Genomic DNA, 72,089 nt, shown 5'->3' on the forward strand with positions numbered 1-72,089 from the left:
ACTTTTGCACTAGTGGCAGTTTTTTTATAGCTTGCCACTCCTTGCACATTTGATCTCTGCACTATTGTTACTTACAGTGTTATTACTTACAGTGTTATTGTTTACAATATAATGGTACTGTGTACCTGACTTGTTAACCCTGACTGCCCATCTTGCACATCTGGTTAGCGTCTCTTCTTGCACTATCGGCACTATGGTAAATAACACAATACAGCTTTATTTATATCTGTACACTGAAGGACACTGAGGGAAACTGTGGGAGTCAGATCCATCGACATTTCGTTCTGTATACACGTGTACTAGAATGACAATAAAGTAAATCTGAATCTGAATCTGAATCTGAATCTGAAATTAGTTCTGTTTCCATTGTAGTTTGACCGTGTTCTTTTTTTACACAAAATTAGTGAAAAGATACAATAAAAGTAATATTTCCCATTATGTTGAAATGTATTTTTGTCGATCTAGTCTGTCCCGTCCTTTCTGGTATCTTGCTCCAGTATCCAGTATTTGGTATTGATTCTGTCTGTCCTACCCTGTCCGGTATCTTGCTCCAGTATCCGAAATTGATCCCATCTATCTCGTATTTCCAGTATTTTGCTCCAGTATCCTGTATCGATCCAGTCCGTCCCGTCCTGTCCGGTATCTTGCTCCAGTATTCAGTATCCGGTATTGATTCCTTCTGTCTCGTCCCTCCAGTATCTTGCTCCAGTATCCGGTATCAATCCCGTATGTCCCGTCCTGTCCGTTATCTCGCTCCAGTATCCAGTATCAGGTATCGATTCTGTCTGTCCTGCCTTGTCCGGTATCTTGCTCCAGTATCCGGTATTGATTCTGTCTGTCCGGTATCTGCTTGCGTATTCTGTATCTGGAATCGATCCCTTCTGTCCTGTCTGGCGTTGATCGTCGAATCGCTGGCGTTTGTGTTGCCGCGTATGACTGCCTCATTCCCGTAAAATAAAGCTTGTGTGAAAACGTTACACGTCTTGGTCCACCGTCTGTTCTGGTTCTGACACTCAAATAGTTGTATTATTTGGTGTTAAAGTTCTTTCTTATTTATCTTCACAAATGTATAATATATTTATAATCCATCCATCCATTATCTGCACAGAGTATCCTCAGTAGGGTTGTGGGGGTGCTGAAGATGGTTGCCAGCCAGTCCCAAGGCACACAGAGACATACAACTCACTCACTCATTCACACCTAGGGACAATTTGGACGGGCCAATTAACCTGATATGTATGTATTTCAGCATGTGGGAGCAAACCAGAGTGCAGGGAAGAAACACACTCAAGCACAGGGAGAACATGCAAACTCCGCACAGGAAGGCTGGTAGCTGGATTGGAACCCATGAGCTCAGGATTGTGTAAAATGTGTTAATGATTCTTTAAATAATAATTTACATAACATATAAAGTTATAAAAGTATAAATTATATATTGGGTGTAAAATATAGAATATAGTATAAAGGGTACACTGAGACCATCATTTCTCCCACAGTTTCCCAGATTGAATTAAAACACGGCTTATCAAAAGAATTGAAGACTTGGACAAACTCCTAAACAACTTAATATCGATTTACATATGTTTATATTTTAAATTTCTATAATCCCATTATTACTATTATGCTCTTTTTGTCTTTGATGATTGGACTCAGCATATTGTTAGTCCAAAATTTAAACACAAGACTTTGGAATTCTCTCCTTTCTTCACAAAACATGATACAACACACCAACACGGGTGGAAATATGTATCGTCCAGTCAAGAACTCTGTTCTTCAGACCAGTGTCTTGAACGACCCATTTTCCTCAAATGCATGTTCAACCTGTGCTGGCTTAACCATCCTTAGATAGGTGCCACCCAATTCACACCTGATTCACACCTGTTTTGGTTTATTTTCTTCCCCAAAATTGATGAACTTAGATATTGGTTGCCACACTGATATTTTTTCAACACACCCTTTTGAACTCTTTGACCAATTGCACAGCCTTCAGAGCGTGCCTATTATGGATGCTGGGTCTTGTTGGTTTTCTGAGAATCTACTGTACCTATCGGTAAGTTGTCTGGCATGTAAAAATGGGGAACACTTGGCGCTCATTAAAATTGCTTCCTTTAAGGACACCATGGACAGATCACCAGCGTCGGATCGTACGATGTTTCCTCCTGTCCGCCTCGCTCTCTAAAACCCTCTTCTATGCTTAGTAAGACTTGGTATTTTTCCGGACTTTCTGACTTAGTTTTGGTTACACATGATTCAATTTCCTTCTACGGAGCACCTTCTGCTACTTCCCTTGTCCACCTTAAAACTATTATCTGGACACGTGTTTCCAAGTTTGGATCCCCTCCTCAAATTACAACAATATGTCATCCTTGTATGTTTAAGAGGGCCTGATGTTTTACTTTGCAAGTCAGCTTTGGGTGGGTAAGGGTTGGGGGTGGTTACTTCTCCCCCACACTGGACCACTGTCAGCAAGAATCTCCTTCAAACCTCCTGAGGCACGGCCTCACGCCGCCTCTGCACATATGCACGTCACGTGGCGTCAGCACAAAGGTGCCTGCTGATGTTATCGAGCCTGATGCTAGCATATTCCCCGCTGATAGCGATGATTGCTATGCTCAGGTAAACTGCGGGCGCTACATGCGCCCCCTTAGCCTGCACTTCACTTCAACGACCTTGCTCGAGTTGACTGCTTAACGCCGGCCACCTACGTGAGTCTGCGGTAAGGATTCAACATGGCAGCGGCAAATTTGTGAGGGTGACTCCCCTTTAGTCTGCTCTATTTCACCTGGTCCTACACCCTGTAGCTTATTCATTCTGTTTTTCTATTTGGCTGGAAATGCAATAGGATAGCGTTGACTCACAGTGTGGCTAGCAGTTTTGAGGATAACGGCGTAACGTAAGAGCGTTATTTTTTCAGTAACGGGGCAATCTAACTCGTCACTTTTTTCGCCGTTACAATCTCGTTATCGTTACTGGCGGTCAAAAGCAGTTCGTTACTTTGAATGAAGCGGTTTTCCGCTCTTTCGGAGTTCGTTGGGATAATGTCACCATTTAAAATAGCGACGACCATATAGTTGGATAGTGATTACGAATATACTATTTACTGATGCGCCGAAAGAAAAGGCGAATGGCGGCTGGTGAGGCAAGCGACTCGTGTCGTTTGCAAACAAAACGGCTTTGTGTGCGGTCTCTTGGAAGTTAGAGTCGGCTACCCACCAATTGAGAGCCGGTTCCCTTCGAAACGCTATGTTTCTCTGGTGATCAGTCAAAATGTTTTTTCAGGGATTTTGTGCTGTTGATTTTGAATTTGTTGAGTATAAAAAAAGTTCAAACTGTTTTGTTTATTATTGTTTTATTTGTATATTTAAAAATATTTTAAATCATGTTTTCTATGTTTTTCAGTGTTAAGTATTAATTAAAGCTTTATATTCCCCCTTTTTAAGTCATTCATAACAAAACATAATAAATGGTGTTATATGGATTAAAGCTTGAAGAAAAAAAGAGTCTTTTTAGTGGCAAAATTGAAAAAGCTAGGTCTCTGAAAATAATCGGAATTCCCATCTTTAGAATGGACCATTAGAGTTAGATGTTACCAAATATTAGATTTTTGACCAAGCATATGTGACCCCTTTTTTTGTTAACCCATAATAAAGTCATAAAAGAACAAAACCTCATGAATGTTTTTTGTGACAAAGAACTATCTGTACCAATCACTTTATAAGAAAAAAATCAGAGTCGTACAAATAACTGGAAACTAACGAGAGCTATGACATTGTGTTCTTTGCAAGTGTATGTCAAGTTTTGACCACAACTGTAAGGGTTTAGCTTTGTACCAGTACATTCATTTTCTTAACCAAAAAATTATGGAGGTTTAGGTACACACTCTATCAATATTTTGAATATCTTTAAGTATGTAGCTATTTTAGGGCAGTTTTAGAGGGTTGGTTATATGCGAGTACACGCGGTACTTGAAGTCATTTTGGTTTTACATGTCAATTTGTTTTTTTTTTTGTTAAAAAGAAAATGTGATTCTATAACACAATATCTGCTGTTATCTGAAAAATTGTTTAACTGGAGGGCAGCACGGCGGGGCAGTGTGCGGGAAAGTTCTGAGTTTGTGAGATCGAACCTTCCTGTGTGGAGTTTGCATGTCCTCCCCGTGCTTGCGTGGGTTTCCTCCCACATTCCAAAAACATGCATGTAAGGCTAATTGGCCGGTCCAAATTGTCTCTAAGGGTGGATGAGCGAGTGAGTTGTCTGTCCCTGTGTGCCCTAGCAACCAGTTCAGGGTGTCCCCTACCCACTGCCCGAAGATAGCTGGGATGGGCTCCAGCACCCCCGTGACCCTACTGAGCATAAGCGGTGCAGATAATGGATGGATGGAGGATTTCATTGGATAGAATTGAGTGGATTTTTTTTCTTGTCATAAAGGTGGATTGGTTAGTCATCAAGTCAGACCAGTGGAGAACCACTGTAATAGAGTATTTAATAAACAAAGGTTTCTACTTTGCAGGCGTTCCCTAAGGTGGGTCCTTTTTGGAACCCCCGCGAAAAACGAGGGACCTGTACATGGAATCACAAAAGTTCGATTCCTGTTTAAAAAAACATGCAAGTTTTGGCTGTCGAGCAAGATGTACCATGTCGATCCTAAACCAACAAAGATGGAGGGAATCTTAATTACAAATGGAAGCTTCTTTGCCGGCTCTACTCGTATTAAAAATGTTTTAGTAATATAATGTGTAATTTAAAATGACATTTGGTTAGATTTTTCTCCGCACGGTTTGAAGAAGCACCCACGGGAGTCGCTTCCTCTAGCACACGGTTACCATCAGCATTTGTCCGCCACCGTCTAATTTATTGGATCTCATCCGTCCACCCTTTTGATTTATTTATTGATTTGAAAAATAAATAAAAAGTGATAGGGACCTTCTCCGGAGTGCCGTGATGGACTGTGTCGACACAATAGAGAAGAGATATGAAACATCGGGAGGAAATTAGATATTATGCCCTCAAGACAAGTGCAGCCGGCAGCACATTCATTATTGCTGGGAAATGTATTATTAAGAATTCCTCTTCATGAGCGAGTGCGGTGGAATATTTTGCCTCCCTTCTTTAGCACGACACAAGTGAACATTGCGCGCGAGTGTTCGCTTCAAACGGTTAGCATTGCCGTCGGGTGGGCGGATCGATACAAATATCAGGGTTATCGATACTGAGCAAGTACCGTATTTTCCGCACTATAAAGCGCACCGTGTTATAAGGCGCACCTTCAATGAATGATATAATTTAAAACGTTTTCCATACATAAGGCGCACCGCATTATAAGGCGCTACAGTAGAGGCTGTAGTTACTTTATGCAACCATTAGATGGTTCCGCGCTAAAGGGAATGTCAACAAAACAGTCAGATAGGTTAATCAAACTTTATTAATAGATAACAAACAAGCTTTCCAACCCTATTCACTCCCAAAATGAATAAACAGCTGTTTTATTATTTTCTCTGAGGTAAAGCATTTTCATGACACATCTTTAACATCTTTGAACAGCAGCAAGGCATAACATTTTACTTTTCCTCCATTTAGTCAACACGCAAAAAAACATCTGATACTGTTATGGTAAATTAAACGTTAGTGCAACCGCAATATAGTGACACTCGTAATGTGCAAAAACAATAACGAGTGCAAAACAATAACAATAAAGCAATAACATAATAACTGTAAAATGTAAAACGTAAACACACAAAAGAAAAACATAAAGCTATCAGCTCCTCACCTACAAATCCCTCGAATTCTTCTTCTGCAGTGTTCGACTTGACCATCTCAGTGGATGGGGCATCTAACACGTCCATCTCCGTCTCATCAAGGTCGTCATTAATCGAGTCAGTGTCGCTGTTGTTGTCTGGCAGTTCGGGGACAATTCAACAACCCACTGTTCAAGTGTGTCCTCTAACTGTGGCCATCTCGCTTTATTGCCACGGATTACTTTGTTTAGTATTCTTTACTTGGCGCAGCTCATCCTCATGCTTCCTCCACTTCCGCACCATCGATTCATTAATGTTAAACTCTCTTGCTGCTGCTCTATTTCCGTGTTCTACTGCGTGACTGATCGCCTAGAGTTTAAACTCTGCGTTGTAAGCGTGTCTCTTAATTGGAGCCATTTCAGGGTCTTTATACAAACGCACAAATAAAAGAGAATCTATGTTTAATATTTCCCAGTATGCACAGCGCACTTCTTCTTCTACGCGGAAAATGGAATCGGTGGCTGCTTACCGAGAGTTGCGAGAACTGTCGCGGCTCAATATTGATCCATACATAAGGCACACCGGATTATAAGGCGCATAGTCAGCTTTAAAAAAAAAACAACAGATTTTAGGTGCGCCTTATAGTGCGGAAAATACGGTACTTGAATCGGATCGATTGTATTGTCCTGGGATCAATACTAGCTTCCCTTTATAAGTAGCAGTTGTTAGATTATTAAGACAGGTCACTGAGTATGTTGTCACCATAACAGTTTTCCAGCTATGAAATGAAATGATCTGCATTAATATAGCGCTTTTCAAGTCAATGAAGACTTCCCAAAGCGCTTTACAGTGTGCTCCACATTTACCCATTCACACACACACTCACACACCAATAGCGGCCAATAGCGTGCAGCCATGCAAGGCACCAACCTCCTTATTGGGGGCATTAGGGGTTCAGTGTCTTACCCAAGGACACTTCGACATGTAACACGGGGGAGCCGGGATTCGAAAAGCGATCTCTTGATCCCAAGACGAGCGTTCTACCACCTGAGCTACTGCCGCCCCATATTACGTGTATTATTTAATCATAACAGCATTACTTTGATAATCACATTATTCATTTTAGTTGTTATAAATGCACTTATGTCGGTCCTTATATTTGTGTCAAGTATGTACTTTCTGTATCCTTTCGTATCATTACTTTCCCAGCAATGTTCTTCCACCCTTGGCTTATCATCCATCCATTATCTGCACCGCTTATCCTCAGTAGGGTCGCGGGGGTGCTGGAGCCCATCCCAGCTATCTTCGGGCAGCGGACACCCTGAACTAGTTGCCAGCCAGTCGCAGGGCACACAGAGACAGACTACTCACTCGCTCATTCACACCTAGGGACAATTTAGACCGGCCAATAACCTGACATGCATGTTTTTGGAATGTGGGAGTAAACCGGAGTGCCCGGAGGAAACCCATGCAAGCACCGGAGAACATGCAAACTCCACACAGGAAGGTTCCATCTCATGACCTAAGAACTGTGCCGCCGTGCTGAAGTATTGTATTTACTTGCTGTATCCTTTCGTATCAGTACTTTCCCGGCGATGTTCTTCCACCCTTGGCTTTTCATACAAACTTCAAAATCCAGCTGTGTGCAGTTATAACAAAACTCTCTTGTTCATTAATAGCTTATTTAGGTTTGTAATCCGAGATCCCAGAGGTGCCTGTTAAGAGTTCAATTTTCCATTTTGCAAATCCACGCCCCTTGTTTGTAAATTGCTTCAATGCCATATTTTGTATGGAATGTATGTTTAATGTTTATATAAGCAGGGTTGGGCAGGGTTACTTTAACTGGATTACTCTCAATTACTTTTGTATTACTCCAATACCAAATATGCTAATAAAAGACAAAATAAACCAAATATGAATAAAATGACTACATTTTGTGCAGGCTTGGGGAGTAACGGAATACATGGAACGGCAAAAATGATGTTGGCAAGCTGTTTGGATTTATTTTCATTTTGTTTCTGTCGCATTTTATGTTAGTTTTGCCGGAGATCAAAGCCAGGAGAGAAAGCTTACCACGTGTTGTGAAAAAACCCTACCCAACTCTGTATATAAGTACGTTTAAGGCTTGTATAAGTAGCCTGTGTTGTTTTGTACTGAAAAATAAACATTTAATAAAATAATATGCTCTATAAAAGTAAATAAAGTGAAGTTTGACCTACTTGTGGAAGATGGGCTTCAAGAGTTAGGCAGCCCAAAATCTTACTTACAGCAATGTCCTGATATTTTTCGACATCCCGAAAAAATGTTCGTATCTACCGTTTTTGGGAAGTAGGGGAGCGTCTGTAATATTTGGTCTCCTCTCTATCACCCCGTTAGAGACCCCTTTATTAAAGTTTGCACTGTAGTCATTAAAAAAAGAGTTTTATTGCCTAAAATCTTTTTGCTATGTGTATCATGAATATAACAAGTCAAGGTGGCGGGGTTTAATTTTTCAATGATCATTTCCAGGAAAAAAAAAGTACCATTATCGGTATCGATACTATCCTGTATTTGAAATTGCCAAAATTTCCAGGATAGCCCATACCTAGTGGTCTTGAGTCCATTAGTCCAGCTGACAGGGGCTTGTCTAAATCTCAGTCAAGTAGAACCCATCCATTATCTGCTTATCCTCAGTAGGGTCGCGGGGGGTGCTGGAGACCATCTCAGCTGTCTTCAGGCATTGGGCAGAGGACACCCTGAACTGGTTACCAGCCAGTCGCAGGGCACACAGGGAATGTGGGAGGAAACCGGAGTGCCTGGAGGAAACCCACGCAAGCACGGAGAGAACATGCAAACTCCTCACAGGTTTGATCTCATGACCTCAGAACTGTGCTGCCCTCAAGTAGAACCACATATATATATATATATATATATGTATATTAAATAATCCAAATATCCAAACCTCTGTATTTCTTTAGCTCAACCTCAATTTTCCAACTGCAAGCATCCTCCTCCTTCTTCGTCTCCATTTTGTTTCAAACTGATCATCTTAATTGTTTGTCGGTGATTTTGTGCATCCTTAAGAGAGTTTTAAATGAGGTGTAGCGTGAAAGGGACGGGAGTAGGGCGGTAACAGATAAACATCAAGCCCGAGGCATTTTGGGTAAGCCGCTCAGCCGAACAGATGGCTATCGCAATATATAGGGAAGTTTCTAACCGTGAATTTGTGGGCGGGGTTTATTTCATCTCAGGTTTTCAGCAGAAAAATACTTCACTTCCATCAACACAGAAGATGGAATTTGGTGTGTTAAGATGAATTTTATTTTACATGATGGATGGCGTTGTACTACCAGGGTACGTATGGGGGCTTGAAATCCTTGAAAATGCTAAAATTGAGACGATTCTTTGCTTTCTTTTGTGACAGCAGTGGTTTTCAACTTGAAACTCCTCCATGGATGTCATTTCTGACCCGGGGTCTTTCTTCTAGTGGGATCATGAACAGGGGCGACGGCTGCAGTTCCTTGGATGTTTTTCAAAGTTCTTTAGTAACCTCCTGGATGAGCCATCGTCGCATTCGGGGAGTAATCTTAGTTGGTTGACCACTCCTGGAAAGGTTTGTAACTGTTCCCAGTTTTCTCCATTAGTGGATAAAGGCTCTGACAGTGGTTCACCAGAGACACACAGCCTTGGGTATGACTTTGTGACATTTCCTGGACTGATAGATTGGAATCCTTTTTTTCTAATTTTCTTCTGGAATTTCTTAGGGATGTCTGTAGTGTTCTTTAGATTGTGTAGCCTACATCACTCTTTTGTATCTATCTAATATAAACTACTTTAAAGATCCAAATTTGTGGGTGTTTGTGTTTATGCGACTTATCTGCTCCTATACAGCTGACCCTATTTTCTTAAGAATTAACAGTGTGTACTTAAGACCTCTGCAAGTGCATCTTTACCGAGGTTTCGTGTCAAGGCACCCCCAAGAAACACAGACAAAACCAATAAACATGTACTTTAGTGTAGTCTCTACCGCCTCCTGGCGGCCCAATAGCATACTGCAGCTCCGTACCACCGACCACTCCAATCAGCTGAATCCAATCTTCTATCAGCCTGGCATTGCCGCTCCACTTTTCAGGTTTGCATATAAAATGATCTTGCTTTACCAATAAATTCGCTTCAGACAACATGTTTGAGTATCACAATAAAAATGTGGACATTAATGGGAGGTGAGTTCCTGTGTGGCTCTGAAAAATGGACATCATTCCCTGTGTTGAAAGCGAGGGTCACCCTGCGTTGGTGTGTGCCTAAAGACAAATGATGTGTTCTGCCTTGGGTCAACTGATACCCCCCCATCTACTAATGACCTTTCTGGGAGTAGAATAGCTATTCCACTGTGACAAAGCGGTGCTAGCGTGTCGGGAACGTGTTCATTGCCGCGCTAATTTTTTCTAATACGTCGACACGACCCCTCGGCCTTTTAATGGACTGGTTCACTCTTCATTTGTCAACATAACTCATGAGCTTTGGCGATCTTGTCAAGCAGGAAGAAATAGTAAGTCTGTAGGTGAACACTAATCCATCCACATATTTTTTTCCCAATGGCATTTCTAAGATCAGACTTGAAATTCTCAAAACATGCCTCCAAACTCATCAAACAAGTAGCAAATTACCATGGATTACCAGCAAAAGACGGTTTCTTGTGCAAAATAAGTGGATATTTTATACTGAAACGTTGTTGAGAGGGCGGCACAGCAGGTGAGTGGTTAGCGCGTCCGCGGCACAGTTCTGAGGTCATGAGATCGAACCTTCTATGTGGAGTTTGCATGTTCTCCCCGTGCTGGCGTGGGTTTACTCCAGTTTCTTCCCACATTCCAAAAACATGCATGTCAGGTGAATTGGCCGGTCCAAATTGTCCCTAGGTATGAATGAGCAAGGGAATTGTCTGTCCCTGTGTGCCCTGCGACTGGCTGGCAACCAGTTCAGGATGACCCACTGCTTGAAGATGGCTGGAATGGGCTCCAGCACCCCTGCGACCCTACTGAGGATAAGCGGTGCAGAAAATGGATGGATGGATATTTCTCTCTCCGTCAGCAGTTTAAGGCATGCAAGAAAAATAAATTTCAATTTGTTCTCTCTCACTCGTTTTCAGCCGGTAAGTTGGAAAATCTGCCCTAATGATGGCTGGCCTGATCCGCCCACGGGCCGCCTGTTTGACATATTTGTTTTCCTTTTTCATTCCTTCCTGTTTTTTTACTTTTTATCTTTTCTTTCTTCAATTAGGCTGTTTGCGTTTCGGTCACTTTGAGTCTCTGTAGTTTGTATTCTTTGTGCTTTATAGTACTCCTTTACTATAAACTATAAAATACAGCAACATCTAGAGGTCAAATAATACACGCTGTCCCTTTAATTTATGTCCAGCCCAAGCAGTGTATGAATTAATTTATTCCTTTTTTTAAATTTTCATTCTAATTCTCAATGTTTTTGGAACTTATTTTGTGTTGCAAAATCTTAAAACAATGTTTGAGAACAGTGGAATATATATACATATATATACATATATATATATACATATATATACATACATATATATATATATACATATATATACATATATATATATATATATATATATATATATATATATATATAGGGCAGCATGGTGGGGCAGTGGGTTCAAATCCAGCTACCAGACTTACTGTGCGGAGTTTGCATGTTCTCCCCGTGCTTGTGTGGGTTTCCTCCGGGCACTCCGGTTTCCTCCCACATTCCAGAGACATGCATTTCAGGTGGATTGGCCGGTCCAAATTGTCCCTAGGTGTGAATGAGGGGGATGGGCCCCAGCACCCCTGCGACCCTACTGAGGATAAGCGGAGCAGCTAATGAGATGAGATATATAATACATAACATAATACAATATAATATAAAATATATTATATATACCGGAGCCATATCTCCCTAGTTGGAGGTGGCTAAAGTCAAGAACCAATTCACATTTTTTACTCTTTCTGGGAGATTGATACAGAGGAGCGGGTTCCCAGCCCCTCGTTCAACCCGACTGATGTGTTGCAACATCTCATTAGGAGTCATTAGGTGACCACACTCCCCAATTCCAACCACTAATGCCAAGCGCCCAGCAGGGAGGCAGTGGGTGTCGTTAAGTCTTAAGTATGACCCGGCCGAGGCTCGAACCGGCAACTTCCCTGTCCCAGGGAGGGTGCCCTAACCCTAAGTCCACCATGCTTGTAATATAAAATAATATGATATAACACCCAAATTGGCCCAACCTCACCCAGACCTTAAATCCAACGGCCCCCAAAGTAAATTGACTTTAAAACCCCTGCAGTACAACATGAAAAGTTTATTTAAGTTGTATATATTGTGATTCCTCCGTCTAAACAATTCCAGTAAGCAGCTTGTGGCAATATAGTGCAACATTCTTAAATCCAACCATCCACAAGGCATATTATTTAAATCACACAACAGTTAAAACATTTGTTTTAAAAACCTCCCCTGTTGTTAAGACACATGTCGTGGTCCACATATCCAGGGAATGAGTCCTCGCAATGTAGTCCAGTTGAGGTGGACAGCGCTCACTTCATTGAAATGTTTGTCTTTCAGTTTTTCCTTTTCACAAATTTCCAGTGCAAAACCTGTGATTTTGGTGCCTAGCTTCTGTTTCAAGACTTGCTGTCAACTTTGGGAATGTATCGGTGTGCATTTAGAGAAAAAGCTGAAAGCCAGAGATCCCTTTTAACACCTCACATCCCTTGTGTTTGGTGTGGCCGTTACCTTCTGGTAAAGAGATCAAAAATCCATCCGTCGCTTTACGAGCGAGGCCGATTAAAAACGAATGCCGATTCCTCGGCTCTCCGTTGACGGCAGGAGGCTCGGATGTTGCGATGGGACCTAGACTGCGAGTGCTTCTCAGACGTTTTGCGAGAGGAGTCGGACTTTCTTCCCCAGCCGCAGCCAGCTTCTTAATTCTTTGACTGAAGGAATCTTCATTTTGTCCCGGTTTTTACTGTAAACATTCAAGAAGATTCCAAAAAGCACCAGAAGGCCACCCCAGATGTACCTGTGTGTGGGGAGGAAGGATGGGTTGGGGTGCGTGGAAAGGGTGATAAAGGTTTATTATTGTGCATTAATGATGTGGCTTTTGTAAATGAAACGGCTCTTAAGTGAACACCGGAGGCCGGCTTTAATTCATAATTTTGCGTGTTTTCAGAGGTTATTGTTTGAGTTTATATTGGTTGAAGTTGAAATGTATATATCGTATTTACTGGACTATAATGTACACTGAAAAAAGTGCCGGAAATAAAGTGTGTCTTATAATCCGGTGCGCCTTACAGACTATAAACACAGCAAATCAAATCAGATATGCAGAAAAATACAATGGAATACTTCCCCATATGATAACCATGTCTGAACAAATCAAGTTACTTGTAAAATCAGATTTTCTTAACCTTTGCTCTATGAAGTACTGATTCTGATTTTAATAAATGCAACCCTGTCGTTTTTATTTGAATGAATGTGCCTTATAGTCAGGTGCACCTTATAAATGGAATAAATTGCTCATAGTCCGGAAGTTACGGTTGTTACATTTTCTTCTGCAGAGTTAATATTTTTATTTACTATTTAGTTGTTTGAATCTTCTGCTCCGTAGTCAGAAGCGTTATCACATGCGCCACTGGCCCTGTGCTCTGGGTGCTCTGAGGAGAGTGGTGAGCAATCAGAGTATGAGTTTGGATGTTAAGAGGGGACTGTATGAGAGTGTGATTGTGCCGACTGTGTTGTATGGTGCAGAGACTTGGAGCCTGAACGCAGATTTGAGAAGGAAATTAAATTTTTTTGGAGCTGAAGTGTTTGAGGAGTATGTTAGGAGTGACAATATTGGATAGATTGATAAATGAAATTGTGAGGGACAGAACTGGAGTAGTAGTGGAACTGAGCAAGCGTGTGGATAAGAGAGTGCTCGGTTGGGTTGGACACATGGAGAGGAGGGATATGGAGCGAATGTTGAAGAGGATCTACAGAGCAGAACTAAACGGAAGGAGACCAAGAGGAAGGCCACTATTGACGTGGATAGATGGTGTTATGAGTGCACAGGAGGAAAGAGGTCTAAATGTAGTGGAAGCTAGAACTCTTGTTGGTGATAGGAATGAGAGGTGTTGTGAAAGAATAGTGGGATGTTTTGACGCGATCTAACAGATGGGCAGGGCACCTGTATGATTCGGCAGGGGTAAACCAGTGAAAGCTGTCGGGCCTTGGATCGTGTGTTTTCTATGTTGCTTGACTTTAGATTTGTTTAGTAGAAAAGTTACAAGTTTAAATTAATTAAAAATTGTCTGTAGAGTAAAATAAATAAAAGCTATTGTAATAAATTAGTATAGTATAATAATTTCACGAATTAATCATTAATTCATTTAATGCCACATTGGTAATACATCAGTTAAAGCAATGAATAAAATCTGAAGAGATGTTTGGCAGACAGCAGAGCCGAAAGAGACCGTTCTCTAAAAAGACCCGGAATTCCCATCACTATCCTACAGTGATGGATTTTTTTTGTCAAATTGCTTTAGAACAGCCTCCAACCTACTTTTTATAGCTGATTAACGCTTACTTTTACTTTCACCATTTGCATCCAAGAATAAAAGAACACAACGTGCACACGCATGAAATAATATAAAAGCAGAAAGGCGCATTAAATCAAATCCTTGAAAGTCTCTTTGAACTCAGTTGGGCATTGTTAACACATACTTAATAGAGACAACATTCAATTTTAAACTTTTTTAAGGACACCTCAAACTAGCACCTTTCAAATAACATGTTATTACCAGGTTGTCAAAATTAGAGGTTAAAATTGTTTCAGCCAACCACTAAACACTAAAGTACAATTCCTAGAAAATCACTATGACAAGCAATGTTTTCTAAACCAGCCTACGGGCGACTCAGGAGGTCTTAGGGGGCTACCTTGTGCTCGTTGGTACCACATTGGATACCCTTGCTTAATAACATTCATAATTTTGTTGATTTATTGGTCAAAAACAAGCTATTTTCCCGTGTTCAAGTCAATCAAAACATCAAAATGGTTGCGGATTATATAACTTTACCGAACGTATTTAAATTAATTCAGCAATAAAAGTTGCGATAACCATGTGCAACTATTAATATTGCATGAGAGAAATGTTTGTAGTATAACCTTCTTGACTGAGTTGATGACTAAGTGCAGTAAGGGGAGACATAGATCGGAAAACAGAAAAGTGGAGGGGGAAAAAGCACAACAAATGGACTCAGGACATGAAAACTAGGGTCAGGAAAGCCAAATCCAACTTTTCTTAGTCAAAGCAAAGTTCAGCGGTCACTTAGTTTAACAAAAGAAGAAAACTGGGCTAGGTCCAAAGGTTGCAGTACTTACTGAAAAGTGAAGGGCTTGGTGAAGAACATGAAAGAAAATACGATCGACATCGCTTTCCGCCCTGTGGTCACTGCAGAAAAGTCAAATCGACGTCATCGTTCTGGCATTGATTACTTGACAGGTTAAGATGTTAGGCCTCAGAAAACTTGTAAAGAATTTGTATTCTAACAGTCATTATTCTGCAGGCAAATGATCAAAAGTCACTAGAATCAAGTCTGTAAAATCCGACCGGTCAAAAAAGGATAACGAACCTGTAACTGCAATGAGGGCGTCGAAAAGCTTGATCAAGGCCAACACAAAGGAGACGCCCAAAAAACCCGCCAGAGAGAAGAGGAACGCATAACCGTATGTCTTCAGAGGGTCCTAAAACAAACACAAATAAAGAGATTGCAGTTAACTCATTCAATACCACCCAAAAAATATTATTTTTATTTTGATATAAACATACAGCTTAACAAAAGAAAGACTAGTCTTTCAAATAAACTTTGTTTCTAACATTTCCCGTTTAAAAAGTTATCCGAATTAGAATTAACTTAGGTTAATAAAAAAGCCCAAAAAATAAAAACGCCAAAAAATGCCAAATTATTTCCTTCAAATGTGCATTTTAAGCACAATTGTGTGGTCTAGCCTGGTCCCTCAGTGAGAAAAACATCAGCCTATATTGCAGGGATGGGCAAACTACATCCATGTATAAAATGTTGGAAAAAATACTGTATTTAATGGTGTATACCACCAATTTTTTTATATAATATTTATTATATTTGTGCAATGATTGATCAGTCGAAAAATATCGCTGACAGCAATCGCAAAACATTGGATGCAACAGGAATCCAACCCGGGTTGCGGTAGTGACAGGGCCGAATCCTAAACACTCGCCACCAGTGATATAGATATAGATAAAGTCTATATCACTGGTGGCTAGTGTTTAGGAATTGGCGCTAATAAGATAAAATCAGAGGCCTTTTCATATGTTATTTATTATAGATTAATCCCAACGAGACCTCCAGTGGTATAGAAATAAAGTCTATACAAAGGCATTCAATCTTATTTCATTATCACACTATTCTTATTCACGATACTATAGACGAATGTTTGGGAATAGAGAAAAAAGAAAGTTGTACTATAAGACATAAATAAATGTAAAAAAGCACGACAAGGGACACAACTCAGGTGAATCTGATGATGAATTGGATTTTGAAGGACATTAAATAATACATTTTAATTTTTATTAACTATTTAATAGTTTATGTTGTAAAGAAAATGTTATACCAATTTTTAATTAAAAAAAATAGGAGTGCGAGATATACTCAAATGCACATTATACATGAGTAAATACAGTACCTAACTATTGAGGTGTTTATTCAAAAAGAGCAAGGCAGAGACTTAATTCATAAGTTAAAGTAAGGCAATAAAACAGTTCTTTCTATGCTACTGTTTTTATATTGCTTCTTTACTCTGCCAATCAAATGATGAATACGATCTTGGTTCATTCATTTGTAAATCTGACTGTGCCTCACTGGACCCGGACCTCAATGCACATCCCTGTTGTAAGGCTTCATTCTGTAAATATTCAAGTAACCATTCAGTAGTGTTTAAATGTTTGTAGACCAACATGGACAACATTAACAAAAATCATGGAGGGTGTCAACATCCAAACTAAATATTCAATTATCTCATTCAGTGCATTGAGAGATATAGATGTCAATGGTTCATTTGATGGCAGGGAATATGCTGTGTACTTATATCATGTTTAATAGGTGTGAGCTTACCTTTGAGCAAAATGCCACTGCAGGTTTCAGCCCACCCACAGAGAAGAGGCCTATCAGTATGTACACAAACCCAATGGAGTACGAGTACAGCACCTGTAAACATGTCACATATCCTGTGAAAAACTACACAAAACGTGTACGTGAATCAGTTCAAAGGTCTTAGGAAACATGTTTTATATGTAGGACCAATAATGCCAGACATATATGAAAGATACATAAAGACCTATAAATACAGTGCTCTAAAATGTATTTGCCCCTTTAATTATTTCTAAGTTATTGCATATTAATCACTACCAAACGTTTCAGAGACAACCCAAGGCACACACAAAAAAATAATATCAAAGCCTATCTGGCCCTATGTGAAAAAGTAATTGTCCCCTGAAATGAATAGCAATAACAGAAATCAAACATTTACGATAATTGGTGATGAGTATTTCACAACGCTGTGTAGGAATTTTGGCCCCCTTAAAATCAGCCATATTGGAGCATGACCTGCCCGTTTAAGGTCACACCACAGCATTTCAATTGGATTTAAATCAGGACTTTGACTCCAGCAATTTCATTTAGTTTTGTTTCTTTTGATCCATTAAAAGGTGGATCTGCCGGTGTGTTTCAAATTGTTTTCCTGCTGCACAATCTAAGAGCGCTTTAGTAAGGAGTTCTCCTTCAAAATCCATTATTCTGTCAACCACAGGAAGTTGTCCTGGTCCTGGGCAGCAAAGCAGCCCCTGACCATTTACTGTTCATGACCCCACTATAAGACACTGGACAAAATGGCATCCATGGGCGAATTCCCAGGTGAAAACCATCGCTGTCACTCAAGAACACAAAGAATCGTCTCACATTCACCAAAAAGCATCTTGATTATTCTCAAGACTTTTGGAGAAACATTTGGTGGAATGAAGGATCAAAAGTTTTTTGAAAGGTGTGCAGAAAAATTAATTCTGGTGTTTGACAGAATATTATGAAGGAGAACGTCCAGATATCAGTTCGTGCCTTTAACTCAATCGCTCTTGGATCATGCAGCAGGACAACGATCCATAACGTACCAGCAAGTTCATCTTTGAATGGCTAAAAATAAACCAAAAACAACGAAAGTTCTGGAGTGGCCAAGTCAAATTCCGTATTTAAATGAAGCATCAAAAATTTCAATTATATCATCCAATTTTAAGACAATTCGATCTTTGCATGTGATCTTTTTTTTCTCTTATTCAGAATTAATAGTAATATCTGGACATAGTTATCAGTGAGGATGGAAGACCAAAGTACTAATATTAATTTTGTTCTGGAAAGAATACCATCAGTACAGTATGAAATAGCAATAATTAAATATATGTAATGTATTTGTTGTCAGAGAGAAGCTTAACATAATAAATATCCTCAAAAATAGATTTTATGGTCTTGATTATTATTATTTTTTTGGGTGGATGAACCCTTATTTTCAGTTTACATAGTATTACTCTTAAAAATGTTGTCCAAGGTGACAAAGTTCATCAAAGAAAAAGCGATTTTCAAAATCGTACTAAATTCCAGCCTTGAAGTCATCATAAAAAAAATATAAACCATTTGAAATTTGCTGGCAATTCAAAATAGAATATCCAGGTTCAAAACGGATTGTAAATTGTACCAGTACCATTTCAGAGTTGGAGGCGTTATGAAGTTTCATGGCTTTCTCCTGCACATTTCCAATAACAGCATCGGCACACAGTGCCAGGGAAATTAGGAAAACACCTAAAGAGGCACAAAACACTGTAAACATGCGAAACACAAATTACTATTGCCCTGTCAGTGAAAAATACAGTATTTACCTGTGACATTAAAGTTGGGCGTAACTTTGCTGTCAGCAAGTGTGAACCAGATGAGTCCCAAACTCATGCAGAGAGCGGCTGCCACATCAATCACGTTATAGCGTTTATCTGAAACAAAGCGACGGTTCCACTCTGCAGTCGAATGCAAATTTGCAAACGGTTACTTTTGACTCATTGACTTGCCTCGAGCATATTTGGAAAGCCCAGCATGGCAAACAAAAGGGAAACATTAGACAAATGACTTGCAAACAAAACACATTTGTTGTTTGCTTGGCACCGAGGCTAGTGTATCTGTTTTGGTTAAGAGAACTACACTTAACTTTTCTCGATAATTATTATTGTTGCGCTTTATCTGCTTGAATTGCATCTTGTGTACCAACTTTTCACACGGGGTGCACACAGGTATCAGGTAACCCTGTGAGAACACCTGAGTACCCTGTGGACAGGTTCTATGAAAATACATCACGAGTGATGGGTCACTGTGATTTACTGGGAAACATGATTTCTTACCACCTTAAGCTTATTTCTAATCAGTACAACCTGGTAGAGGTAAGATTTTGGGCCTGGGCATAAAATGTCAATCATTAGATCTGCCAGGCCGGGCTTCTCTCTCTTGCAGTTTTTAGATGTCTATTTTTTTTAACTATCCACTCGTCATGTGTTCTACGGTATGTTTCTTTTTCTTCGTGGAAAATCTGGCCAGCCTGCACGCTGGTGTGCACTTGTGCAAAGTTAGCGGATCAGTGCCTCGCCGGCCTTATAATGATAATTTGTAAAAATGGTTAAAAAAAAAAGAGTATTGCTTATAGAAATTTGATGATTTCGACCCATTCTTGTTCCCAGTGTGCCCACCATTCTAATGGCTAGCTATATTCTTTCCTTTTTGTTTAAAATGTATTTATCAAGATATTTATTAAATTTAATAGGAAAAAAAGACACTTCCGAGGTAGCTGTATTGCATTACGAGTTTTTTTTTTTATCAGTTTTATCTAATTTAGTGCTTGAAAAAGCGACATACTTATTGCTTTGGTGTAATTCTGAATGTTCAAAAAAATTTGATTAGATGGTCTATTTATAGATAAAAAAACAAACAAACTCTAAAATAAAATGTATTTGGAGATGTCTGCATGTTTATTTATTTCTGCCATTCAAAAATGACTTACATTTATTTTGCATGAATTATATGTTGACCAAATACAAGGATAAAACTGAGATTTCTTTTGTGTATTAGCTTGGACAAGATTAGAAAGATTTGATACATAGTGTTTTTACCCTTATGTATTGCAGAGGTAACAAATAGCTAACTGTATTGGCCTGGCCCTTCTGTCAAATCCTTTAACCGAAAGCGGCCTGCGAAACAAAATGTTTGCCTATCCCTGCACTACAAGATACAGCGACATCTAGTGTTCAACTAATACACACTGTCTCTTTAAAGAAAAAGAAGGGGCTCAACTAACCTTGTAAAAACACTCCTCCAATCATGACTGGAATGAGTTTGCAGCACTTAAAGATGACCTGGGTCGGGTAGTTCAAGTAGCCAAGAGAAGTGTTAGAAAGGCCGATGGTTGCCACGGTCAGAAAAGCAAGGATCAAATACGTCTTCCCAGGTATTCTAAAAAAATATACATATTAATATCCAAAAATAAACAGTCATTTAAATGTCAGTGATGTCGTTTGACAGAAAAAAAATAATCGATACCTTTTTCGTGTATCTTTTGTGAACTGAAGCTCTACGAGTCCGAACAGAGAGTAAAACCCAAATTGGACCAGAGTGAGGTACCAACCAAAGGACTGGAACCCATCCATTGAAAATATTAGCTCCTGAAGGGCAAAAAAAATTCAAATAAGCCAAAATAGAAACAATCTCTTTTGATTTCTGATAAATAGTATTCCAATTGGACCAGAGGTACGCTAAATATGGTCCACAGGTCACTTGCGGTCTGCCGGGCTTATTAATGCAGCCATCCGAAAGAAAATGGTGAAAATATCATGCTAATATACATAATAGTAAATAAAGTATGGTCAATAAAAATCAGTTTTTTTGGAGCCAACTTTGTCTCAATAATCCCTTTGTTGGTCTACAACAGAAATACAACATTTATACTACAAAACTGAAAATCAGATTTAATGCAAAAAAAAAAATAGGGATGTAGTATTTTACTTTAAATTCTGAAAAGATAAAGGAAATAAAACAGAATTGCTACAAAACACGAGTACAGTAATACTACAATACAAAAATGCCACTACAGAAATACTTATAAAACTAAAACACAAATACTACTAACAAAGAAATATGACAAAAATACTGCAGAAATATTACTACAGAAATACTAAAATAATTTAAAAGAAATACAGCAACGGTAATAAAAAAATACAACAAAAAAACACTACTGTAATGCTAAAATAAATACTACAAAAATGCTCAAGAAATAATGCTGTAAATATAAAATAAAGTGGTTAAAAAGAGACAAAATATATTTTTTTCCGCTTGAATTCTGCACTTTCAAAAAGCAATTTGGTTACACAATTTAGAAACAAATACAAAACGAAATGTACCATGTAGATATCTGCATGTATAGACAAATTGGATAAGTCCGTAACCAACGGCAACACTTTTTAACCCAATGCAGCCCACGACTCCAATCGGTTGCCCATCTCTAAAGGGTACACATAATAGGTGAAGTATTTTTTTTTTCTTAATATGAAACAGTACATTGTGTTTTTAATTGGCTTCAATTTTATGGTTAGCAAAAAAACCACGTAAAGATCATTAATTTACATTAAGATGAGATGTTGTAGTCATTAAATGTTAATGTGCACCCATGGTGAAAACTTGATTCAATTTTAGTATGAGACACCTGCAAAGGAAATTTCTAAGGAAGCAAGTTTGTTACTTTGACCAATATTGCACACTGCTGGTGTTTTCACCCACATCATTGTCACTATCAGCCAATCATGTTGCTGTTATTTGCTTTTCACACCGTTAGGGCCAGATCTGTTTTTGTATCCTAGGAGATTTCATAAAAAGAAATGGCTCATGGGAGAAGGGCCTTTAGAACAGGTTGAACTTTTCTATCTGAAAGCTTCTCTCTCTGACCTCCTTGCAAGTTTAAGATCCATTGATGTCTTTTATTTTTTTGAGTGTCATCTAAAGTTTAAACTTATCACCTGGTTATAAACAACCTCCCCTTACACAAAGCCATGTCTTATTTTGAAAGTACAAAAACCTCTCAAACGTTTCCTTATTACCTGCATGTATCCATAAATGAGGTAAAAGAAGAAGACTCCAGCCACGCAGATGCTGAACTGCGTAGGAATATTGAAGTTGCTAAGTCTGATTCCCAGAACTTTTAGCTCCTCGAGAGACCTTATATGAGGAGACATCACCTCAGCAGATGCCGGGACAGATATTGAAATGTGCTTCCGTGAGCTGTTGTATCCCATCAGGCCATATTTAGCACTCATTGTGATGAAGGTTTACTTGAGCCTGTATGAAAACAAAGTAAAGACATTGCTTCTCATCAGAAAAGGTGTTGAGGCTCGTGATCAGTGTTAGGACAGACTGGGACATAAATTTAGTTGGGCAAGAAAAGGGTAAACAGTAAGTAGGCTATGAACGTCAATAAATCAAAATGAATTTGATGCACACGTCATTTTCAAAATAAAACACTTTATGATTTGAATCATTATCATCCAGACAGATGACCGTGTAATTGTATTTTTTTACCATTTCTACCAGCCCTAAATATAACTCTTATTATATTTGGCCCGAAAAACAGGGATTACGTTTTCAATTAATGGAGTAGGTTTTAATTTAATGATTATAAGTATTATTCCATCCATCCATCATCTGCACCGCTTATCCTCAGTAGGGTCGCGGGGGTGCTGTAGCCCATCCCAGCTATCTTCGGGCAGTGGGCAGGGGACACCCTGAACTGGTTGCCGGCCAGTCGCAGGGCACACAGGGACAGACTATTCGCTCGCTCATTCACACCTAGGGACAATTTTGACCAGCTGTTTTAGGAATGTGGGAGGAAACCGCAGTGCCCGGAAGAAAACCCATACAAGCACGGAGAGAATTGTAGATAATGGAGATTATATACATACATACAGTGTATATATATGAACTGTAGACACACATTTTATACTGCAAAGTATGATAACCAACACTAAATTCGCTGCAGGTGTGGAAAGAACTAAGATGCAAAAATATTTGATTGTGTTGTTTACTTGATGAATAAACTTGTTTACACGAGTCATATTTGTTTTGATTCTACATATTATGCCTTGCTGTGAGTAAATAGGTGCTGCGTTGTGCTTATAAGGTGTATTATTGCTTACTAAGGGGGGTTGCAGTCATTAACAAGGGAACACTTGGTTGTGGTTCACATGTATGATAACTCGATTTTAAGTTTATCTGTAATTTCGAAGATGAGTATTAAGAAAGGGCAGCACGGCGGCTGAGTGGTTAGCGCGTGTGCGGCAGAGTTCTGAGGTCATGAAATCGAACCCCTTGTGTGGAGTTTGCATGTACTCCCCGTGAATGCATGGGTTTCCTTCAGGCACTATGGTTCCTCCCACATTCCAAAAACATGCATGTCATATTAATTGGCCGGCCCAAATTGTTCCTAGGTGTGAATGAGCGAGTGACTTGTCTGTCTCTGTGTGCCCTACTATTGGCTGGCAACCAGTTCAGGGTGTCCCCTGCCCACTGCCCGAAGATAATTGGGATGGGCTCCAGCACCCCTGCGACTCTACTGGGGGTAAGCGGTGCATATAATGGATGGATAGTATGAAATAAACCATGCAATTATTGAACGTGAACGCAGGCGAATTAAACTACAAGGATACTACAATTTTGTTACTTTTCTAGCGTGTAATCAAAGCACTGCATTGCTGTTATTCGAGGTTGCCATGTCTCCATTTTTTATACTTATGCTAGAAAATGAATAGATACATTCAGTAAACCAGAAACAAAATCAGAATGACTCTTTAAACTGAAGAATAAATCACACGTTTTCATTCCACCATCAAGTATATTGAGCATCTGAGTAATAAACCATTAAAGGACAGCATTGCGTACTTTGATTGCTTTCCCCCCTCCCAAAACGGCAAGATTGTGTGCCGTCCGTTACCTTCTGCAATACTTCCTGGTAGCTTTACGTTGCTTTATGTTCCACTCTGTGGCAAAATGGATAACTCCAAACGTACCGGAGTCATGTTTAATGTTGGTCAAAGTCGCCAATAACACATTTCACCCGTGACAATGTCCCCATTTATAAATAAAACAGAGAAGAGATTGTGCTAGCTAGAGGCTATTCATACGGGCAGGACTAGCCAACAACTTCCGGCATGCGGTTGCGGGTGACCAATAAACTGTGATTCTATTGGTCGAGGTGAGTGTGCATCCTTCCTATTGCCACGGACTTAATACGAAAGTACAAATCTCAGGTTTTTTATTATGCCATCTGCGATTTTTCTTTAACTTAATTTGATGTTTGTTATTAAACAACAATAAGAATTAAACTATGTGTTATAATTAATAAGTTTGTCCGGAATACTTCAATGAAACTGAACCCTCTTGTGTTAGTTTGTCGGTAACACCCCCATGTTAGTGGGTCGGTGGCGATCCGTGTATTTAATAATCAGTAAAGACGATAACACATTTTTTTTTCTAATCCCATTTTATTAATGAAAATATGATTGTTTTTTTCCCCTGTTTTTGCTGTGGTCTCTGGCCTATTTTGCTGCCAGTATACCCCTCAATTTCAATGTTGAAAAGTGTCAAGTGGACCTCTAAATGTCACGACCAGAAGGAATCAGGACCCAAATGCGTAGCGTTAACCACAAGTTTATTGATAGAAAGAGGAAGGGCAGCGCCCCCGATCCGGTGCTCGCTGGACGCAGGAAGCAAGCTGCTCACACAATCGACTCGTGATCATAGGCCATGCGAAAAATTAAGAAAGTGTTTCCCTGTGGTAAATTGTAATGGGGAGAACTTCCTGTCACTGAAAATGTAAGCTACATGTTACTTTCACTTTTACCTAGTATCTAAAGGGGGAGACATTTGTCTGAAAAACAAATATATTTGTGATTTATTTAAGCTTTCTAAATTATGTCTTGATAAATGCACAGGCAAGATTGAAAATTGCATTTGTAAATCGCTCAGTAAAATACATGATTCACACCAGACTTTTCAATGGTACTGAAAAAAATTGAGAAAATTGGCTTTGATGTCCTAAATAAGTGCTTGAATTTGTCCATGAAAAACGTGTACACTGTCAAGACCAGAACAGGAGGAGGACCCAGATGTGTAACGTTTACTCACAAATTTATTAAGATATAGAATAAAAAGAAGTGCCAGCGATCTGATATACGGAAGTGGATCTTCCGCAGCGGGAGATGGCGGTGTCAAGGACGGAAAAAACAGGTCAATAGCCGGGACATGAGAGCAAAAACGTGGTCGGGATCAAAAACGGGTCGGAAGCCGGGACGGAAGGGCAAACGTGGTTGGTAGTCAAAAACAGGTCGTAGCCAGAGACAAATGGGGAGATCAGGAAAGGACGGATGAAATGACGGGTGCCAAAAACGGAACCGACGGGAGTTAGAGTCAAATTGCTTGCCTTGTAAAAACAGATGTTCGCTGAGGGACTGACAACAGGTGAGTGAAAGGACAGGGCTTAAAAAGGAACAGGGAACCAATCAGGTAGCCTGCAGGGGCTAGCGCCAAACAAACGGGCAGAGGTGATCCAAATCACTAATCATGACACTAAATAATTAAAATAATTGCTTGCCTTGTAAAAACAGATGTTCGCTGAGGGACTGACAACAGGTGAGTGAAAGGACAGGGCTTAAAAAGGAACAGGGAACCAATCAGGTAGCCTGCAGGGGCTAGCGCCAAACAAACAGGCAGAGGTGATCCAAATCACTAATCATGACACTAAATAATTATATCAATACATATACAGTTAGGGCAGCACGGCGGCACAGTGGTTAGCGCGTGTGCGGCACCGTTCTAAGGTCTTGGGAACCTCCTGTGTGGGTTCAAATCCAGCTACTGGACTTCCTGTGCGGAGTTTGTATGTTCTCCGCGTGCTTGCGTGGGTTTCCTCCGGGCACTCCGGTTTCCTCCGGGCACTCCGGTTTCCTCCCACATTCCAAAGACATGCATTTCAGGTGGATTGGCCGGTCCAAATTGTCCCTAGGTGTGAATAAGCGAGCGAGTTGTCTGTCTCTGTGTGCCCTGCGATAGGCTGGCAACCAGTTCAGCGTGTCCCCTGATGATTGCTGGGATGGGCTCCAGCGCACCCGCGACCCTACTGAGGATAAGCGGTGCAGCTATTAAGATGAGATGAGATACACAGTTAGTTTGTTACCTGACTAATAGTTAAGGGGTATTACAACACTTCTGCTATTTCTTTTTAAATATTATGAACGATAAAAATATCTATAGTGTTAGATATTTAATTCAAGAACTAGGCTAAATATAGATATTCTGCAAAACAACTCTAACAAAAAATATTAAATGAAAAGCACAACAAATCAAGCGCACAAAATATTAATTTGTAAGACCAAACTAACAGCCAAAATGGACCAAGATTGATTAATTGTTTCAAAACAAATAACTGAAAAATTAGAGTAAATGTCTGGGTGTCCACAAAGTATTTGTTAAGATGCATGAAAGGCAGAAAAGTGACACTTTCAGTAACATCAGATATATTGCTTGCAGTTTCTTTGCACAATATGCCCAGTCCACTTATGATTTCAGTTTTTGCTGTAGCTAGTATTTTATGATCGTGTTTTCATGGCCGGTTCAAAAATGACCCTAACAATGCAAATGTAACAATTTCAATTGGAGGATTTTATAATGTAATGTTTGTTTTAACTTGATTTTGTTAAAATATACTTTTTTGACAAAGTTAAGCCTTGATGCAATGAACAAATGTACGTGCATGTGTATGTTTTTTTGTCTGGTTTTAATAATCAAAACGGGTCAGGGGCAAACCTACCACAAGAAGAGGGTTAAAAGAAGGTGAATCTGCACAGTAGGCAAAACTGATGATATACTGTATATCCCTGTCAAGAACCGGAACAGTAGGAGGACCCAGATACGTAACATTTCTCACACAAGCTTTATTTTAAGGGAAATGGGGCAGTCATGCACCTTAACCCAAACGCCAGTGATTCGGCGATCGCTGGGCGGAAGACGTAAGGCAGCAGTCTGGTGTGGAACAACAGCAAGCCAGAGGCCGACGAGATCGATACCAGTTACACGAGCCGATACCGGACGGATAGTGTCGATACCAGACAGAACGGGGCTGACAGGATTGACAGGACGAGATAGACTGGAACAATACCAGACACTGGAGACCGGAGGCCGATATCAAAGCAGGACGAAATACACGGGATCGATACCGGACAGGATACACAAACAGGACACCGGACAGAGTCAAAACATACGTCTTGCGGGTGCAGAGGTTCATTGACGGACCGACAAAGGGTGAGTGAGAGCACTGAGCTTAAATAGGAAGGAAGCCAATCAGTCAACGAGCCGCAACTGGCGAGGAAAACGGGCGGGGCCAATTGGGTGCCATGTGCAACAGTGACAATCCCCATATTGCCATTTACCTTAGATTACTTTAATTATCGTATAATGCTATTTCTATATTGCTCCACCAATAGTAGCATCACACCATTAGAGTTTTTTTTGTTTTTTGGTTGTTTCTTTTCATTCTACAGCTCTCAGCCCGTTCTCTTGTGCCTTTTTCCCAGATTCCTCAGCAGCCAGAGGTTAATACACTCTAGGAAGGCATTATTTCCTTCTCTGCCCTCCGACAATATAAAAATTCACAATGGACATCTCAATCCCTCTTCCATCTCAGATTTGATTGTAATGGTATTGCCTCCTGTCCCTGGGAGGCCCCTGTCACCTCACCAAGCAGGCCTTTATGACACTAAATGCCTAGCCTACAATTTTTCCCTTCCATTCAAAAAATTCTGTTAATAACTCATTTGGAATGAGCCGTCTATACTCCGGCCAGGTTTCTCACGCTGGGGTCGCACTGTACAAAAAAAAAAGATGTAGGGCTGAGCAGGATACGGAAAGGTTCGTTAATCCCACAAAATTTACTGTTTTGGCGCCTGCTGCCCTCCCACTGATGGTCTTGACGGGACGACAAAATGTAATTTTAAAAACTTGACATGGAGGAAGTACTCAGCTCAGTCCGACTTTAAAAGGGTGGCCATTTGTCAAGCGTGACGGGTTTATGTAATAAAACATATTCGTGAGATTAATTCAGTCATTATCTGCACCGTTTATCCTCAGTAGGGTCACGAGGGTGCTGGAGCCCATTCCAGCTATCTTCAGGCAGTGGGCAGAGGACACCCTGAACCGGTTGCCAGCCAGACGCAGGGCACACAGAGACAGACAACTCACTCGCTCATACACACCTAGGGACAATTTGGACCAGCCATTTAACCTAACATGCATGTTTTCTGAATGTGGGAGGAAACCAGAGCGCCCGGAGGAAACCCACGCAAGCACGCCAACATCAAGAAGTGCATGAGAAACTGGAGCAATACATGGGTTCAACATGCTGGAACAGTTACTAAAGGTTAAGGCCAGCATGGTACCCATGACAGTGGGGGACACTCGGGCAGTAACTGGAAAAGTGGCTCCAACACATCCCAGGAACAAAATCTGAAGCCTCAGTCCAGAAGAGTGCTGACCTAGAAACAGGGTCATTGTCATTTTTATGCTATTTCAATCCGTCTTCAGTTACTAAGTCAAGTTTTGTTTTTTATTTATGATTCGGACACTTTGCAAGTTGTTTTTTTAGTCCTGTTTTTTGTTAGTAAACCATCCTTTTTATTGCACACATTGTCATGATTACTGATGTGACTCAGCTGTGCCCGCTCTTTTGGCGCCAACTGCTGCGGGTTCTGATTGGCTCCTGATCAGTATTTGAACCCAATCCTGTCTGTCCCATTTTGTCAGTCCATCTGCGATCCTCAGTGAACACTAGGCGAGCCTTTTTTGACCCTGACTCCCACCTGTCCCGATTTTTGCTCCCATCTGTCCCCGGCTTTGACCCGTTTTTGATCCTGACAACGTCTGCTCTCCCGTCCCGGCTTCCGACCTCTTTTTGTCCCAGACTTTTCTGGTTTACGACTCGCTTCCGTCCCCGACCACGTTTTTGCTCTCCTGACCTGGCTACAGACCCGCTTTTTCTGTCCCGGAGGATCCACTTCCGTATTTGGAGCATAATCCGATTACCAGAGCGACTTGCTTCTGGCTTCCTTCCAATAAAAACTTATGAGAAACGCAAGGCAAGTGGGTCTTGTCTCCGTTCTCGTCCTGATACACATGGCTCTGGCTTCTCTGCATTTGGGTCCACCTTCAACATCATGACATATAGTCACATGCATTGCAAATGTGATAAAATGAATGGAAACTTGGATAAGTTGGCTTTCTTGAAAGCAACTAAGAAGGGGAATCATCTATCTTAAAACCCTTGTTTCCTTTGAAGAAATGGAAATAAAAAGTAATTCAACATTTTACGAGGAAATTTAGTCAAGCAGGTTCAATGCAATTCCTTCAAACACGAATAGAGTCAGAAAATGTTTGTTTCATCGGTGACGGTAAATGACAAACACAAGTTTCATTATTCATTTATTTAACCTCTGCATTATTGTGAAGGGGATTGAAAAAATGAATTGTGTGCAGTCATTTAATTAGTTTTGCTGTAAGCAAAAATCCTGTTTTCCTCATAACCTTTAACTACATAATGGATTTGAGAAGCTATTACTTTTCAAGAATTCTGTTTTTAATTATTTAAAGGAGTCACAGATACAAAATGTCAATCAGGCGGCGGGACTAATAACGCAAATGAATATTATTTACCTTTGCTTGATGCTGGAGGACTTGTTTCAGGTGACAGGTTTGCAAACCCGGGCAAATTGTGCATTATGCAAAATTCAGCCACTCTTATTTGCATAGATATTAATGTCATGTTGATAAAAAGTGAGATTGTATATTGTGCGAAATGACCTGATGCAAGGCTTAGATTGGGATTATTTTGTTTAACTTATTCAGTCATGGTTATAAACGTCAAAGATCAGTTCTAACTCAAAGGAACATTGTGTTAATAATTCCAAATTGAGTTCGAAGAGCCCTTATGCTTTTTTCCCATGGCAGACCTAATCGGAGGAGAACCCAATAGGTTTGAGGAATGGGAGCTTCGGAAGTGCTAGAGAGAGATGCTTTACTCGTCTCTGCAGGTTTTTTTTTCTATTTGTCAGTGTTGGATTAAAATGGTGAAAGTTAGAGAAGGCCTGCTTCTAGTAAATCATCGAAGCCCCCAAATAGATGAAAAAATAAAGATTAATTCAAGCGTGTCTAACTTGCACAACAATCATTAACAGGCTACCTAAGAATGCAATCATGACCATAAGCCAGGAGAGGGCGTCAGAAGGTAACACATTTTCAAATCCCGCACCCCATCTGTAATACGACAATTAAGGCAAACATTGAGTTCTACTCCACAAATGAATTCGTCAATCAATTTCATACAAACTAATGTCACGGCTGCCATGGCGCCCAATTGGCCCCGCCCTTGTGGCACAAGCTGCGGCTAAGTGACAGATTGGCTTTCTGTCTATTCAAGCTTAGTGCTCTCATTTTTTTCCTTTGTCAGTCTGTCAACGAACGTCTGCCCTGCAAGACGTGGGTTTTGACTTGGTCCTGTTCCTGTTGGTATTTCCTATCCGGTATTGTTCCCATTTGTTTTGTCCTGTTTAATTTAGATTTCCAGTTTTGTTTCCGTCTGTTTTTGTCCCGTTTATTATTTTCTAAGTTTTTGTTCCCGTCTAGTTTGTCCTGTTTATTTTTGTATCCTGTTTCATCATCTATCCTGTCTGTTCCGTCCTGTCAGGTACCTACCCCATCTGTCCGATAATAACTCGGGCAATTGCTATCGATTTCTTCGGCCTCTGGCTTCCTATCATTTCACGCCAGACTGCTGCCCAATGTGCCCGACTCCCCATAAAATAAAAGGCTTGTGTGAGTAGCGTCACACATTTGGGTCCTAATCCAGTTCTGCTTCATGACAACTAATGCAAGCTGCAGTTCATCAGGAAGGACCAAGAAATACTATTGCAAAGCGAAGCCCTCAGAGAGCAGTGTCAGCGTCATTTAAGCTGACTTGTTGAGAAACATGGCAACAATTTCAAGCACTTCACCTGCAATTAAAGCTGATGATTGAAATTCAAGTATTTTCAAGGATTTCAAACAATGTAAAAACTCTGTAAAATGATGTATTGACCTAAGAATAGTTCAGTTAACTTCAACAAAACCATATGATTTTTTTGGTAAAGGAAGTGAATAGACTTGGAAGACTCTAGAGCAGCAACTACCTTTCTCTGATCACGTTCAGGCAACATTGTAAAAATGTCAGCCAGAGTTTGTGTAGTTTACCCCAGAGGAGATTGAAGTTCCCCTTCCACGTGCCATGACATCCGGCCACCTCTATGAATCTACCTTGAATATACGAGCCACGCGAGGACCGCTTGATTTACTCACTAGGGTTGCGTATAGGCTCGGTACCCGACCCTAAATCAGTTTAAATAAGGCTGCACAAATAAATGCCGGATGATGTAGCTTGTCTGCAAGTCAATGCATCTGTTGTTGAGCATGTCCAAAAGTCTAAAGCACACCGCGGGCATCGGAAAATCGTATTCAAATCGAGGTTCTCACTCAGGTTTGACACAGCTCTTTTGGCAGGTTTGCTTCTCAGACCCCCTATGGCACAGACCATGTAATAACCCTGAAAGTCTTTCTCTCTGGGTGTCTGCTCTCTCATAAAAGGGGTGAATTGGAACGTGGGGGTCCGGGAAGGGGAAAATGAAAGAAAAGGCGAATGAAATTACAGAGCTGACTGACTGCACAAATCATGCATATCAGGTTTTATGGCTTGCCAGAAGAATTCAACACCTGTGGATCACCGTAGCTATAATTGCACACGAATGTACGAAGGTGGGGGTGGGAAGCACGTTGCGATTTGTCCATCACTGAAAATGTTGAGTAGGGCTGCAAATAATGACTATTTTCAGAGAGGATTAGTCGGTGACTACTGTACTATCATTGTTAGTATTATTTTTAAATATCTGCTAAATAGCACCTGGACTAGCAAACTTACAGTCTATAGTAGGCATTGGTAACAAACACTTGACCGACGCTAATCAAACTTACACTCACTAAACCATTCGCATTCATCCATACATTATCTGCACCGCTTATCCTCAGTAGGGTCGCGGGGGTGCTGGAGCCCATCCCAGCTATCTTCAGGCAGTGGGCAGGGGACACCCTGAACGGGTTGCCAGCCAGTCGCAGTGCACACAGAGACAGACAACTCATTTGCTCATTCACACCTAAGGACAATTTGGACCGGCCAATTTACCTGAAATGCATGTTTTTGTGATGTGTAAATAAACCGGAGTGCCAGGAAGAAACCCATGCAAGCACGGGAATAACATGAAAACTCCACACAGGAAGGTTGGTAGCTGGATTTGAACCCATGACCTCAGAACTGTGCCATCCACGGCCTAACCGCTCAGCTCATTCGGCATTCAAGTAAATCCGAATAAGATAGCCACAATAATTACCAGATATGAAATGGGCAGCGCAAACACAGACGTCCCTAATGATGTTCTTGGTCCAAGTCAAGTCAAGTCATGTTTATTTATAACCCTAATCATAAAGAGTCTCAAAGGGCTGCACAGACCACGGAATATTGAACTAGACTATTATTGCACCATCTCCTGATCTAAAACACACATGAGGGCAAGGAAAAACTCAAAAACCTCCAGTCAGTTATTTTCGCGTTGGTCGAGTTAGTTATTTTCATGGTTTTGAGTCACAATGCTTTTAAAAAGGTCTGTTTCCTCTTGGAATTGCCAAATAAGGCACCCGTGCACCCATACACACATTTTTTTGCAGTGGTAGTCCGGGAGCGCATGCAAGGCCTTCTCTGATGGCCTTAAAAATATCTGAATCATCTCATCTCATCTCATTAGCCGTACCGCTTATCCTCATTAGGGTCGCGGGGGGGCTGGAGCCCATCCCAGCCATCTCCGGGCAGTGGGCAGGGGACACCCTGAACTGGTTGCCAGCCAATCGCAGGGAACACAGAGACAACCAACTCACTCGCTCATTCACTCCTAGGGACAATTTGCACCGGCCAATTCACCTAACATGCATGTTTTTGGAATGTGGGAGGAAACCGGAGTGCCCGGATGAAACCCACGCAGACATGGAGAGAACGTCCAGGTTGCAGTAGATGGACCTGAACCCTGAACCTCTGCACCTTGGCTAACTACCCAGCAGTCAATCAATACTTATCCAAATTGTCTATCAGCTTCTTTTCATTGTTTTTCCCTTTGTTCTGCTGCTTTCAGGTGTGTACTTTCATATTTAAGCATTTAACCAATCACATTTCAGCAATTAGCTGTTGCTAAGCTAAGTAATCTTTCATGAGGCCTTTACAAGCGACTCTGCAGGCCATCATGACACCTAAAAGTTCACAATGAAATTGTTGGTTAGCCAGATTTCGAATTGGTAACATTCAGGCCTTAATGCAGGCACAAGGAAACATCAGCTTGGTTGTGATAATGTACCAAAGCAAAGGCGTCAACAGCCATTAAACAAGGAAATAGACTGTTGTGTTGATTTAACAGCAAAAGGTCGGACAACTCTGAAGCGAGAAAGCCTTTTGCAAGCAGGAAAAGGTTTTGTGACAAAACTTTTGTTTGCCACTTTCAGCCCCGAGATAAACACAACCATAGACCCGGTCTGAATTCCGGGCTGTCAGGGCCTAAAATGTCAATCATTATGTTTGTGTTTGGCAGAGTTGCTTTCTCATTGACTTCTTTGTATTATCCACCCATCATTGTTCTGTTCTGTCTTGGTTATTTTAGATTTCATTACATAAGGAAAGCTTTTGTTTCTGCCCAACGGTCACAACATCTCTCCCGCAGTCATACCGAGTTATTGCGCGAGTAAAGTATTGTCGGACCCGGAGAACCGAGTGCACGATGGAGGCCGGGCTCGCCGAAATCAAATCACTTATCCACGAAATAAATTGGGAAATTTCACTTCCAAGAACTGCCGCATGGAGCCGGTTCTTTAGCGAACAACTAATTAAGACTGTATTGAAGGCCTAGATGTGAATTGCCACTGTTTTTGTACTCTAAAAACGCAAAAACATACAAATCCTCTTTCTCTCCTTTCAAACTCGTACTGCTACACCCGCTGTTCTGGGTCAACGATGCATAAAGTTTTAATCTACGGCAACAAGAATGACAACTGACCCACTCCCCCTGACTCCCACCTCATCTTCCGTCTTCTGGACAGCCAAGCTTGAACTTGAAATTGATTACAGCACTCCATCTGCATCACGGCCAGACTCTTCCTGTGTTTTCTGCCTGTGCCTACAGCAGAGTTAGTGTACAATTACACATAGTTTAATATATCTGCCCCCGCGTACCTTTAAATAAGCATCACGAGTCCACAAGGTGATTTGTCTTGCAGCCACATTACTCCATTGTACATCTTGATAGCTGGGGATCGCTCCTAGCTATGTTTAAGCATTAAATAGTGTATTATTATTTCACATAAATCACGCTGAGATGTGAGGCGGGTATTCATAAATTTTACATCTCTCGCAGACAGTATTTTAAGGCCTCACTTTTTCCTCCTCTGCGGTCTGGAATGCAGTTGCATTTCATGATAGTACATTAAGGAAAGGCGGTAAATTCAAAACAACATGACGTCCATTTGAGTTGGATTCGGAGTCTTTCTAACAAAGGGGTCGCCAACCATTTTTGAAGCCGGAAGCTACTCTTTGGCTACTTTGTTTGTAGTACTGAAGTTTTGACACACATGTATGGAATCATATATTTGCAGTTATTATTCTTCAGATGCAAAGTGAGGCACACAGTTTTCTTACCTCATGGCAGAGGGTGAAAGTGAAACTGTAGGAGAAACTATGGTTTAAATGTGGCTTTTATACTATGTTCTATCCAATATATACTTTTAGGTTTATATTTCTATAGTGCTCAATAAGTGTGTGGTTTTATGATTTCGCAAACGCCTTCAGGGTCAAGAGAGTAGGTTTCCCAAGCCAAAGGAACTTTGTCTCTACAGCCTGGAGGCCACTGGTAACCTCCCTATCTGTTATCAAACAGATGCACGAAGCTCCTTTCTGCTAACCTATACAACGTAAAGGCCAGTGGCAATTCTCTCAAGACTCCTATCTATTTTCTCCAAAAGAATGTGCCTCTGATTAAAAAGCTACAACTGGAAAGCTAGCTGGCTAATCAAGATGTCCTTGACAGAAAACAAGGATTTTGATTTGCCCAAACCAGGGGTGGCCAACCTGGTCTTCGAGAGCCCCGTGTCCTGAATGTTTTTGGAGTTTCTCTGCTCCAATACAGGTGATTCCAACTACCGTACTTTCAGCATTATAAGGCGCACCTAAAAGCCTTTATTTTTTTCAAAAGCTGACCATGCGCCTTATAATACAGTGCGCCCTATTTATGGATCAACATTAAGTTTTCCAACTAACTTGCAGCCGCCGACTAGATTTTCCCCCGAACGCCAAGTAGTACGCGGTGTATGCTGGGATTTATTTACCGGCGTTTCATTGGCTAACCAATGTGTCAATCATCATTTGAATCGATCACTATTGGTTAAAGTTATTCAGAGGTCAAGGGGCGGATCCTTTTTATCATTTACAGCAGGGGTGTCAAAGTAAAATGGACGGAGGGCCAAATAAAACATTTGGCTACAAGCCGAGGGCCGGACTGTCCAATCTTTACTGAAACCAAGATTTAACCTACTGAAAACACAACAAATATATTACAATATGATTGGATAAATAAAGCAATATTTTCTTATGACTCTGTCAGTCATTTTTAATTTCAGCAGGCACAAAATACAAATGTCCTTTATATAAAAAACTCATAACATATCTCATAACAACAACTCATAACCATTTTCTATCATTCAATCATCTGAAATTATTAAAAAGAATTATTGCCTCGAAATACAATAAAATAAAGTGCAAAAATCTCTTGTTACTTAAAACCAATAGCAATCAACACACTGGACCTCATCTGTCCTGCTCAAATGTACATTGACTTTCCTTTCTGTGCTTTCTCTGGGTTAGTGTGAAAAAAAGGAATTACTGATTAACAAATAATAACAATCAAAAGTCATTTTCTCTGCTAAATAGGAGACAATTTTATCAAAAGACTGTTGTCCACATCAAGATCTATTTTCCATGAAAAGCCGAAAAACAAGAAACACTCCCAGGACAGAGTCGGCAAACAAAAACAACATAGTCAACATAGACAATAAAGCTTTAAAATTCTCGAGGGGAACAACAAAAAACAAGACCTTCTTTATGTGCATATTTAACTTTTAAACTTGAACGGAGTAAAAACTTCAAATGTGTAATTGCACAGGAAACATTACTGTATTATCACTGTATTTACATACATTTATATACAGTACTGTATTACTACAACTCTACATTACTTGTTTGAGGCGTGTGTTTTGTTTCATGATGCCGTCTAATATTATACTCTTTCATCACCGCCACACTTTCTCCACATAGCAGACACACAGGTTTTCCAGCTACCTCCGTGAACATGTACTCCAACTCCCACCTTGTTTGAAAGCCCCAGTTTTCAGTGTCCACCTTCCGTTTAGCCATTGTTGATGGGTATCTGTGGGCTAATTTTTGCTGTTATGCTAATGACTGCTGCTGATCGACTGCTGAATAAATCAAACCGCCTCCCGCTTTGCTCCCGCTCGGCGCGTCCCCGTCGCATTGTGGGAAATGTAGTATTCATGCGTACTGCGGGCTGCTGGCTTGCAGCGGCCTGCGGGCCGGATCTAATAATATATTGATATCGTCACGCGGGCCAGGTAAAACCCTCTCGCGGGCCACATTAGGCCCGCGGGCCTTGACTCTGACATATGTGATTTACAGGCTGGCATTTGCTTAAACAGCAAAACAAAGGCTGCAATTGGCCGAAAAAGATGTGTCAATCATCAGTTGAATCGATCACTATTGGCTAAAGTTATTCGGAGGTCAAGAGGCGGATCCTTTTTATCATTTACAGGCTGGCATTGGCTTAAACGGCAAAACAAAGCCTGCAATTGGCCGAAAAAGATGAATGCGTACAGCACGTGGCTGACGGCACACAGAAAGCATTTCTTCGGTGAGCTACTCCGGGTTTTATATTTTCCCTGTATCTTGTTTCAGACTGAACTCGATGTTTCTGTGATAAGCGGTGCAGATAATGGATGGAATGAGTGTCTATTTTTAAACTCAACTCAATTCCAAGTGTTTATTGTCATATGCACAGTAAAGTTGCGAGCGAAAAAGAAAATAGAAACTAATGTGTGGCATTTCTTGAATCCCAAGACTTTAACCTTCCGAATGATGGAACGATGCATTTGAGTGACATCGTACGGACACCGCATCCGCACGTGTTCTCGACACGTATTTGCGTCTTTGCAAGCTTTGGGAATGTTAAGGGGGTAATCAGTTTGACTGAACTATCTGACTGGTTTGTCCACGTTCCCATTGTAGCGCCTTATAATCCGGTGCGTCTTATGTATGTCAAAAATAGGACCAAAAACGATTTTTTCGGGGTGCGCCCTATAAACCGGTGCGCCTTATAGTGCGGAAAATACGGTACCTAGAGCATTAGCAAGCTCCAAACAGAAGTTGTTAACAAGCTGAAAATTCGCATCACCTGTGTTGCTGAAGAGAAACCTCCAAAACATGCAGGACATGCAGCTTTTGGGGACTGGGTTGGCAACCCCTCTGCTCAACAATTAAGTTAGTGTTAGTATTAGCAGGCTAACAGCAAGTCAAGCCATCTAGTATTATTTTCTCGTCGCATGGACTTTTTTCCCGTTAGGGTCTGATGCACCTTCTTCCACCCGGGGCACCAGCCTGTTTGAAATTTGGTAGAATTATCCCCACCTTTTATAAGTATATTCTGGACAGCATATTTCATCCAGTCATTTTCATTCCAATGCTACACCAGGTCTGTTTTCTTTTGTTTCTGGTTTCTTGTTTGAACATTTTGTTAGTGGTTAGTGCCAACTTGTTAGTTTGTTTCTTTGTTCCTTTGCATTTAACCATTACCAGTTTTGGTGTTAGTATTGGGTTTTGTTGTTTTGTGAGCCCATGTTTCTCAGTTTGTACACCTTTCGTTATTTTTTTCTTTTTGGGCAACCCTGCCTTCAGTTCCTGCTTCCCCCTTATAGGTCCATCACCCCTTGATAGATTTACCTGACCACCAAAGGACCCAGATGGAGGCTCCCACATACTTGTCCCGGTGGCAGCTTTTGGTTCCTGTCTCAGTAACAATGAGAAAGCCCCCCGTCCGCACCTGGTTCCTGTCTTAAAGACAATAAATAATGCCCTTCAGTTGCGCCTGGTTTCCCGAACTTGTGGCGAGGAGAGAGACCCTTGTTTGCACCTAGATTCTTGTCCTGGCAGCGGGGAGAAACCCCCTGTGCCGCATGTTGTTTCCTGTCTTAGCAGCAAGGAGAAGGCCTCTTGGTTGCTCCTGGTTTCTTGTCGAGGCAACATGGTGGCAAGGACCATGAGCTGTCCGTTGCTGCAGCCTCTGAATTTGTTTTTTCTTTTGGGACCCTCTGGTCCATTGAGTCCCTAATTATCCCCACCCCTTTATAAGGATATTTTGAGCAGCACACGTCGTCGGATCGTTTTCATTCCGCTGCCTTACCAGGTCTGATGTCCTTTTTCTCTGGTTTGTTGTTTGGACATTTTGTTGGTGGGTTGGAGCCCACTTAGTAGTTTGTTACTTTATTCGTTGCATTTTCACTTTTTGGTTTTGGTCTTTGTTTCTGGTTTTGTTTTGTTTGGACATTTTGCTGTTTGGTGAAACGATTTTTGTCACTTTATACCTCTTTTTGTCATTAAATATAATCCATCTTTTCTAGAAGCCCTGTTTCCAGTTACTACATCCCTCACCTGGGTCCATGACCCTGCAAAACTTAACATCATGACCCGGCCACCAAAGGACCCAGAGTGAGGCGCCCACCTACTTGTTCCGGTGTCGACTTTTGGTTCCTGTCTCAGCAACCAGGAGACACCCCCTCGGCCCGCCAAGTTCCTGTTTCGACGGCGAGGAGTATGGCCCCTCGGCCGCACTTGATGAATTAATTATCGGGTTTTTAAGACTAAGCGTCAGTGAATAATACTGAATTTCTCTTTACAGAAGAATACAATACCGCGTTATACATGCCTACTAAACAAAACCTTTTTTTGTCTATGTGTTTTAAATTGTGACCACCAAACCGCACTGTTAAATACCACTTATACTAATATCGGCTCAACTATTCATTACCTGTCCCCTAAAACTTCAGCTATACAATAAAAGAAGATTTTACGATCTGGGAAGCTTTAGCGCAGAGTGAATTAGTCACTTTAGATGATTTCCAGGGGGACAAATTGCTCTTTAATTAGCCAGCCTCAAGGAAAAGAAAGAAAAAGAATGCACCTTTAAAAAAGTCTCTCAAGGTGATCCAGTCAAACATAGTATATTGCCAATATTGGTACTTGTGGCAGAAAATGACCTTGTTTTCCCCTTTTAACTGTATTTTTGTGCTGGTACAGGTTACTACAATAGATTGTCATGCCCATATTGCAGGGAACTCAAACTCAATTAACTTAAGGACCACTAAGGTGGGGCCAAATACTTTTACTACAATAGAAAAATTCAACATTATATTGTTCTCAAATATCTCTTCTAAAAAAATGTGACACAATATAAGATTTAAGAATAAAAATACATCAAGAATGAGTATGAAAATCAAACAATTAGTAATAAATCAATCAGTAATGTGTGTGGGCTGTGCTTACATTAAAGGGATAGTGTGTATTATTCGAGCAGTGGATGTCACTGTATTGAGTACCACAAACGAAAACGCTTAAAAGCCCAAAGAAGACTACAAGCTACGGGGACTCAATGTAACCAAAACCCACCAATCTTTGTGTTTTTTTTGTTTGTTTTTTGCCGAGCAACTGTTGCGAGGAGAAAAAAGAAGAAGAAGAAAAATGGGGAAAAATAAACAGAAAACAAAGAAATAAAGAAGAAAAAAGAGAAAGTAAAAAAAGTAACAAGAAAAGGAAAAGCTCAAGGGAGGGCTTCAGAACAGGGAATGTGTCATGAGCCGGAACAGGAGGAGAACCTAGGTGCGTGACGTTTCTCACACAAGCTTTATTTTACGGGAAATGGGGCAGTCATGCACGTTAACCCAAACGGCAGTGATTCGGCGATTGTTGGGCGGAAGACATAAGGCAGCAGTCTGGTGTGGAATGACAGGAAGCCAGATACCAATTGTACGAGCAGATATCGGACAGATGGGGTCGATACCGGACAGGACGGGACAGACAAGGATGATATCAAGCACTAGAGACTGGAGTCCGATAACAAGCAGACTCTGGAGATCGAAATAAAGCAGGACAAACTAGACGGGAACGCTACCAGACACAGGAGATTAAAATCAAATAGAACAAAAAGCCGGGAACAAAACAGGAGATCAATATTAAACAGGACAAAATAGACGGGAACGATCCCGGACTGGAAACACAAGCAGGAAACGATACCCGATCCTGGAAATTGTCAAAACCCGCGTCTTGCGGGTGCAGGGGTTTGTTGACGGATTGACAAAGGGTGAGTGGGGGCACTGAGCTTGAGATTAAATAGGAGGGAAGGCAATCTGTCAACGGGCCGCAGCTGGCGCCAAACGGGCGGGGCCAATTGGGTGCCATGGGCAATCGTGACAGAATGCAATTCTCTCATCTGAAAGCTTCTCTCCCAGGTCTCCTTGCAAGTTCAAAACTACCAAAAAGCAAAAATAAAAGTGAACAAAGAAAAGAAAAAGAAAAAAAAAGAAAAAAAAGAGATTTGATAGACACAAGAAAATAATGAAAAAATACTACAAAGAGCAAAAAAGAATACAAACCCCAAAAACCCAAAGTGACAAAACACAATGTTTTTAAGGGTACCATTAGCAGCAAGATGGCTGACAATCCTGTCAGATTCCTCGAGGTGAGCCTCATGTATAATGAATACAAATTTCTCAATCTACTCATATTTAAATAAAAAGCACATTTATATCTTAGTACATGAAATCTTGTGTACATTTTAAAGAATGTCTTTTAAATAATTATTTTTCTCTACCAGTAGGTGTTGTACAATTCACACTGTCCCTTTAACCTCTCAAATTAAGTTAATTAAATGAAATGAAAATGAAATGAATCTCGGACTCAATTGCGTTCGTTTTAAAGGAATCTTTATTGGATTGAGCTGACTTTGGGAGCCAATGGTAGTCGGTCTCTAGCAGCGTTGGAAGGAACGGCAGTTCCGTGACAGGTAAGTAGAATCAATATGTCTTAGAGCGCAGGTTGATGGCCAGGGCAGGAGAGTAGATCGTAACGCGGGCCAGAAACAGGTCGAACCGAAGGCAGAATCAAAACAGGAGAGCAGTCTTTGGTACTTGGTAATCTGGCGAAACACACAGGAACACGGAAGTACGCTCTGACGTCCTGGTCTGGACGCTGACCGCTTAAGAAGAGAACGTCAGCCAATCAGAGAGCGCGCTCCAGCATGCCAAACGATTGCCACAGGTGTCTTCACTTCGGCAATCATGACATTAAGGACCTCAAACCCACATCCCACAGGCCACAATTGGCCCCCGGGCAATGTGTTTTAGCCCCCTGCCATATTGTAACCATACATAGATTTATTTGTAATAAATAAGTCTTTTTATTTATCATGTACCTAATCGAAGTCTGATTCAATAGCCAAAGGGCGTAAAGATTTGAGTTGACGGCACGCCAGGAGAGTTCAAGTCTTTGAACTAGTTGTTTCTTGCTAAAAATCTTGCTCCCGGGATAATATTCCGTCTGAAGTATTTACAAAAAAAAACGCATCGCCAAATGAGTCAGTGAAAAGATGGAAGACATTCACAGGTATTTTTGTTGCTGTGATGTCATCCATGCGTAAAATTGATAGCCGTGTCTTGATTTAAGTTTTGGGAACTTATTGTTGTTTGGTTTAAATCACATGTGTCTAACAGGCGGCCCGCAGGCCAGATCAGGCCAGCTAAGGGATTGAATCTGGCCCGCGAGACAACACTCAGAGAAGCGCAAGAGAAAAACAAGCTACAGGTTGAAATATGTACACTTGATGTTGCCAAAGCAAGGTGCCTCTCACAAAGACACTGTACTTGTATTTCTCTCTCTCTCTCTCTCTCTCTCTCTCTCTCTCTCTCTCTCTCTCTCTCTCTCTCTCTCTCTCTTTTCCACCCCTTTTCTCCCAATCTGTCTCTGTCTCTTTCACTCTCTGTGTCTCTTTTTCTCTTCCCATGTTGCTCTTTGTCTCTTTCTCTCCTTCTGTCTTTCTATTTCTCTTTGGATTTCTTTCCTCCTCTCCCTTTCTTTTCCCCCTCTCTCAAGACTTTTTATCTCTTTCTTTTCTCACGCTCTCTCCCTCTCTTTCTTTTTCTTTCTTTGTGCCACCCTCTCTCCTTTTCCCTCCCTCTTTCTCTTATTTCTTTATCTCTTTTTCTTTCTCTTTACTCCACGAGTCCGGCCCCGACAGAATGTTTGTTCTATCGTGTGGCCCTTGAGTTAAAATGAGTTTGACACCCCTGGTTTAAATAGTGTTCACTACAAAATATAGAGTGCCTAGCTAAAGTATTGGGCCGCCAAGAACTTTTTGTATCTTAAAACCAAAAAACTGACACTATTTTCTAAGAATCAACATCACGGGAGACACAATTTTGAAGTGGAACCAAATTAGTTCAAAATTTTGTATTATCCATCCATCCAATATCTGCACCGCTTATTAGCAGTAGGGTCGCGGGGGTGCTGGAGCGTATCCCAGCCATCTTTGGGCAGTCGGCCAGCCAAAAACCTGTCATACATGCTTTTTGGGAATGTGGGAAGAAACCGGAGTGCCCGGAGGAAACCTACACAAGCATGGTGATAACATGCAAACTCCGCACAGTGAGGCTGTGGTAGCTAGACTTGAACCCTGATCCTCCGCACCTTGGGGCAGCGCGCTGACCACCCATCCGCCATGCCGCCCCTTTTCATATTATATTTCTGACAACAAAAAAAAGACTTGAAAAGCTAGTGTTGCGACATCCAGTAAACATGTTCGAAACTGCAGGTCATTGTGGCTTATTTTTCTCTTGTGCTCCTGTCAGCATTGTCTTGTGGGCCACATAAAATGCAGTGGGGGGGCCACATTTGTCTCGAGGGCCGTGTGTTTGACACATCTGCTCTAGGTAAAGCTCATGATATGTAACACACATTTTTCAGTTTAGGAATGTTTTAAAAAAACTGTACTCTTATAGGATTTATCCTATATTTTTGCTGATTATTCAAATCTATATTGTCTTTTTTCCACTAGGAGGTGCTAAATAATCAGGGTTGGGTAGGGTTACTTTAACTTGATTACTTTGAATTACTTTTGGATTACTCCAATACCAAATATGCTAATAAAAGACAAAAGAAACTAAATATGAATAAAATGATGACTCGCAACACGTGGTAAGATTTCTCTCCTGGCCTTGATCTCTTTGATCTCCGGCAAAACTAACATAAAATGCGACAGAAACAAAATGAAAATAAATCCAAACAGCTTGCCATCATCATTTTTGCCATTCCATGTAATCCGTTACTCCCCAAGCCTGCACAAAATTTAGTAATTCTATTCATATTTAGTTTATTTTGTCTTCTATTAGCATATTTGGTATTGGAATAATCCAAAAGTAATTGAAAGTAATCCAGTTAAAGTAACCCTACCCAACCCTGTAAATAATACACAATGTCTCTTTCGTCAGAGCAGTAGCTTGCAGTATCTTGTTCAAACCAGCAGATAGCGCTCTTTAATGTTACTCCTTTTTGAGAGAAGAGTGGTTGTGACTCAGTTTGTGCAGACGAGGCCACAGTCTAAAATCTCTAAAAAATAAGAGCGTTTATTTAGAAAAAAAAACTGATTTTCCTCCTAGCACCTCCTAAATAAACTTGTGATGAAACCATGCTAAACCAAACAACTATTAGCGATACAGAGGTTAAAAAATGTTAGCTAAATGGTATTTACACATTCTTGATAAACGCACGGACGACAGCAGTTGATATTGCTCCTTTGCAGTGTTTTCTGTTCCCTAGTACAAACCTAAACTAGAGGCGTGAAAACTACAGCCTGCGGGCCACAAGCTGACTGTCTAGCTTTTACTTCTGGCCTAACAAAGATTGTAACAAAATAATAATGTCTACTGTACAATGGTGAACAAAGTTCTTTCAAAATGTTGAGTGACTCTATGTTCATCCCTGTCGTTTTTTGATAGTTCAGCATGAAAATGTCACGGTTGCCCATTGCCCCAAATTGGCCCCACCCGTTTGGCGCCAGCTGCGGCTCGCTGACTGGCTTCCCTCCTATTTAAGATCTGTGCTCGCACTCACCCTTTGTCAGTCCGTCAACGAACCTCTGCACCCGCAAGATGTGTGTTTTCACTCTGTCCGGTATCCTGCTTGTTTATCCTGTCCGGTATCGATCCCGTCTATCTCGCCCTGTTTGATATTTGACTCCAGTCTCCAGTGTTTGGTATCAATCCCGTCTGTCTCGTCCTGTCTGATACCTTGCTACAATCTCCAGTATCGGGTATCGTTCCCGTCTATCTCGTCCTGTTTGATTTCGGTCTCCAATCTCCAGTGTCTGGTATCGTTCCCGTCTGTCTCGTTCTGTTTGATATCTGACTCCAGTCTCCAATGTCTGGTATCGTTCCCGTCTATCTCGTCCTGTTTGATATCGGTCTCCAGTCTCCGGTGTCTGGATCATTCCCGTCTATCTCGTCATGTTTGATATCGGACTCCAGTCTCCAGTGTCAGGTATTGATCCCGTCTGTCTCGCCCTGTCTGATACCTTGCTATAATCTCCAGTATTGGGTATCGTCCTCGTCTATCTCATCCTGTTTGATATCGAACTCCAGTCTCCGGTGTCTGGTATTGTTCCCGTCTATCTCGTTCTGTTTGATATCTGACTCCAGTCTCCAGTGTCTGGTATCGTTCCCGTCTATCTCGTCCTGTTTGATATGGGACTCCAGTCTCCAGTGTCTGGTATTGATTACGTCTGTCTCACCCAGTCTGATACCTTGCTACAATCTCCAGTATCGGGTATCGTTCCCGTCTACCTCGTCCTGTTTGATTTCGGTCTCCAATCTCCAGTGTCTGGTATCGTTCCCGTCTATCTCGTTCTGTTTGATATCTGACTCCAGTCTCCAATGTCTGGTATCGTTCCCGTCTATCTCGTCCTGTTTGATATCGGACTCCTGTCTCCAGTGTCTGGTATTGATCCCGTCTGTCTCGCCCTGTCTGATACCTTAATACAATCTCCAGTATCGGTATTGTCCTCATCTATCTCGTCCTGTTTGATATCGAACTCCAGTCTCCGGTGTATGGTATCGATCCCGTCTATCTCGCCCTTTTTCATACATTGCAACAATCTCCGGTATCAGGTATCGTTCCCGTCTATCTTGTCCTGTCTGATATCGGTCTCCAGTCTCCGGTGTCTGGTTCATTCCCGTCTATCTCGTCATGTTTGATATCGGACTCCAGTCTCCAGTGTCAGGTATTGATCCCGTCTGTCTCCCCCTGTCTCATACCTTGCTACAATCTCCCGTATCGGGTATCGTCCCCATCTATCTTGTCCTGTTTGATATCGAACTCCAGTATCCAGTGTCTGGTATCAATCCCGTCCGTCTCGTCCTGTCTCATATCTGTCTCCAGTATCTATTAATCCTGTCTGTCCCGTCCTGTCTGGTATGGACCCTGTCGGTCCGGTATTTGCTCGTGTATCTGATATCAATCCTGTCTGTCTGGTCCTGTCCGATATCGACCCCGTTGGTCCGGTATCTGCTCGTGTATCTGTTCCGTCCTGTCCGGTATCTGCTCGTGTAACTGGTATCGATCTCGTTCGCTTCTGGCTCCCTGTTGTTCCACGCCAGACTGCTGCCTTACCTCTTCCACCCAGCGATCGCCGAATCACTGGCGTTTGTGTTAACATGCATGACTGCCCCATTCCCGTAAAATAAAGCTTGTGTGAGAAATGTTACGCATATGGGTCCTCCTCCTGTTCTGGTCCTGACAAAAAATGGTGAAAGTAAGAAAAGGCCCGTTTTAAGTACAGTGCAAACACCAACCGGACCCTCCAAAAAAGATGAAAAAAGAAGAGTTTATTCAAGCAAATTTATGAATGCACGTACAAGCAGAAGCTTGTAGGAGGAGCTTGCAATGATGAGCTGAGCCATAAGATGGCATCATCGAGTAAGAAAGTTTGAAATTTCGTACAGGAACTTTCATCCTTTGAGTTTTGAAACCCATTTGATTAAATTAAATAGATCAAATATTTGTGATAACATTTAAATGGATAACAAAACACAAATAGAAAGATAATATGTACATTGTTACCTGTAAATGTGTTTACCTATTCATCCTTGTCAGGACCAGAACGGAAACAGGACCCACCTGCGTGACGTTTACCACAAGTTTTATTGAAAGAGGAGAGGAAGGGCTGCGCCCACGATCCGGTGTTCTCTGGACACGGGGAGCAAGTCGCTCTCGTACTCTGATTGTGATCCGTAGCGAGCGATGGCGGTGTCAGGGGTGGAAAACTGGTCGGTAGCCGGGACTGGGAGAGTGAGACGTGGTTGGGTCGGAAACGAGTCGTAAGCCGGGACGGGAGAGCAGACGTGATCGGATAAAAAACGGGCTGTAAGTCGGGATGGGAGAGCAGACGTAGTCGGAATCAAAACAGGTCGTAGCCGGAGACAGACGGGAGCAAAAACGGGACAGGTTGGAGTCAGGGTCGAAAAAGGCTTGCCTAGTATACACGGAGATTCGCAGACAGACTGACACCAGGGGACTGACAGGACTCGGTTCAAATAGTGACAGGGAGCAAGACAGAACAAATGAGCGAGCACAGGAGAATTACATCAGTAATCATGACAATTCTGACATTCTTTTTAGCTTATTTTCTAGTTATAAACACCATTTTGATCCCAATTCTAATTCCACATGAACATACCTGCATTCAAAAATATTCATAAATGCGAATGAGAAAAATTTGATAGGTGTACGCTAGCTTTTATCCTAATGTATTACAGAGATATTGCATTTGAGATTGGTCAATTGAAAACAGAAAAAGAAAGACTTATTCGTAAACCCTTTCCCAATGTTCGAACCAAATGTGGCCCAGGACCAATGTTCCCTGTAATTTTCCACGGGTCTGAGCGTTCACACAAAGTCGGTGAGCAGCGCTTGAAACAACAGTGAGCAACCATAATCCCAAGTGTGGCAAGATAATTCATTATCAAACAAGTCCAAAACTTGACATCAAGTTTCATTTTGCTGAGTTTCCGGCAATGCAAAATTATTTTTCTCTTTTGAATGAATTGACTCATGTACTGTTGCAAAGGTTGAACGGCCTACAAACGTCGATTGTTCTTACAATTCTTTCACAAGATATCCATTTCTTTTTATTTCCTGATATATTTTGTCGCATATTAACATTTTTGGGGGCTTATTGAGTCGGTTGTAAGATACAGTACTGTACTTAATCACATTTTTGAGTGGAAGTACAATGTTGATATAATTGGAAATTATTTGAATGCAACACAAACTTTTTCTCCTTTTTTCTGTGTTTTTTTTCTACTTTTTTTAAAAATTCCTTTAAACAAAATCCCATTGTGTTTATTTTTTCCGAGCTGTTACTTTTTTCTTTTTGTTCTCTATTTACTTTTTTCCTACCTTTCTTTCTTTTCTTTTTTTCTGGCTTTTTTCAAAATGTTTCCTTCTTTTTTCTCTTCCTTTTGTTTCTTTAATTCTCAGCTTTTCACTACTTTTTCATTTTGGTATTTTTTTCTTTTTTGTTCTATTTCCCCCTTCCTTCAAGTCATTGTGTGCATAATTTTACATAATATTTGGTCATGTTGGGATTAAAGAAGCAAAAACAACCCGAAGAGCCGTTTAGGACCCGAAAGAGCCGGTTCTTTTTAGTGAGTCGAGCCGAAGAAGCCGTTTTCTCTACAAACTCTACTAACTTTACTCAACTTCGTTCTACTTCGACCCGACTTCAAAATACCGCATTTAGGACACAACGTCGGGGGAACCCGTGTATTTTTACCTTCATGCACTGTAATTTTGACTTAAGTCGCTTCCTAATTAGTAATTTTGAGCCCTCGTTTTTGTGCGCTGGCTAGATTTTCTTGTGCGCAGAGAATGTGCGAGCAGTGCGCAATTGCGCACGCGCGCAGCTTAGAGGGAACACTGCCCAGGACTCGAAATTATTTCCCACCCCTAACCTAAAACATCGCAAAAAGTCTATTTTCACCAAATCTTGAGTAGGAGCAAATCCAGGGCTTCTTTCTCGCCCGCTGCACAACTCCGTTATGGAACGGAGCGCGCATTTCCATATCAATCGGATTAGTTCCGAGAGCAGGCAAGTAGGAGTAATGTAAGTAAGCGTATAGATTTAAATATAGGACATCAAACATATTGTTAGGCATTCATTTATTTTTGAAACTGGCTTGGCTGTGTTTCTCTCTCCGTGAAGATGAAACAAAAATAAAATGCCTTGTTTTTTTTTTTTTACAGTTTTGATTTTTTTGTGTTATGTAGAACAGTGGCGAAATGGGCTGTTTTTCAACATGGAGACTCTGCATTTGAATCCACAATGGGAAGATTTGACATGTTTTGCACATTTTGGGAATTGCTTTAAAGCAAACAGAATGGGGTCAAACTTATGGTTTGGTCAATTTATATTCTTAACCACACGGGTGGGTAAACTTTGAGTCACGGCTGCATTGAGTTGAGGAAATTGGCAAAAGCGCAGGGAAGGAAAACCTTATTTTTAATCGTCTTTGTTTTTATGAATGGAGTCTAAGATCTGATCCCCGGCAATACATAAGGGGAATAATATTTATTTCTCTCTCTCTCTCTCTCTCTCTCTCTCTCTCTCTCTCTCTCTCTCTCTCTCTCTCTCTCTCTCTCTCTCTCTCTCTCTCTCTCTCTCTCTCTCTCTCTCTCTCTCTCTCTCTCTCTCTCTCTCTCTCACTCGTTTATCCCACGCTCTCTCTGACCCTCTCTCTGTCTCTACATCTCTACCTCTCTCTCTCTCTCTCTCTCTCTCTCACCATCTCTCACCCTCTGTGTCTCCCACCCCCTCTTACTCTCTCTCTCACCATCTGTCCTTCTCCCACTCTCTCTTTCACCTTCTCTCTCTCTCACTCTCTCTCTCTTTCTCTCTCTTTCTCTCTCTCTCTCTCTCTCTCTCTCTCAATATCTCTCACCCACTCTATCTCTGTCACATGCTCTCTCTCTGATCCTCCCTCTCTCTCTCTCTCTGATCCTCCCTCTCTCTCTCTTTATCCCTTTCTCTCTCTCTCTCACTCTCTTGCTCTCTCACTTTTTCCCCTCTCTCTCTGTCTTGCTCTCTCTTTTCCCTCTCTCTCACTTGCTCTCTCTCTTTACCCCCCTCTCTCTCTGTTTCTCTCTGTCTCTCTCTCTCTCTCTCTCTCTCTCTCTCTCTCTCTCTCTCTCTCTCTCTCTCTGCCACCCTCTCTTTCTCTATTACCCTTTATTTCTCTCTCTCTCTCTGACTCTCTCTCTAACCCTCTCTCTTTCACCCTCTCTTTCACTCTCTTGCTCTCTTGCTCACCTGCTCTCTCTCTCTCTCTCTCTCCCACTCCCTCTCCCTCTCCCTCTCTCTCACCCTATCTTTCTCTCTCTTTGACCCTCTCTTTCACTCTTCTTATTCCACACACTCTCTCTCTCTTGCTCTCATTATCTCACTCTCTCTCTCTGTCTCACTCCCTCCCCCCTCTCTGTCTCCCTCCCTCTCTTTCTCTCTCTCTATATATATTCCTCTCTATCTCTCCCTCCCTATCTAGCTCTCTATCTATCTTTCTCTACGGTCAGGTTCGGGCATAAAATGTCAATCATTAAGTCGGCCTTGGTAGGGCCAAGCTTCTCCCTTGCTGATTTTTTTTGTTTGTTTTTTCTTCGTGGATTGTCTGCAGAGGATGCACTTACTCAAGTAGTATTTCTACTTGAGTAATATTTTTCCGACGTTAACAGTACTTTCCCTTGAGTCACACATTTCAGCGCCAAACTATAGCAAAGTTCAATTATTTAGATAACTCTATCATGAAGAATTTTTTTACCAAACTATTAATTTACCTCGAATCACTAAATCCAAAGAAATAGTCATACTCGGTGTCACGGTAGAAGATGCGCCGCTTCCTCTTTCCACCTCTAAGTCGCTTATTACAGACATCATTTCCACTTGCTACAAGCTTTACAAACTTTCTGCTTTTCGGATAAATATTTCCCTATCCACATCTTGTAATATGCAGAATATCATTTTGTTTTCTTTGCTTTGCTGAAATGTGCATTTCGGCACCAAAGTGAAGCTTCAGGTTTAGTTTGGGTGGAGTTCCTCAAATGAAGTTCGGGTTCAGGCTGGCCTGGATTTATATGCGGGGAGGGTCAGGCTTGACTTTTTTGGCCCGATCTTCTATTCTATCTATCTATCTACCCTGGTCATATCTCTCGAGAGGGGTGACCGACAGCAAGACAAATACATACAAAAAAGAAAATAAAAAAGGGCAAAAGTAGCAAAAAACACACATAACATTTTGGATGGATAGATAGATAGATAGATAGATGGATAGATAGATAGATAGATAGATTTAAATAATTGTAAACATGATATATAAAGAATCCAATGGGCTTTAAACTTCCTTGAAAGTATTATTTTAGTTTCTCACAAGCTGTAAAAACAAAACAAACAGAAACTCAGTAGACTAGGATTATTAAACATCCTGAAACCAGACAGTGGCTACGTCTGGATAAAAAGATGGCCCGATGGATGCCTGCCTCCTTTCCACAAGCCTTTTGGGCTTATTCTGTCTCCCTTTAATTGAAAAAGCAGGTCTTCTTTGTTGTCTTGGGATTTGTCCCTTTACGTTGCAGCTTCCAAACAGGAAAACCAATAGTGGGAATTGACCTCTGAATGTAATTAATTTTGTGGGGACAGGGGGTACAGGGGAACTATTATTGCAGGAAGAAGAATTCTAATCAGTTGCAGATTCCTTCCTGTTTGCTTAGCGTGACCGAGGACAATTACCAGTGAACTCTGTGTTACAGTTTCACTTCCTAAGAGTAGTCTGAGGCTGCTGTTTCTATTGCTGCAGCAAACCTTGGCTAAATCGACCACACACACATATACACTATATATATATATATATATATATATATATATATATATATATATATATATATATATATATATATATATATATATATATATATATATATACATATATGGAATTGAACCCTGGACCTCCCCTACTTACGAACATTTGACGGTAGATACGAACATTTTTTGGGAATGTCGAAAAATATCCGGACATTGCTATAGGTTAGATTTTGTATTATGTGCACCTTTTTACAAGTACAGAACATAACTGTAGTGCTTCTTTCCACCGCTGAGAGGTCACCCAGAATCCACCTCGAAGAAGAAATCCGCTTCCTCTTCCTAGTTTGTGAGTAAACATTCTATACTGTCTATGTCTATACTGTATCTCTAGCGCGTTAAGAACTTTGACATTTTTATCGTTTAATATCTCGTGCATCCATTCAAAATTGTTGTTGTAAAGTGTAAAGAAGAGGCAAGCCGTTTCTTCCGAAATGAAAGTGGAATAAGGAAGCTTGATGCGGTTGAGAAAATGGTCAGGACGCTTTTTTTCAGCCAATTTCTACCACAGAGGAGGAAATCGCCTAACTCTTGAAACCCATCTTCCAAAAGTAAGTTAAACTTAACTTTATTTTTCTTTGTAGAGCATATCATTTTATTATTTTTTTCAGTAAAAAAAATCATTTTTATTTTTACAAATTCCTTCTGTACCATCAAATTAAAATGTGAAAACAAATCTTGCCAATATATTGAACTATTGATTGGTTATCCGAAATATGATTTATAGACCAAATTGGGCACTAGATTTGCGCTGACATGCTGGAGGTGTGTCAAGCTGTTGAACAACTTGTACCGCAATGTTATTGACGCCCAGGTAGACACAGGCAGAAAAGGGGGCGGGTTTACTGTTCAGCTGATCAGAATGCAGAAGGCAAAGCTGACCGCAAATCTGCGAAGTAGCACAACATCAAAAAGCAAACCCTCAGTACAGAGAGGGATTACTCGAGAGGCAGTTGGAAAATGAATGTGTCAAAAAAATAAAATAAAATACAATAGAAGGGAAACAATAGGTCCTATCAGAACGAAAGAATGTATAGATAAAAAAAAAACAATAATCATTTGAGATAAAGGTAAAGTTGGCCATCCAAATCAGACTGCTGGCGTAATCCACCCCATAGCGAACACGACCAAGGGAAATGAAAGGATTCCGGGCTCGGCTCGGCTTGCCGGTTGAGCTGCTCTCACAGTCACAAATGCAATAACAGCTAACTCAATCATGCTAGCTATGTTAACCAGGGACACCATTTGGCATTTGCTGGGTTTCCTCTAAATCTAATTAAAGCTGCGGACTAAACAACAGAATGAAGAGCACTAAATCCTACCTGAGTTTGTATAAAAACGTTTTTTTTCCCCTTCTCAGAGCGAAACAAGTAATTCAATATGTCATGGTACTTCCTGGGAAATTATCCACGGTTATTACTAGGACTGATATTGCTTTTGCCAAGTAAAACACGATTTTTCAATAACTTGTTTTTGCCAGGGATTTTTTTAGTCTCAAGTACGGAGATACATACTTTAAACACCTGCCGTCAAAGTGATACAGTGAAGAAAATAAGTATTTGAACACCCTGCTATTTTGCTACTTCACCAACTTAGAAATCATGCAAGGGTCTGAAATTTTCATCGAAGGTGCATGTTCACTGCGAGAGAGATAAACTAAAAAGAAAAATCCAGAAATCACAATGCGTGATTTTTTAACAATTCTATTTTAGTCTTCTTTTTTTCTCTATTGTTTTGTTTTCCTCTTTCATTTATCTCTCTTGTTTTCTTCCTGTCTTTGTCTTGCTCTCCTTTTTTCTCCATGTCATGTCTTTTTTTCTCTGTTTCTCTTTCTATTTTTTCATTTTCGTTTTATATACCTATACTGTCTTTTTCTGTATCTATTTCTCACTCTTTCGCTGTCATTTTCTGTATCTATTTCCTTTTCTCCCTTTTTCTATATCTATTTCTTATAATTTATTTGTATTCTCCCTTCTCTCTTGCTGTTTCTTTCTTTCTCTCTTTCTTTCCTTTTTTTCTAATGCTAGAGGGCTGCGTTAAGTTTGTATAGCATGGTGTGTGTGTTGAGGTGTAAAACTTCATTAACTCCACTTTTAATATAAACCTGTTTACACAGTCAATGACAAAAATGTCCGTAAACAAATGTGTTAAATGTGCTTACTATACATTGTTATAACATTTAGGGTAGGTTACTAATTAGGCTGAATGATAAATCATAATACAGTGGAACTTCGGTTTTGAAACGCCTCTCAGTTCGAACAAATCGGAGTCCGACCAAAAATTTAGAGAATTTTTTACTTCGCTGTTCGGTCAAAAAATCGGAGTTCGAACGCCTGTAATGCGTGAGTGCGTACGCTAGGGTGCGATGCTGAGCGGCGTACGGGTGTTTTAGCCTCTTATTATGCCTCCGAAGAAAGTCAGTGCAAGCAGCAATGTTGCTACAGGTGAAAAAAAAAGTAGTGCGTACAACTATTGCATTTAAGAAAGAAATAATAGAAAAATATGAAAGAGGTGTGCGAGTGTCTGATCTTGCTAGGGAATACAGCATGGCTAATTCTACAATCAGTACGATACCAAAGAATAAGGAGGCTGTGAAATCTAGTGATGTGGCTAAGGGAGTGAGTGCTGTAAGCAAGCAACGGCCGCAAGTTTTGGAAGAGGTAGAAAAACTTTTGATGATTTTCCTCTCCCCACCGTCCACCTGCGCCTTCTGCTGACCACCACAAAAGTAAGAAATCCGATTCATAATTCTTTTCTTTAACCTTTTTTTACATTTTTACACGTTCATGTTAGCGTAATATTTCGTACGGAAGATTACGGTAACGCGAACATACGATTAGCCTGGGTTAGCTTTATCTTTACGTTAAACATTCAAGGTAAACATTCAGGGTGTTGGAACGGAGCCCAACATTCAGGGTGTTGGAATGGAGCCCCTTTTCCAATGAAGCGCTAGCCACTTGTTGTGGAGACCTGGGTGCTAAATGACTTGTAAACGACCAGATTTTTTTATTTTTACACGTTCATGTTAGGGTAATCTTTCGTACGGAAGATTACGATAACGCGAAAGTACGGTTAGCCTGGGTTAGCTTCATGTTTACATTAAACATTCCAGGTAAACATTAAGGGGGTTGGAACAGATTAAAACGATTTACATTATTTTTAATGGGAAAAATGATTTCGGAGATCGAACAAATCGGTTTTCGAACAGGGTTCCTGAACGGATTATGGTCGAGAACCGAGGTTCCACTGTACTAAAAAACTACGGTAAGCTAAAAACTTAGAATCAACATCCTTTTACCGATCCAGCCTGCCTTAGAACAAAAACTCAAGATTTGGCCCCAGAGCCAAACTGAGTTTGACATCCCCGGTGTACACCATTAACATGAAACGGGACATTAATTCATTCATTGTAGCGACATTCCAAACATAAATCAAAATGTTTCAGGGCAGTGTTGTAGAGCCTCAACTGAAGAAAGTTATTGATCACCAAGTTTTATAATTCTTACCCGTACATAAACATATGTTCCTGCTAACCTTGATGTTCTTTACTATTTAATACCGCAATTATCCATATTGATTGTCTGTGTCTTGAGGAACCAAAGCATATTCATTTTGTAATTTGCAATTGAATCACTCACATTTTAATGACCACGCAAAATGAAATCAATACAGAAACATAGAAAATGTACAAGAAAAAGGCAAGCAATTTAAATATAGCCATCCATTTTCCTAACCGCTTTGTCTGAAGGGGGTCAACACCCTGGCCGGTCCTGCAAGCTTGTAAACCAGAAATTGTTATAGTCCTCATGTTTGAATTGAATTGTCTTTATTGTCATTGATATCAACATTGTGAAACATTGTATACGACAAGATTAGACATATGACTCCAGAGTAAATATGTAATAAAGCTTTTAGGAGAAAACATAGTCAGGATAAATAGGTGAACATATTTACAACTTAGTGCTTAGAGACTGGTCACAATAATAGTGCAATATTTTGATAGAACTTTATCTAATTCTTCCTTGTTAAAAATATAAATAAATCAATTATCTCTGGAGAGGCAGCTAGGACGTTTTTTTTTTTCAAAATAAAAGCTGAGAGATGAGCGGTTCCTTCGAATGTTTTTCTCACTGAATATTCTGGGCATTAATGAGTGACTGGCAATGACTTTGAGAAATCATAAACACAAGCATTTAGGTGGCTAACCATCATTCTGATTGTAGATCTATCACATAGTTAAACATCAAAGGTGTCCGGAAGTTTAATAAGGAAGTGTTCTGACGATAACAATTTTGCTCGTGCCGCTCATCTTTTGCTTGAAGAAATTACCCCCATTTTGTTAACAGGCACGAGAGCTGGACTTTAATTGATGTGCCCTTCCACTCTGGGGTTCTGGAACTGATTACATCTCCCCATGAGCTGAATTTGGTGTTTCCGGTCTTTCCTGTGTTTTTCTATCAACAAAGTAATATAAAAAATGCACTTAAAGGGACAGTGTGTATCATTTAGTGCCTTCTAGGGGTAAAAAAACGTCATTAGGTAAAAAATTAAAAAATAAAAACAATACTGATTTCATATAAACGCGCATTTTTCGAAGTAATTGTAAGTTGAAAATTTGTATTGATTTGACATAAGAAGAGGCTCACCTAGAGGGAGTTGACGCCATTGTCTACCATTTTGCTGCTAAGGGTACCCCCTCCTTCCTAAAAAAGGCTTTTTTTCCTTTACTTTTTTTGTCTTTTTATTTTGCCTTTTACTTTCTTTTTCTTTATTTTCTCTCCTCTCGTAATAAGTTTTTCTTTTCATTTTTCTTATTTTTTAATTTATTTTTCCTTTTTCCTCTTCTCTTAGTTTTTTTCCTTCTATTTTCTAATTGGTTTTTCATTTTTTTCACTTTTTTCTCTCTTTTTCTTTTCCTTTTCTTATTTTTTTTCTTTATTTCCTTTTTTGTCTTTTATCTTTTCCAATTTGAAACATATTTTCTTCATTTATTTTTTTCTTTTCTCATCCCCTGTTTAAATGTTTGGTCACTTAGAGTCTCCATAGTCTTTCTTCTCCTTTGTGCATTGTAACACTTGTTTTTGGTTGCAATACACAATATAGAAACGTCTGGTAGTCAAATATCACACACTGTCACTTTAAGGCCACTTCTGACTAGATCATAAAACAACTCAAGTTAGACATTTAGGACCAAATTAAATCAGGAGCATATAAATTAAGAAATTGTACAATGATGAATACATATTTCAATACTAAAACAAACCTTTTATTATTCTAATCAACATAGGGTTTTTTTACAAGCACACATACATATATACATATATAAAAGATGCTTTTTTTAAAATACTTGTAAATCGAAAAATTGCTTTTATTTTACCTACCCCTAGTTAAAATAGTGTGATTTTGGGATAAAATTGAATTCGTTTTCCTATGGCTTTAAGATTATATCATTACTGTTATCGTTACTTAAATGCAGACAATTTATTATTTACCATTTACGATTTTCAACTTTAGTTGATTGAAACGACCCTCTGGAATATATACCTGTCAACCTCCACGGCTCCATGCCCTGTATTTTGCCTTACAAAATACAAAAAAATCTTACACCATTTTTTTTTTTCAAACATGTTTATTTATGGAGTTTAACATGTTATATTGAACATGTGTTTCGTTATATCATATATATTGTTAATTAACATTTTGTCATGAGATACTAAGTTGCTTGACATGAATGAAGTTTATTATAAAAAAGTTAAAAATTTAAGTAGCTTGGACGTTCACTGTAGAAGAAAAAAATACATGCAAATATAATTAAGTAGGATTTTCTTATTCAAATTATAAATTCATTTTCTGCATTAAATTATTGTTGGTAATATACTGATTTAAGGGGTAACCACATACCTGTCTTTTTTTCATTTTCTACTTTTATATTACATTTTTTTCTTAACTTCTTTCTACAACATAATAATTTGTAATATAATGCATCAAAGCAAGTGAGCCGTTTGAGAGCCGGCTCTCTTTAATGAGTTGAGCCGAAAAAGACGATTCTCTAATAGAGACGGACTTCCTTTCACTAAACAACTACTATGGAATGATGCATGATGGGAAATCCCCAGGCGGCAGACGCATACGCACAGTAGCATCAAACCGCTCATTTCGTTTGCAACGAAAAAAAGATTCAGAGATAGAGGCTACCGCGGTGAACTCGTTTGACTTGATTGCCGTTTCGTGATGGTCGGATGGTACCCATAATTGACAAGTGGTACCCAATCCATCCATCCATTATCTGTACCGCTTATCCTCAGTAGGGTCGCAGGGGTGCTGGTGCCTGGGAAGTTGCTGGCTGCTGGTGCAAAAATGTGCGTTTTTCCGTACGGTTTTCTTGTACGACGTACACGTCTTAAAACGCGTAATAAACGTACTTTGTATGACAAAAACGTACAGGTTGACCGGTATGGGAATACCTTTTTCAAACATTAGCGAAACAAGATATGCAGCAGAAGCCAAAATGCAAAGACAAAAAAAAACAAAAAAAAACCCCTGTAAAACAGATTCTCCGCTCGCAGCCGCCTCTTCGCGTCTGCGGCCTGGGATCATTTCGCAAACATTCGGTGTTGCGGCAAGAATTGATTCCGTTAGCTCCAACATTGATCACACACATCGCCCCGGGACCAAGATGGCTTTACAAGCGATAAGACGGGAGACAATTATATTATTTTAGAGAAATAAGATAGAGTACATGCAGCGCCAGCCAGTAGTCCAGGTGGGAAGGCTTCGCTCGATGTTTACAGCAGAGTTTGGGACGACCCCCCTCTCTATAAGTGGGTTCTCAAGTGGCACAGTAATCCACTCAACTTTTCCTCTGCCCGCTTCTCTCAATGCAATCAGGATGCGCGGGGCTCACCCGTGATTGCGTTCATTTGTAAAAGCATCCAAGACAAAATTGAACCCCCGGGCTGATACGCTATAAAGATGCTGATCAGATCGCGACCAAGGAGTCAACACTGCGGGGCACGAGGTGTCAGAGATGGAGCCAAAAGAGGAATGACTCTGTTTGCTAAGCACCTGCCCAGGAATACCAACAAGGGTGGAGGAAAAGACAACAAAGTACACTTGGATTTTTTGCACTATAAGGTGCAACCCCAAAATCTGAGCTTTTGTCATACATTTTTCATGAATAAAACTTAAAAATATTCCTGCACATAATTGTGAAAATACAAAAACTAAATATATAAATATATATTATACCGTGGGCAGCACGTGTGCGGCACAGTTCTGAGGTCGTGGGAACCTCCTGCGTGGGTTCTAATCCAGCTCCAGACTTCCTGTGCGGAGTTTGTATGTTCTCCCCGTGCTTGCGTGGGTTTCCTCCGGGCACTCCGGTTTCCTCCCACATTCCAAAGACATGCATTTCAGGTGAATTGGCCGGTCCAAATTGTCCCTAGGTGTGACTGAGCGAGTGAGTTGTCTGTCCCCGTGTGCCCTGCGATTGGCTGGCAACCAGTTCAGGGTGTCCCCTGCCCACTGCCCGATGATTGCTGGGATGGGCTCCAGCACCCCCGCAACCCTACTGAGGATAAGCGGTGTAGCTGATGAGATAAGATGAGATATTATACCGTAAAATTTGGACTATATGTAACGAGACCCAGGTGGATGGTCTAGCTCCAGCTACACATTTGTTTTATATATTTTTGTTTTTTGTTGTTGTTGTTTTACCTCATCTGCAAAATAGATGATAAATGTCAGTCTCACACGACACCATTTACTTGTTGACATTAAGAATAATTTATTGAGCAAGTCTCATTAAATAACGTGAGGTCCCATGAGACTTGGCCCAAGCACCCTTCTTTGACCTGTGGGACTTTGCTATCTAGTGGTGATATACTGGTACTTCACTTACTTTTTCTGCTTTACAAAACTCAATACCCTTAAAAATACTAATACACTTTCCCTAACAGTCAAATACAGATTAAACAACATAAAAATCTCAAAATATAACATTTTAACTAGTAAGCAACCCTCGTAACGCCACATATACATCGCACCTGATCTTAAGCCGCACCCCATATATTTTTTAAGCGAAAAAACATTTTGTACATACACAAGCTGCACCTGACTATAAGCCGCATGTACCCACATTGAAACATGACGGTTCTACAAAGAAAGACGGTACACAGAGTTTTAATAGTATACGGTACCTTTACCCATTGACCTAAACAAATATGTGTCTGTACGATGTCACCGGTCAATGAAATACCTCATGCCACATACCATTGGAAAGCTTTAACTATAGGAGTTAAACTATTAAAATGTACCATTTACCAAATTGTTCGAATTAATTATCTGACTCCATTAACCAAACACCACCTAACAATGCGCGCTCTTTTCTTTTTGGGAAAAGATGGACAAGAATAGCCGACATTTTCACATGGAGGACGATTTTATTTCTTAAACGAATTAACTAAGTGAACTCCATAAAATTAGCCGAATTAGCCAAATTAGTGTCGCTCGAGTCTTTGTCGAGCCTTCTCTCTTGATTCTCCCTCGATCTTCTGAAGTTCTCCCGGCCCACGCCTTTTTCCGCGAGCCGGCGCCCCGGCTCCTCCCATGGGCGTGCCAGAGAGTCCCCATGTGGGCACCACCTCGTCGCCTCAATGTCTGGACCCCGAACGTTCCTGCATCACGAAGGTCCCTCTTGCGCAGGGAAGCGCTGATTATCATATCAGCCCTTCGTCCCAGTTCCTGCTGTTTTCTTTGAACATAATCCTCCACTAGGTTGCAATAATCTGCCCCACAGCTCAGCCAGTGAATATCTTTTGCATTTAATGTAATTTGTATTTGATCGTAGAAAATCCTCTATAGTAAAATGTGCAAAATCCATCAATACTCATCAGAGAAACAACACATTCAGTCTGAAACAAAATACCTGAAAACTATAACGCTGGCATAACTCACCATTACATCCCCCTGGCCGTCTTCAACTTTTTTGAATGAATCAAAGACAATCCATAGAATCCAACCGTATAAAATATTTACTCCAAAACACAGAATGCCGACAGATAAATGGGAATCCGGCTTAAACGTTTCTGTTTTGTTGGACGTTGATTCTTGTAATCCTTTCACCACATTATTTCTGTTCACAAATAAACAATCGCTGTGAAAAGGTGAAGCAAATGGAAGCTGTTTTAACGGTACAGATTTTTCACGAGAGAGTCAAATGAAAATTCTACACAGCTAAGAGCTTTCGACGCTGACCGCCATGCAATGTGAACCTTTCACTGTGAACCTTTCACTGTGGGTGAATTTATTAAAGACTGTTCAAAGAATGGCAGGCTGTATCGTCGGCCTTCGTAGATTTTCAGCTTACCGAATCTGGCCCGCTTTCCCAAAAGTTCGGACACCCCTGCATTAAAACAGAACAACCTCGGTGGGAGACCGAGAGTCATCATTAAATCACTACATGTTTCTCAACAAATAGGGTTTTATAATGTATTTGACAAAAAATGATTAATTTTGTTTTTTGCAGCAGTCATACAGATTTACAATCAATACTAAATTGCAAAAGTGGCAAAAACTGAAGAGATCTTTAGGTTGGATCCCAGGATGTTTTTATTTCCTTTTCATCCTTGTGGCCCCAACGCCTTTAAATGTCAAAGAGCAGTCAGCGGGAAGGACTGATTCCAGGAGGCCATGTGAATAGGACGATTGAAGAACCGACTTTGATTGACAGCTCTTCCTCGCCCCGAGGCTGATTGACAACACGGTTCATCTCGCGTTTTGTGACTGAGCTAATCCGGTAAATTCCTACCAGACGCAGCGGCAACTCAGTAGAGACTTGCCACTCCTTTTCGAGCTGATTTTTTTTCTTCCCCGTTGCTAAAAATACCGTATTTCCCAGATAAAGACGCACTTAAGAAAACACACATAGTGAATGTGCACCTTATAGTCCGGTGCGCCTTATAGATGGATACAATTGGAAATACATACTGGTAAATTACCATATCTGTACATTTATTAATCAGTCAAAATATATCACTGACCACGACGGCATAATAAAGAGAGAGCGACAGGAATCAAACCCAGGTAGCAAAGGTGCGAGTGGCCCATTCCAGCCCATTCTTGTATTTCTTTTTTCTCTCTCTCTCTCAATCTCTCTCTCTGTCTCTCTCTCTGTCTCTCTCTCTCTCTCTCTCTCTCTCTCTCTCTCTCTTTTTCACCCCTTTTCTCCCACTCTCTGTCTCTGTCTCTTTCACTCTCTGTGTCTCTCTTTTTCTTTTCCTTTTTTGCTCTTTGTTTCTTTCTCTCTCTTTTTAACTTATTTTGCCCTAACTTCCTTTTTTCCTTTTCTCTCTTTTCTCTTTCTCTCTTCATACCCTTCTGTCTTTCTTTTCTCTTTTCTCTCCTTCTGTCTTTCTATTTCTCTTTGGATTTCTTTCATACCTCTCCCTTTCTTTTTCCCCTCTCCCACAACTTTTTATCTCTTTTGTTTCTCACGCTCTCTCCCTCTCTCTCTTTTTCTTTCTTTGTCCTGCCCCCTCTCCTTTTTCCTCCCTCCATCTCTTATTTCTTCATCTCTCTTTTTTTTTCTCTTTAATCTACTAGTCCGGCCCCTGACAGAATATTTGTTCTATCGTGTGGCCCCGGAGTTGAAATGAGTTTGACACCCCTGATCTAAATGGTCTGCATCTATAGTTACATTTAGATCACTGAAGACCTCCCAAAGTGCTTTACAATGTGCTTCACACACCCATTCACACACACACTCACATACCGATAGCAGCGTCAGCCATGCAAGGCAACTAACTGGTAATCGGGGGCAATAGGGATTCAGTGGGACACTTCGACATATAACACAGAGGCGCCGGGAATCAAACGTACGACCCGTTAATCCCAAGACGAGCGCTTTACTTCCTGAGCTACTGATCTCAATTTATGCACCCACTATACCAAATACAAATTAGTATAACATTTTCTTTCACTTTTGCCCACTCAAACTAAACACTTTGAGGAGCAAACATTGTCGTGTACAGAGTTTTGATTAGTGCCATCTGCTGGATGTTTCCAAAAACATGCATTTCAGGTGAAATGGCCGGTCCAAATTGTCCCTAGGTGTGACTGAACGAGTGAGTTGTCTGTCCCCGTGTGCCCTGCGATTGGCTGGCAACCTGTTCAGGGTGTCCCCTGCCCACTGCCCGATGATTGCTGGGATGGGCTCCAGCACCCCCGCGACCCTACTGAGGATAAACGGTGCAGCTGATGAGATTGATAATTTAAGGCCCATTGAAATCATAAAATTAAGCTCTAATTTGAAAACGCCAAAATATGTGGTTTGCAGGCAGTGTTGGGCATGTTACTTTGAAAAAGTACAGACACTCCCCTACTTACGAACGTTCAATCTACGAAAAACAGTAGATATGAAAACATTTTTCGGGATGTCGGGATGTAAGTTACATTTTATATTATGTGCAGCTTTTTTTTTTATTATGTGCAGAGTAAAGGAGAGTACTGTAGTGCTTCAGTGCTACAGGTGTGTGGCGCTGTGAAAGGTCACCCAGCATCCACCCCGAAGAAGAAATCCGGCTTCCTCTTCCTAGATGGTGTGTAAACATACTATACTGTATTGCCAGCGCGCTAAGAACTTTGACATTTTTATTTTATCTCGTGCATCCATTTAATATGGTTGGTGTAAAGTGTAAAGAAGAGGCGAGCCGTTTCTTTTGAAATATAAGTGGAATAAGAAAGCTTGATGCGGTTGAGAAAATGGTTGGATCGCTTTTTTTCGGTCACTTTTTACCATGGAGGAAGAAGTTGCCTACCTCTTGAAGCCCATTCTCCAAAAGTAAGTTAAACTTAACTTATTTATCTTTATAGAACATATTATTTCATTAAATGTTTCTTTTTTTAGTACAAAAAAATAAAGATTACATATACAAGCCTTAACCATTTTTATATAAACATTAAACATACAAATTATAGCACTGAAGCAACTTACGATCAAATTCAACTTACGAACGATCGTCCGTAAATCTTGTTGGTAAGTAAGGCAGCGTCTGTAATTAGTTATATGTCATGTCAGTGCCCATTTGTCGGTCCATCTGCGAATCTCTGTTTTTACACGGCAAGCCCTTTTTCGCCTGCCTTGTGTTTTTGCTCTTGTTTTCCTCCCGCTACGATCTGTTTGATTTCGACCACGTCTGTTCTCCCGCCCAGAATAACGATCTGTTTTGATCTCGACCACGTCTGTTCTCCCGTCCCTGAGTAACAATCCGTTTTTTATCTCGACCACGGCTCCTCTCTTCTCCTGGTTTTCGTCTTTTTTCCGTTCCCGACACCGCCATCGCTCGCCACGGAAGTCCCACTTCCGCGTCCGAGCAACCTACTCCCCACGACCAACGATCCCCGGATCGTGCGTGCTCTCCTTTCCCTTCTTCCCAATAAAAATGTGACAAACGTTACGCGAGTGGGTCTTTTCTCCGTTCTGGTCCTGACAGCTCTCTACAATCCAGTGCGCTTTATAGTGTGGAAATATGGTAAATGTGTTTTTCATACGCCCAGCTGAAAACAAACCAAGTGGGGAGGGGACTATAATTAAATGCGGGTATATAATTAAGAGTTTTGAAAAGTGTTGATTTCCTATGAATTAAAACATAGGATAATTACATGTGGGAATTCAACAGCGGTTGCGCTGGTAATTAACATTGTCATAGGTTGCTGATCACGTCAAGAAAACCATTGATCTCCTGCCAAAATTCATTGACTCAACAGTGACAGACGTCTATAGTGCACCCCCTCTCTTGCCCTCACCCTGCAAGGTGAGACATTCTCTCGACCTTGCACCTGTTTTCTGAAGTGAGTCTTTTTCCCCCCAGACGTCACCTTCAATGCAGCTGTGTTTTCAAAGAACCATCCCCCAGTCCTCCAAAAAACAGAGTCAGAGTTCCTTTGCGTGAAAGTTCCAGGAAAAATGTTGTAACTCTAATGCCTTTACTAAAAGGTGAGTTACAGTGTCATGTTTATCAACAAGGTAGATATGAAAAGGTTATGGCAGTGCCATCAAGCACAGAGTGCAAGCAAAGTACGAGTTTCTCCTCATGGAGATATTCCCACTACTGTATATACCGTAAATTCCGGACTATAAGCCGCTACTTTTCCCCCAAACTTTCAACCCTGCGGCTTATTCAGTGATGCGTCCAATTTATGTACTTCTTCTAATGGCCGCCAGCGGTGCTGGAGTAGAAAAGGTAAGATTTAGACCGGTGGAATATATGCGCCGAGGAAGACTGCAACTTCACTAAAACTGGCCGCATGCGAAAGGCAACTTTTTTGCAAGTCTGCCGGTGGATCCCGACAGGGTGGGGCAGCATCAAAAAATCCACCATCACCAACGCGTTCCGAAAAGCCGGTCTCTGCATGACAGAGAGGAGGGCACACCAGCGACAGTGAGAGCGCGAGTGAGGCTGCGGGAGTGTGGGACGACGTCTATATGACACTGTTTCTCTCCGTCACTGAGGAAGACGACTTTGATGGCTTCAGTTTTAAGGAGGAAGATGAGGACGGTTTAGCGTGATTTTTACAAGTGCGGTATGTTTTTTAACAGACTCGTTTACTGTGTTGCGAGCGTGTTGCTAGCGTGTTGCTACTATTAACTGCACTGTCAGGCACCGTTTTGGATGAAAGTTGTATTATTATTATTAAAGCTTTGAAAACTCTCTCGTGTATCGTCTTTCTTTGTAAATATGTGTAACCATGTATAATATGTATTTGCAACTGTATAATTTTTTAATGTATTTATTTCAGACACTTATTCTGATATGTTTTGGACGGGCAAATTAAAAAGAAGGGGCGTAACAAACGCGGGCTGACAGGAAGTGGGGACCGGTAAAGGTGAGTGTTCGTGGACACGGCGGACAATAGTGGATATATATTTTTCCCACCCTTACCTTTGGAAATATACACTTTTTTCTTTGGATTACTTTCAACGGGACCCGGACTCTGCTGGTCTGCATCAAACCTTAAGTCCCGGTATCATTTTCTGTTCATTTTGCCGGCTGTGATTTTTGGACTGTGTACTTTAATGAAGGATATTTAGTTACAATTACGGGACTTAAAGTCGGGCCTGGGTTAATTTTGTGTTTGTGCTACATTTTTTTAATGTGGGCGCATGCGGCTTATGTACAGGTGCAGTTGTCTAAGTACAAAATCGGTTTTCCTCTTAAAATGTGGTGGGTGCGGCTTATAATCAAGTGCGCTCTATAGTCCAACATTTACGGTACTCATATAAGGTGTTAGGCGCATTACTGAATAACAGTACTTACCGTAAAATTTGGACTATAAGATACAACTTTAGTCTCAAGCTTTCAACCCTGTGGCTTATGCAATGCTGCAACTAATTCATGCATTTTTTCCAATGGCCGCCAGGGGGCGCCGAAGTAGTAAAGGAGACAGGTAGAATATACGTTTAATGTAACTTTGCTCTTTGTTCATGGATAAAACTAGCATGAACAGACCCTCATGATTGAAAAAGTGTCGATCGAAAGGGGAGGGCTGACTATCATATTGGGATACAGTTTATGGTTTATTTTCAAAGGGTAGTTTTGGAGCAATGTCCAACAAAGCAGACATGTTTTTAGCTGACTTCTGTTGGCATTATCATGTGTTTGCATTATTGTGTGTTTTGAAGTAAATATTTTACACAGTAGGATTCTATAGATTGTCCTCGATGTAAAAAAGCAATTTTCGCGGACATTAAAGTAGAAGACGGCCAGGGGACGTAATGGTGAGTTACGCCGACTTTATAGTTTACGGTTGTCTTGTTTTCAACTAATAGTTTAATTTGAAATAGTCATTATATCTTTAATCCCATGTCATGATTACCGATTTAGAGCACCTGCGACAGCTTAGTTGGCACCAACTGCCTGGACAGCTGATTGGCTGATGCACTCTTTTTAAACCCCTGGCTTCCGATAGGAAGCCGTCAGATCGTTATGCGAACTGTTGCCACCAGCTCAGTAAGCCCTTACGTCCGATGCTGTTCCTGCCCTGCTTTTCTCTGCCTGATCTTCGTTGCTAACCTGTTTCCGGACCTGACTTTTCCCCGTTCTGCCTTCCTGTTACCTGATCTGTTTTGCCCCGTTACTTGCCTGCCTCCTGTTGCCGACCTCGTTTCAGAACTTGACACCGCTTTTGCTCTCCAGTCCCGGCCAGCGACTTGTAATTCCCGCCTGTCTCCGATCTTCCTCGCTAGACACGAAAGTGCCACTTCCGCATCGACCGCTCCACTTGTCCATCAGCCATCGGATCGTGGAAGCAAGCCCTGCTCTCCCTCTTTATTAATTAAAACTGAGAAAACGAGCGCTATTGGGTCCTGTGTCCGTTTGTGGTCTGTGACATCTCAAGAGTTCAGGCTTTGCTATGTTATGTGGCGTGACGTATTCCAGTGACTGGTGACATTGTACAGATGTCCGGTAAAGATACCATTTATTATTAAAACTCCTTCTGTGTACCGCCTTTGTAAATATCTCATATTTCAGTGTGGGCACATGCGGCTTATAGTCAGGTGCAGCTTATGTATGTACAAAATTATTTGGGTGCAGCTTACAATAAGGTGCGCTGAATAGTCCGAATTTTATGGAGGTTAGGTCACTCAAGTAATTCATAGATCCGTCTGCGATTTTTCTCAACCAATCAGAACGTGAGGCAGACAGTCTGTGCCTGCCGATTTAGGTCGGCCATCTTTGTATCAAATGTGATCCACAAGATTGTAGAGTGGTACCTCTACTTACGAATTTATTTTGTTCTGGAAGTAGATTTATAACCTGAAACATTTGTTCGTAGAGAGTATTTTATCAAAATGGTTCGTCGATGTGTCTGGGGCACTTTTATCGTTAATCAGAGGTATCCGGAACAATTGGCAGGGGTGAAGTTCGTCTTTTTACTACAGCCAATAACACATTTTGAGAAGTGTTTGAAACGGATACAGGCATGCAGGCGCCATCACTGTCATGATTACGACCAACAGCCCTGGTCGCTGATTGGCTCCTTGCCACTTTTGTAAACCCCCCCGGCTCTCTGTTACCGGCATCAGACCCTATGCTCCCAGCTAGGCAAGCTCATACCTTCTGAAATTTTCCTGCCCTATTTTCTCCTGCCTGATACCTGTTGCCGACCGGTTTCTGGACCGGTTTTTGCCCTGCTCTTCCATCCCGACCAGCGACCTGTTTTGCCCTGTTTCCTGCCCGATACCTGTTGCCGACCTCTTTTCTGGACTCGATACCGCCCTTGCTCTACTGTCCTGGCTAGTGACCAGTATCCCTGTTGCCTACGATTATCCTCGCTCGACACGGAAGTGCCACTCTGCATTCCAGCCACCTGCTACCCGTGTCCGTCGATTGTCGGATCGTGGAAGCAAGCCCTGCTCTTTCTCTTTATCAATAAAACTGGGTAAACGAACGCTACTGGGTCCTGTCTCCGTTTTTGGCTTGTGACACTCACAATCAACTGAACATGCAGAGGATTGATGGAAACTGGAACAAAGTTATTTGTTCTACACTGAGCGTTTTATTTTTATTGACGTTTACACTGCTGTTGAGTCGGTTAGCTGTCAGTGAGAGAATATGGTACTTGTATTTCCATATTTTCCTCCTCTGAGACTCTGAACAAATGAAAATTACACCACTCGTTTCACAAATTTTATATACTGGATCACTCACATTGTATATCCTCTATAACAGGGGTCAGGAACCTTTTTGACTCAAAGAGCCATAAAAGCAAAAAATATTAATTTTATTTTGGGAAAGAGCCACACCATATATTATGAGACAAATTTACTAAATTGCTAAACCGGCGCCCCAGACAAAAGCTTAGTCTTCAGCACATTTATTTTTGATGATTTGATAAAAATTATGAAATGAGAATAATGCCAGAGCCCCTGTCCCAAATTCAACAAACAGACCACTTAAAAACTTGTCTCTTTCTTGCAATTACTCAAGATCGGTTAAACTCCTTTTGACCCTTTTTTTCATACATATTGGTTTCAAAACCAGATGCAAGCATTCATTTTGTAAAAACGTCACAACATTATGAGAATAGGAAGCCTTATGTGCTTACCTTTGGCGAGAGATGGGAGGGAATGCTTGTACTTTTTGCATAGCTCCACCCATCCCTCCCACTCACCCAATCAAATGACTAAGTTCTCTTCCGGTGTTTTGGCGTATTTACAGTTCTGTGGATTCATCATAAAGTATCTGAACACTGAACACAGATTATATAGTGAACTTTTAAATAAAGGATTCTTTAGCGTTGTACAGCCCAAACGAGTTTTTTTTCCCCTTTTTTTGTGTGACACCTTGACTGTAAATTGTAGTGAAAAACGTGCCCTATATATACTGCGAAGTGTTACCTTTGAATCTAGCTTTGATTTGGCTTTACGTGTACCTGAATAGGATAGACAACTCCGGTTTTGAACAAGATGGAGAAATTTTGCATGCAATCAAATTGGTCTCTGAGCCACAGATACTCATGGAAAGAGCCATATATGGCTCGCGAGCCATAGGTTCCCGACCCCTGCTCTATAACATTATCTCTCACAAATCTCCATCTATTTCAATGTGTAGTTGGTACAGGTTACGGACTTCTTCATGGATCGCCATCATTTTGCATCCACCCTTCAAGGTTAGCGTATTTGGACATTTTGATGCCACAAATATAACTCTACATAAAATAATTAAGACCCTTTTGATACAAGCTTGCATAAAAAGGAATAAATGATATGGCTATGCTTTCAGGAATAGCAACTAAAGAGTGACTTGCTATTGCTGGTTTGGCCGCCATATTTGCTCTGATTGTGATTCTTGGAGACCGTAACTATGGTGGGCGTGGATTTTCCGCTCTGTGTCGGAGCTATGAATTCCGTTACTTCCCAGATTACTGACACCCAACAATACAGGGCTACCCTTGCAGCCTGGAAAGAGAGGCAGAAGCGGTCGGGGGGCTATACTCTCTGCCGGAGATAATAATCATTTTAATAATGAGTCAAAGCGACTGGGGGCTCTCCTTGCAGCTGGGGCAGGGAGCGAGAGTAGCCAGGGGCTCTCCTCCTAGCTGGGACTGGGAGGCAGAAGTGTCCGAGGCTATCCCTGCAGCCAGGGCAAGGCCAAAGGACACAAAAACTTCCAATTGGGTTTTTTGTGGTAGGGTCCTCATCCACATTGCCATCACACTGTTTTACAGCCTCATCCTGATTTGTGAGGTTCTGTTTTTGTTTTCTGGTTTGGATAATTTTTAATTGTTGTTTGTTACTTTGTTGATGGTGAATTATTACATACCATCATTTGAGCACGCTGCCATGGTTCCTGCTCCTCTGCGTTTGGGTCCACCGCAAATCATAACGCCAGAAAAAGTGAACATGGAAGATGTCCTTTCCTCCCAAAGCGTTGCTTTGCAGTAGATGCCTCAGCCCCACATCAACGGCGGTGCAAAAACACTTGACACGTTCATTAATCATCATTCCTAAATGATCACTGCACTCCGACGCATTTAAGCATGATTAATTGCCGAGCCGGCCCAATCAGGCGACGAATTACCTGCCTAACCTTTCACAGGGAAACCCAGCGTGGTTAACTGTGTCAAGGAAAATTAAGAGGTCACTATAATGAGAATCAATCACAGCCCCCTATTTAAAAAAAAAAACACTCGCGGTAATTGGCAAGTGAGACCTGAGCAAAAACTATTTAAAGGCACAGTTGGGAATCTTTTTTTTTTCCTTTCCTTAAGGCTTTTCTGCGTTTGTGTAATGTAATTCCGGAGACAGTTTGCTAAATACAAATCAATACATCTGAATGATGGCTCATGATAAAACAAGGCAAATACTTGAGTCTAATAATGTTTCACTCTGATGTTTAAACTTACACTTCCTTGCTTTTGATTAGTGCAAATGGCTACCAGTGTGATAAACACCTTTAAAACAGTACAGTATTTTTAGCATCATAAGGTACACGAGATTAAAAAAAACTGGCTTTTGTGATATTGGACGAGAAGGCACATGGAAATTAAACTACAGTAAGAGTTATGGTTGCATGAAAAAACATTAAAAATACATTCAAATTAAAATTTATATCAGAGAACATAATTTCATATTAGGACATATGGCTTCACCAGTAAAATTAATTCATCCATAATATGTTACTTTTCAGGTAGACAGCTAATCAATGAGGTACTTGTCACGGTCTCACTCGGCCCTGCCCAATTGGCGCCAGCTGCGGCTCGTTGCCTGATTGGCGTCCCTCCTATTTAAGGTCAGTGCTCTCACTCACCCTTTGTCAGTCCGTCAATGAACCTCTGCACTCACAAGACATGTGTTTTGACTCTATCCGGTATCCTGCTTGTTTATCCTGTCCGGTATTGATCCCATCTATCTCGTCCTGTTTGTTATCTGACTCCAATCCCCAGTGCCTGGTATCGATCCCGTCTGTCTCGTCCTGTCCGATATCTAACTCCAGTCTCCATTATCGGGTATCGACCCGGTCTATCTCATCCTGTTTGATATCTGACTCCAGTCTCCAATGTCTGGTATCAATCCCGTCTGTCTCGTCCTGTCTGATATCTTGCTACAGTCTTCAGTATCCGTTATCGAATCCGCCTATCTCATCCTGTCTGATATCTTGCTACCGTCTCTGGTACCCGGTATGGATTCCGCCTGTCTCATTCTGTCCGATCTCTTGCGCCAGTCTCCCGTATCCGGTATCAATCCCGTCTGTCTTGTCCTGTCTGATATCTGACTCCAGTTGCAGTATCTGGTATCGATCATGTCTGTCCTCTCCTGTCCGGTATGAATCCCATCTGTCCGGTATCTGCTCGTGTATCTGGCATCAATCTCGTCGGAGTCTGGCTTTCAGTTTTTCCCCGCCGGATTTGTATGTGTATTGTGCAGTATCTAATTTTAACATTTATTTGCACAGTAAGGCTGGTAGCTGGACTGAACCCTGAACCTCCACTGCCACAGTTGCCCATGGCGCCCAATTGGCCCCGTCCGTTTGGCGCCAGCTGAGGCTCATTGACTGATTAGCTTCCTCCCCATTTAGGCCCAGTGCTCTTACTCACCCTTTGTCAGTCCGTCAACGAACCTCTGCAACCGTTAGATGTGCGTTTTGACCCTGTCCAGTATCCTGTTTGTGTATCCTGGCCGCCATTGCTCCCGCCTGTTACTGCTAATAGCTATTAATTCCTGCATTGTCATGTATTATTGCAGAACTGCCAAACTTGAAAGTAATTTCAGTTCAGTTTTAGAGAATTTTCAGATTTTGTACCATTTGTAGGTCGAAAGTGGTTCCCGAGACATTGTAGAACTTGCATCAAACCTGCTGTTTTTGCAAGTATCCAGCAGATGGCACTAAAGTACCAAAAAAACCCCTCAGTTTCTTAGTTTTCATCAAAAATGCGCATTTGGTGATTTGCTTTAAACGGGCAGAGTAAACTTTGAACGATTCGTCGTATTTGGTAGCACTTTTATGTTGTTTAAGAGTGTTAATAGCTAACAGTATCATAAACACTTAAAAAAAAACATATTAGAAATGCATGTTCTTTTATGTTATTAATATGTTATTACCATTTTATTACTGTATTCTCATTGATTACTGTAGAACTGCTAAACATGGATAATCCCTTCTCAGGATGGATAAAGATAATTTTCAGAATTGTTAGCATTTTATAGCGCCATTTTAGGTGAAAAGTGTTTCTTAGAGACAACTAGAACTGCCCAGTACAATGCAATAAAGACCTTAACTAGCATAGTAAAGACAATTGGTAGTAACTCATTTTTAAAATAACATTTTGTGTTAATATTAAAGGGACAGTGTGGATTTTTTGACCACTTGTTGTCGCTGTTTTGTGTAGCGCACCCAAAAATAACGGAGAACAAAAATACAAAATACACTGTTCTACATTTCAATTTTTG

General features: G+C 40.9%; 1 protein-coding gene across 1 annotated transcript; it reads right to left on the reverse strand.

Annotated features, from left to right (window-relative positions):
• Positions 1 to 12,049: 12,049 nt before the first annotated feature.
• Positions 12,050 to 24,074, reverse strand: slc35b3 (solute carrier family 35 member B3). The gene is made up of 10 exons (XM_088322201.1): positions 23,839 to 24,074; positions 21,953 to 22,190; positions 20,403 to 20,524; positions 20,161 to 20,315; positions 18,704 to 18,811; positions 18,529 to 18,626; positions 16,896 to 16,988; positions 15,378 to 15,489; positions 15,127 to 15,196; positions 12,050 to 12,786 (listed from the first exon to the last, which is right to left on the reverse strand). Exons 2-10 carry the CDS (start codon positions 22,166 to 22,168, stop codon positions 12,636 to 12,638), a joined length of 1,125 nt encoding a protein of 374 aa, XP_088178327.1. The 5' UTR covers positions 22,169 to 22,190; positions 23,839 to 24,074; the 3' UTR covers positions 12,050 to 12,635.
• Positions 24,075 to 72,089: the final 48,015 nt, after the last annotated feature.

Source organism: Urocampus carinirostris, chromosome 18, assembly GCF_059441175.1.
Source record: "Urocampus carinirostris isolate Australia breed hairy pipefish chromosome 18, RoL_Ucar_1.0, whole genome shotgun sequence".
Taxonomy (NCBI): domain Eukaryota; kingdom Metazoa; phylum Chordata; class Actinopteri; order Syngnathiformes; family Syngnathidae; genus Urocampus; species Urocampus carinirostris.

What these genes read in the sequence shown, in the direction of transcription:
- slc35b3 (XM_088322201.1), bottom strand. Translation starts at nt 22,168, where the DNA reads ATGAGTGCTAAATATGGCCTGATGGGATACAACAGCTCACGGAAGCAC. An exon ending in ACGCCTCCAACTCTGAAATG is followed by an intron (nt 16,989 to 18,528) that starts GTACTGGTACAA and finishes ACATGTTTACAG; the next exon opens with GTGCTGTACTCGTACTCCAT. An exon ending in ACCAAGCCCTTCACTTTTCA is followed by an intron (nt 12,787 to 15,126) that starts GTAAGTACTGCA and finishes CCCCACACACAG; the next exon opens with GTACATCTGGGGTGGCCTTC.